The sequence below is a fragment of the Mirounga leonina genome, unplaced genomic scaffold (genome assembly GCF_011800145.1).
Source record: "Mirounga leonina isolate KUSES-001 unplaced genomic scaffold, KU_Mleo_1.0 Mir_165, whole genome shotgun sequence".
Classification (NCBI taxonomy): domain Eukaryota; kingdom Metazoa; phylum Chordata; class Mammalia; order Carnivora; family Phocidae; genus Mirounga; species Mirounga leonina.
The window spans coordinates 40,709,457-40,781,545 of NW_023270415.1; the positions used below are offsets into that span (position 1 = coordinate 40,709,457).

General features: G+C 42.7%; 1 long non-coding RNA gene across 1 annotated transcript; it reads right to left on the minus strand.

The window, feature by feature from the left end:
* Positions 1-5,688: 5,688 nt before the first annotated feature.
* Positions 5,689-55,018, minus strand: LOC118015016. The gene is made up of 3 exons (XR_004680498.1): positions 53,852-55,018; positions 17,280-17,331; positions 5,689-6,980 (listed from the first exon to the last, which is right to left on the minus strand). It is a non-coding gene; the product is annotated as an uncharacterized LOC118015016 (long non-coding RNA).
* Positions 55,019-72,089: the final 17,071 nt, after the last annotated feature.

Here is a 72,089-nt window from a genome sequence, read left to right on the forward strand (position 1 = left end):
TTTTTAAAATGAGAAAAACAACAGCACTTCCCTCAAGGAGTGATTGTGAGAATTAAATATAGGTCTGTATAAGTCAGGTGCTTGGTATAATGCTTAGTAAGTGCTTTAAACACACATTTGCTATTAACATATTTTTAATATCCATGTGAGAGATGACGATGGCCTAAACTATAGAAATAGATAGATTTTAAATATTTATTGTGTGGAAGGAGAGAAAGAGGGGAGAATCAAGAATGATTACTGTGTTTTGACTTTGAGCAAATAGCTAGGTGGAAATGGATAAGGAACACGGAGGGAGACAGCTCTCCCAGCCTCCGATGCAAGCCTAAACATTCCCCAGGGCTTGCTTTCAAAATGTTCTCCATGGTTGTTAAAGCTCTGAGAAGCTGACAAGTTTCTCAACTGCTCTAAGCTTTATTTCTTCATCTGTGAGGAGAAGATAACAATAAAGTGTAAATGTGTGTTTAATTAATGTGAATTTAACTCTATAATCTCAGCAAGAGGGAGAAAAAGAGTTAAGTGTGAGCATAAGAAAAAATAATTTACATTATGCAACCATAATTTATTAAACGATTCTACTCAACAAGCATAGCTCTAAAATGAATTTGATAAGGAAAAGCAGAATCTGCTATTGCCTCCGTTGACTATGTCCCCACACTTCACCTGCATTAAGTTTGCTTTTAAAAGTTAAATGCAGGGGCGCCTGGGTGGCTCAGTCGTTGGCCATCTGCCTTCGGCTCAGGTCATGGTCCCAGGGTCCTGGGATCGAGCCCCGCATCGGGCTCCCTGCTCTGCGGGAAGCCTGCTTCTCTCTCTCACTCCCCCTGCTTGTGTTCCCTCTCTCGCTGTGTCTCTCTCTGTCAAATGAATAAATAAGGGGCGCCGGGGTGGCTCAGTCGTGAAGTGTCTGCCTTCAGCTCAGGTCATGATCCCAAGGTCCTGGGATCAAGTCCCACATCAGGCTCCCTGCTCAGCAGGAAGCCTGCTTCCTCTCCCACTCCCCCTGCTTGTGTTCCCTCTCTCGCTGTGTCTCTCTCTGTCAAGTAAATAAGAATAAAATCTTTAAAGAAAAAAAAGAAAAAAAAAGAAAAAGAAAAAAGATAAATAAAAATAAATAAAATCTTTAAAAAAAATGAATAAATTAAAATCTTAAATAAATAAATAAATAAAGGTTAAATGCAGTTTGTTCCATATGATATGGCCCTAAATGAAATTCAGTACAACTTTTGGTGAGTTGATCAAAACATCATTAAAGCAAGTAATCATAAAAAATATATATATATACTTTAAACATTTGTTTTAGTTTAAAGCACATAATCACAAATTTAATATCGTATATTTTGCTATACAGCCAAGAGTTTAAACTATTTCTTTAACTCTTTATTTTTCTTAAGATGGGTCTACTGATTGGAGTTCCACATCATATTCCTAGAGTAAAATTTAATACTTTCCAGTTTATAGTAACAATACAACTTTGAAACTCAACACTACCAAGGTTGTAACATACAAAGAAATGTATAAGGTGGTGTCATAGCTCAGATGTATGTGAGTTTAAAAGACATTGTCCCTATTCAGTTGCAGTCTATGATCTGTGTCTTTGGGATGATGTCACACATTTCCTAGAGTATGTTTTGTGCCCAAACACCCTTCATGCTAGCTCTGGTCCTGGCTGGCAGAGCTGTTCCCTCAGTTCAAAGACTAGATTCTAGTAACTGGATTGATATCATGTTACCATATATTTCTCCTTCTAGTTTATCCTCTCTGGATTTTAATAACTTGAGCAACTAAACCTCCTTAAGTGCCTCCCAAAGAAAGCACATGATTAATATGACTTCATTTCAAATGCTCAAACTAAACGAAGGCTACATGGTGAAACCATGTACAGTAAGGATGAAATCCTCTCTGCGCATCGACTGCTCCTGCCCACCAGACCTCCATCCCAGCATTCCCACACATGCCCATCCCAGCTCCAGCACCATTCAGCCCAGTATTACAGGAAGATTGCTGTCTTGCTTCCAGATTCTCTAAAACAGCAAAATATAATCAAATATTCACATACAACTAATTATGATAGTTCTGCTTTGATATAGTCATGCATATTTTCTTCTAGGAACAAAATGTTATGTTGATCCTTTTTTATGTATGGTTCTTGAGGTGACATCATAGTTGATATTCCTAAGTAGTTGTATGTTTGGCATCATTAATAGTACAATTTTTTTTTTACTTAAGAAATGTGTTATTTGTGTGAATACTTTGGTTATGTTAGTTGCCAAAATGCACACACAAACATACACACATGCATTTATACACATATAAAGCAGGAAGAAATATAAAATATTCAGGCAACATCTGCATCCAGACCTAGAGACACTGAGTTACCATGTGTCATGGGCAAGGAGTTGTTCCCGTCATCAGGGCAACATCAACCCAAGGGAGGAAGTGAAAAGTTGTTTTTTTTTTAATTCTAAATCTGAAAATAAACAGAGTTGACATATTACATGTAGGAAGCAGTAAAAAGATATGCCCAAGCCCTCACCTTGAGATAAATGACCTCAGGTGTAAGAAAGAAGATACCAGTACATATATCCAAAGCAGGGGAGCTGGTCCCCACCCTATCTCCCCAGGCCCAACACCACCGCCTACTGCCACTCCAAAAGGGTTTGAATATATGAGGAGAGGACAGATGGAGGAATCCAACTAAGATTAAAAGATAGAAAAAATAAGCAATGGGAAATTTTTTACTCTTTTTCAGCTCTGGCCAAACTTGGGGCTGGAAGGGTACCAGAGTTTCTCCTGTAATGTTTAGGATATCGGGGGGGGGGGGGGGGAATGAGAGAGAGAGAGAGCTGCTAATACTTTTTCTAGGGAGAGTGGCAGTCTATGCAAACCTATCCAGCCCCAGTGAAACTCAAAGGAAACAAGAGTGTGGTAGCATATGCACACAGACTTGAGAAGTGGCCCACCACCATCATCAGCCAGAAACCAGGCATGGAGAAACGACAGGTATCTCATGGGCCCAAAGTGAAGACAAGCCAATGAGTGGTTCTAAGAGCCTGTCTGCGAAGGGACCCCTAGCGGGGGAAGGAAGAGGAGGCAAATGCAGCCACCCGGAGGGTGAAAAGGGGACAGTTGCTTCTCTGTGTGATTCCTCAAGGTGTTAGACATAGCAGGAGGATAGACGACAGGCACATCAACAGAGCAGAAAATGGATGTGACTTCTCTCTGCCTTCAACATCACAAGAGCAACTACCCCTCAACTCGGTGTAACTTAGAAGTTAGAGCAGAAGAGAAACAGGAAGAAACTTTGCATGGGGAAACCAGTCTTGATACAGTTGAATGCTGAACTAGACTATGTCCATTTTATAGATCTTGACCAAGAACCTAGTGCACCAGATAGCTTTAATCTGAAAAGAAAAAAAAAAATCTGAAGACTCAAAGGCAGAAATTAAAGTCAGTCAAGAAGAAGCTTGTGGGCAAAGATGTTAACTTAGAGCTTCCAGAGCTTCAGCTGTAAATAAAAATGATTAAATAAAACATTCATAGTAAAAATAAGTAAGTAAATAAATAAATAAAGTCAAGAAATAAAGCTACTCTTTGGAACAACAATGCTATGACCATACAGTTAATATCAATTACATGTATCACACACGACAGGATAACAGTAGTTTCCTAGACAGACAAGTTTTGACCTGACTACTCTGGAGGTGAGTGAATGAGATGTAAGCATGATGTTCAAAAGGACCATCTGACAGAGAATATAGGCACTATCTAATGATGGAGTTTGGTTTGCCAAGAAGACCCCGAAGGTATGAGACGGAGCCAGGTAATTCAAGGGTTGAGGGGTCGGTCTGTTAAAAAGCAAGCCCTCCTTATGCCATAGCAACTTAAAAGTGCGACGATTAAAAGTTAATTTTTTTTATTCTAAATCTGAGAACAAGTGGTTGATTCATGGCTGTAAGACACCTTCCTCTCAGCTGAATCCTGGTCCCTCCAAAAGATCTACCTGAATTGTTAGCAAAAGTCCCACTTGAGAGAATTACAGTGATCTAATCTGGCTGCAGCCAAAGGAGGCGACTTTGCTTCCAGATCCACTGGAGCCAACCAGGATTTCTTTCGTTCTATATTTTGAAAATGATAACATGTATATTAACCATATTTAAACTATTCTTTTCAAAGCTAACAACAACAAAAAAGCTGTAATCTTCCCCCTCCCCCCATTTCCAGCTCCTCATGAGAAAGGGAGAGAAAGAAACCAAAATCAAAGACGATTTTGTTAAAATCTGTGAAACTCCAGCTTCGGCTAGTTGTTTTTACTGCCAAAAATCAAATAACTGTCCCCTCCCACCTCTTTACCTCCTCCTGTTCTGGCTTCTGTCCATTGGAAAGCATCCGGGATTCACACTTCAGCACTAACAGGGTGCGGAGGGAAAGGGGGAAGAATGCTGCCTGGCTGGAGTCAGAACCAAAACATTCATAAGTGCGGGCATGATCTGCAAGCCAAAGTGCTACTTCTCAGGAATGGCTCCTAAGGGTGGTGCGGAAACAGCAAACAATAAAGCAGCAGATACGAGCCAGGCAGCAGGTGGGACAGGTGCGGAGAGATGGGCACCCAATGTCAAGGTAAAATCGGTCACTCGGATATTCTTTAAAGAAAGCTAACACACTGCCTGGAAAGGCCCGTGCAGCTCTCCAAGTGAGAAATACTCCTGGATTGTTATTATTTATCTGGAGCCCCAGGTGCATACTGAGCTCTGTAATAGGTACCATGTGCCAAAACAAAGAGCAGAGCCCTTGCCCTGAAGAGTCTGCCGTCTAAAGGCACATTTGGGTACAGTTAGACTCCATGAATCGGCAAAGCAGAAAATAAACATAGCGCAGACAGACACTGAGGAATAGATCTTTGCTGAATGTGTCAGAGCTTTCGGAAACAGGAGGGCTTTTAAGAGAGTTGTGGTTTTCATTGCATGTTGTATTGGATTTAAAAAAGAAGGGGAAAAAAAGAAGAAGAATCTGCTGTTAGTAAGGATTCAAAAAGATCTTGACAGGCCAGAGCAAGAGGCTAAATATAAAAAGATGACTTTAATAAGATCTACAATGTAATGATCTACATTGAGGTACAAAATAAAAGGAACCTTCAGGAGCCTACTGCAAGTTCATGCTGCGTACACCGTGTTGTGGCTGAACTCCCCAAACAGTAAGTTGATCTCAGGGTGAATCGATAAAAGGACTCTCTCTAGCTCCAGAATCAGAAAGGTGATGGTTTGGCTCAGGGCAGCCTCTGAGCAGGGCTGACTCAGACTTTACATCCCAGAGCAGGTGACTGAGACTCTGTGTGACACGGTGCTTAGGAGACCAGGCTCTGAACTCACATTAACAGATGAGAGATCAGCTCTCTACCTGACACTAATTTAGGCAAGTTCATTTGCTTCTCCATAACAGTTTCCTCATCTGTTAAAAAAGAAAACGGAGGGGCGCCTGGGTGGTTCAGTCGTTAAGTGTCTGCCTTCGGCTGGCTCAGGTCATGATCCCAGGGTCCTGGGATCGAGCCGCATTGGGCTCCTTGCTCAGCGGGAAGCCTGCTTCTCCCTCTCCCACTCCCCCTGCCTGTGTTCCCTCTCTCGCTGTGTCTCTCTCTGTCAAATAAATAAATAAAATCTTAAAAAAAAAAGGGGGAAGGGAGCGAGGGAAGGAAAGAAACAACAGAAAAGAAAAAATGCTAAGAACACCTCATTTTATGAGAAAATCTTTATAGTCTCAGCAACAGTCTGGCAGAGTGACCTATTATTTCAGCGGCGCCTGCAACACCCACCGCAGCCTCTCCTTCCCCTCCACTGAAGGCCCACTTGTTTAACTGTGTCTCCCAGACCTGTTCCTGAGCTGTGGTTCTAATAACCCACGTCCCTCGCCTGATGCAGTAAAGGCATGACACTCCATGCAATACCCCCTCCCCCAGTCTTCTTCTTAAATTTTAGCTGGGTAAAAATTCTCCCATATTTCCATTTCTGCAGGGTGAAAAATAACAGAAGCAGGACTTAGGTTTCACAATTTACATCACTGATTCCCTGTGCTATCACGGTTCATGATTAATTAGCTTCCTACAGTTTCAAACCCATTTCTTTCTCTGTGACTTTGAGACAGTGGAGGTGGGTACACTGCAGTGTAAGTGGGAAATTTCTGATGTGGGAAGCCTTGTGTCCCACCACTCTGGCCTTTGCCTGGGATGTACGTCTTGCCTTGTTCTCACAAGAGCCTCTTTTCTTCCTTCTGGGACCTGAACCACCGCCGTTTATTGGCAGGATCTCCTGGAAGTTGCCCTATCCCTCTCCTCCCTCCACCTAGTAACATATTTTCCTCCTCTGTTGGGATCCCTCTTGCCCTACTGTCTGCCAGGCCAGGGGCCTGTGATGTATGCTCTCCCATAGGCATGGTGCTTCCCTGCAAACAGCCTCCAGTGGGGCCATTCCTGCCAGGACTCCAGGCCAGCCCTGATCTGCCATCAGTAGTCTACTCCACCAAATCCCAAATTGCCCAACCTCATCCAATCAATGTCCCAAAGCCCCCACCTCCCTCCCCCTGGACACTTGTCTGACTGAAGGAGGGAAAGTGCCTGGCAAAACATCATCCCACTCTCCTCTCAAACCTTTAGTCACACCATTACCTCCGACACCTGCCCATTTACTGCCAATGGCTAGCACAATGAGGGGAATACCGTACCAATAGAAGTTTCAACTCCAATTGCTCATGGCGCCACGTGTTGATTCCAATGTTATTGAGAGTCATTCGTGTTGGCGGGAGTGCCTATAATAACATTCTCTGATTGGTATTTGTTATTTTTCCTGGTGATTGTGCTGTTCCAGCCTGCTCAGAGTCCTAGCATCACTACGGAGTCACGCATTTCACATGCCATCTTTCTCCTTTCTCATTATTGGGTGACTTTTCACTTGGCCTTTTCTGCAGATCAGCCCCTCAGAATATGCCATCTGGAAAAATGAAGAGCGAAAACACAGCTTTAAATTAAAGAGAGAAAAAAGTAAAGGGAGAGAAAGAGACTCTTCATCACCCTGAATTAGACCCAATTTTCCCACTCTGTCACCACCCTCACAGGAGCTGGCACGGTCTTCAGAAGCTGTCCCCATTTCTTCTAACTATGGCAGAGAGGGGGGCAGAGAGAGAGAGAGAAAGAGAGAGAGAGTCATCCAGTGCATTAGATAGATTTGGCTAGATTGATGTCATTGCTCATTAAGAAAACAGGCAATCTGCTTCTCGTTCTCATTGGAGAAAATAAATCTGCACAGAGCCCAGCCAAATAATGTGTAGCAAATGATCAATGTTATCTGAGGGAGAAGATGATTGATCCTTTATTTCTTACACCCTCTCATGCATAATGCATAAAATTCAGGATGTCCTCAGCTTGCCTCAGGACCTAGCAGTGATGTACCGCATTACCATGCAGAACACTCGTTCTGAATTTCTACTGACAGTCTCCATATCCCTGAGCAAGTGGGAGCCAGGAATGCTTCAGAATTCAAGAGTCCCTGATAGTGGCATGATGGATTTTTGAATCCCTTCCAGGCTTTATTACAAACACATGCATGACTCAGGGAAAGTCTCAAAGAATCTCAGGTCTCAATGGCCTCTAATACAAAACAGAATTGGTAATGCTGGCTTCTTTCAGAATATCAAAGATTAGAAAAATAGAAATTTTCTAAAGAACCAAAAATGAGGTAGATGGCTGAAGAGGAAAACTGTTTCTTTTTCATTAGAATGGTTAGGTTTCGGAGATAAAGGTAATCAGTGGTGATTTGGGAGAGAGCTGGCTTCTCAGATGTTGTATCTTAGGTTGAGGCTTATTTTGTTGCTCCTTCTCCATACACATGAAATGATGACAGTGATGATGAGGATGACAATAATGGCAGCTAACATGTTTAAACACTTATTTGCAAGGCTTTGAATTACGCATGGTCCATGTGTTATCTCATATAATGTAAATTTAGGCTTGGAGAACTTAATTAACTTGCCCAAAGGCCACAGCTAATAACCAATGAATTCCAGAGCCAATTCCACTGATCCACACATAAAATGCTACTATGGTGGGGGTTGGGGTCAAAACAGAGGAATCAGAGTATCAAAGGGTAACTGACAAGCTTTAAAAACTAGGCTGGTGAGAGACTTTGTAAAGCAGTAAGAATTGAAAAGAACGGAGGAGTTTTAGCCCTTACTATGAACTAGTCATCATACTTGATTCTTTACATAAATTTCAATATCAACAATGATTAAAATAACCCATTGGGGAGGCAACATCAAGCCCGTGCTGGCTATGAAACGATTGTTTCTCCATCTGGCACCAGCCTTCTCTGCTCCACTCTGCTCCGTGGGGCTGGGTGGGCCTGGGACTCTGCAGACCACAGACAGAGCCTGCTGCTCCCTGTTAGGCTCTGTCACTAGGGGGCGTCAGAGAGACCGCAAGCCGGCCGGAGGAAGGATTCGCGCCTTCCTGCTTTATTCCCTGTTCTTGTCTGCTTCACCCCAGCAACACCACCTCCCAGCTCTGGCCGCAGCAGCTCATTCCCGCTCACAGTAGCAGTTTTCACTCCAGTAGCAACAGTGAGGAAAGTGTACAGGTTTTCTAAAACTCGTAGAAGCAGCTCTTCAGTGACACCAGCCCAGCCAGCACACCCTCCTCAGAGATCTGCGTCCTGGCCCTGTGAGGTCTTTCCTCCAATCTTCTAAGTTTTAATAATTCCATCTTCTTTCTCTTGTTTCCCTAGCTGAAGGATGGTAGCTTCTTCCTGTATCACCACCGCCATGATACCTAGGTGTTCGTTTTTAACCTTTTCATTTCTCTAACACTTGGTTAACAATTCTTACTATTAAATTCTCTGTTAACATAATTCGTATGGTTCAGCCTCCTGACTGGAACCCAAATGATACAATCCTCAAGTTGTTTGCTTGCATGTAAGTTGCTTGCATGCACTACTGGGTGATTAGAGTAGTTGCAGTGGAAGCCAAACCAGGTTTGTCTGGTTCTCCAATACCCCATGATGACTCCCCACAAGGCGATGGTATCTACTTTGCCTAGGTTGAATAAAAGGACACACATGGAAAACATACCACATCATGCAAGTTAAAGCCTAATAAATACCTGGCTATTATGTAAAATGATAAGATTGCATGCATTAAAATTTTTATCAATATTTTTATTAATAATGATGACTATCCAGTACATTCCATTGCACTGAAATGCCTTGTTTAATGGGTTAGCTTGCTTCTGTGTTTGATAAAATGAGTCCCTCTTGGTGTCCAAAAAAATATCATGCAACTCTCTACTTCGTATGACCAGTGATCACACCAGGATTGATTTTAGCTCTGCTAAGAAACTTTAGGTAGAAAACAAGAAACAAGTCATAACTCCAGGATGGGAGAAGATATTTGCAAATGACATATCAGATAAAGGGCTAGTACCCAAAATCTATAAAGAACTCATCAAACTCAACACCCAAAGAACAAAGAATCCAATCAAGAAATGGGCAGAAGACATAAACAGACATTTCTCCAAAGAAGACATCCAAATGGCCAACAGACACATGAAAAAATGCTCAATATCGCTCGGCATCAGGGAAATCCAAATCAAAACCTCAATGAGATACCACCTCACACCAGTCAGAATGGCTAAAATTAACAAGTCAGGAAACGACAGATGTTGGCGGGGATGCGGAGAAAGGGGAACCCTCCTACACTGTTGGTGGGAATGCAAGCTCGTGCAGCCACTCTGGAATGCAAGGTTCCTCAAAAAGTTGAAAATAGAGCTACCCTATGATCCAGCAATTGCACTACTGGGTATTTACCCCAAAGATACAAAAGTAGGGATTCGAAGGGGTACGTGCACCCGATGTTTATAGCAGCAATGTCCACAATAGCCAACTGTGGAAAGAGCCAAGATGTCCATCAACAGATGAATGGATAAAGAAGATGTGGTATATATATACAATGGAATATTATGCAGCCATCAAAAGGAATGAGATCTTGCCATTTGCAACGACGTGGATGGAACTGGAGGGTATTATGTTGAGTGAAATAAGTCAAACAGAGAAAGACATGTATCATATGACCTCACTGATATGAGGAATTCTTAATCGCAGGAAACAAACTGAGGGTTGCTGGAGTGGGGGGTGGGGTGGGAGGGATGGGGTGACTGGGTGATAGACACTGGGGAGGGTATGTGCTCTGGTAAGCGCTGTGAATTGTGCAAGACTGTTGAATCTCAGATCTGTACCTCTGAAACAAATAATGCAATATATGTTAAGAAAAAAAAGAAGAAGAAGGTAGCGGGAGGGGAAGAATGAAGCGGGGGAAATCAGAGGGGTAGACGAACCATGAGAGACGATGGACTCTGAAAAACAAACTGAGGGTTCTAGAGGGGAGGGGGGTGGGAGGATGGGTTAGCCTGGTGGTGGGTATTGAGGAGGGCACGTTCTGCATGGAGCACTGGGTGTTATGCACGAACAATGAATCATGGAACACTTCATCTAAAACTAATGATGTAATGTATGGGGATTAACATAAGAATAAAAAAAAAATCTTAAAAAAAAAAAAACAAGTCATAACTCAAACCATCATCATTCTCATAATAAAAGAATCTCCAAAACTTCAAAAAGATCATGTCAGATTTGCCACTTGTCAGTATCTAGCAGGACTCTATGATTCAATGGCAGGTACCCCAGAGACCAAGAGACAGTAGGATCAAAGGGAGTACTATGTATGCCAAAATGGACAGATAGCTCAGACCCACTATACCAACAGGGTGATTACTGCAGCTACATATACACTGTGAGACTTGAGATGGTTGATGAATCCAAAGATGAAGAAAATTGGGAGCTCGGATTCTATACTAATCAGACGCCAAGAAGTCAGAAACTACTCCAGGAAGGGAACATTAAGTACTCACCAGAAATTCCAGGATATGATGTGGAATAAGGTCAGCTAAGTTTTGTTTTTGTTTTTGTTTTTTTTTAAGATTTTATTCATTTATTTGACAGAGAGAGACACAGCGACAGAGGGAACACAAGCAGGGGGAGTGGGGGAGGGAGAAGCAGGCTTCCCGCGGAGCAGGGAGCCCTATGTGGGGCTCGATCCCAGGACCCTGTGATCATGACCTTAGCCGAAGGCAGACGCTTAACGACTGAGCCACCCAGGCGCCCCGGTCAGCTAAGTTTATTTGGGGAAATGGGTCTAGAAATATTTATAAGTCTTCTATTAAATTAACCCAGCTCCACAGCATACATACTGAAGTGAAAGCAGAAGTTCTTATGGCACTTGAGATATAAATACACACACACATTTTATATATAATGGAAGGGACTATCTTTTCTTATTGTATTCATGCAAAGGCCATATTGCAGTGAGCCCATCTAAAACACATGACAAACACACTCACATTTCTAGGAAATCCTAACAGAGTCCAAGGGACAAAATGAATAATTTGACCAACCTGGTGGCCAGAACTACAGTGAAAGGTAGAGTGGTGCACTCCCTATAAAGAAAAATTGTCACCTTCCTCCAATGTAATGCTTCATTCTAAACAAGTGCCCTTGGCAGCACCTCCCACAACATCATACATCCAGGGAATACCTAATAAATACTAGTTGCCTCTGATAACGCAGACAGAACACAAAGGCATTATAATGAATAGTGAGTGATAAAAATATATATAGGTAATGACTCAGTAGTGGTTGTGTCTTTCAACAGCAGTTTGGAACAATAAAGCCCACTGTTATATTATAGATAGATAACATTAGATGTGAAAACTGCTAACTCCCTTGTCTGGTGTCACCCAAGGAAAATGGAACTAAGATGAAAGCAGAAGCTTCCTTTTAGTAGCATGAAAGAAGTCGCCGCTCATTTGGGGGCCATAATCAAGAATCTACACCCTCTGAATTTGAAGGCAAGGTCAGGAAACAAGCACCCATTGAAACAGAAGGTGGGAAAAGTCAGCGTACAAGGGTTAGCATATTCAGTGGTCCTAAGAGTTGGGGTGTAAATGTGTTGTTGCACGGACTTAGGAATCTGCCAAGCCCACCATTCTAAAGGCTAGAATGTAGGGAACGAAGGTTATAACTTAATCAACTGTATTTGATAACAAGTACAAAGGAGAGCTATAGCAACAGAAGAGAGGTGTGTGTGTAATCAAGGAAAATAGGCAAAGAATGTGAATTTGTCTGTATTTATCCAGTAGTGAACAGGAGATAGACATCGCATTAAAAAGTAACTATTCCTGTTCTAGAAGAGTTACTCTATATGGGGGTGCAGAAATAATTTATCCAGCTTTGAGAGGCTGGCATAAGGAATAGCTGCTGGGTAAAGGAACAGAAAAGAGTATAACAAGTTAATATAAGTCACATTAAGTCATTTTAGTGTCATACGTGGTATCAAAGGCAGGCCTTCCAAACAGTGGAAATCCACATTCATAAACAATTTAAGAGACTCAGACTCCATGAGCAAGAAGGCACCAGATAAGCTGCCACTGCATCTGGGCACCTGCAATAGGCACCACCCCTCTGATTTGGGAAACTTGAACATCATAATGATTGGTAGACAAAAAAATGAGGAGAGGGATTGTACCATGTTTATAAAAGCAGCCAGCAGAATGCAGATCTCCATGGTTTCTGGACAGGGCACATGATCTGAGAGCATTAGACATGTGCGTCTTCTCAGATCAGATAACCTGAAACCATGTATTTGCTGGGTGTGACTCCAGATCTGAACTGACTCTAGATCAACTGGACCACAAAGCTGAGAACAATTCCTGGACATTGATGACCAAATCAAGTCACTGCCACCCTGAAATATGTCTTGAGCTGCAGCTGCCCTACACACATCTCTGTTCCCGCCACAGCAGCCCTGAGTCTGCCACCTAACAGAGGGGAGGTTTGGAATGTGCGTGTTCACCTTACGGTGTGTCATCAAGTTATCTCCCTTTTCATGTTTATCCTTAATCTTTCCAGTCAAGTCATGAGCAAAACCATGAGAAGGACCATGTCCTAAATGTCTATTATGGGGTGCCTGGGTGGCTCAGTCGTTAAGTGTCTGCCTTCGGCTCAGGTCATGATCTCAGGGTCCTGGGATCCAGCTCCACATTGTGCTCCCTGCTCCATGGGAAGCCAGCTTCTCCCTCACCCACTCCCCCTGCTTGTGTTCCCTCTTTCACTGTCTCTCTCTCTCTCTCTCTCTCTCTCTGTCAAATAAATAAAATCTTTTAAAAATAAAAATAAATAAAAAATTAAAAAATTAATGTCTATTATGAACTAAGTTATTGGTGAACATACTATATTCCAAGCTCCGCACAGAGAGCTTTACACAGATTACTTCACTTGTCACAACAACTCTGTGAGGTATATTTTCTTCATTCAACACAGGAAGAAATCAACGCATGAAAGAGGTGGGCAATTTGCCTGTGATTACACATGCAGTAAGTAACAGGGTTGGACTCAAGTCCAGGCATACATTCATAACTGCTATGGGAAGATGGTGGTGTGCAATGGCTAAGTAGACAAAAGGATATGCCCTCCAGTTGTCCACTACATTATGTCAGAGTTTTTGAAAGGGTATGACACTGGCATAAGAGTAGATGGAGTAATAGAAGAGTAAATTCAGAAACAGACCCAGTATGTATCAGAATTTATAATCTGATAAAGAAAGCATCTCAAAACAATAATGAAATGATGGAAAATTCAATATGTGATGATGGAGAATGTAGTTAACCATTTAAGGAGAAAGGGTTAAGTTCCTAACCAGTGCTGTATACTGGAATGTAAGAAACATTCCATATAGACTAAAGATTCAAATAAGAACAAATAAATCATAAAAGTACTAGAAGAAAATATCAGTGAAATTTACATAATCTTGGGCTGGGAATTACAGCAAAGATAGAAATCATAAAGGGAAGAGATGAACAGATTTTATTACATACCATTTTTAAAGTTTCTCTTTGACCCAAAAAACCATTAACAAGGTTTTTAGAAAGTCAGTTGACAAACTGGGGACTTATGGGAAAGAATTCATGACAAAATAATTAATATGCTTAATACATAATGAACTTAAAAATCAATAAGGAAAATATAAACAGCCAAATAGGATAAAAAATGAACAAAAGTTATGAAAAGGCAGATGGTAAAACATAGAATACAAGTGGTTACAAGCATATAAAAAATGCTCTATCTTATTAGTTAGAAAATAAATGCAAATCAGGACAACAAACTGATAATATTTTTAATTTAACAGATTAATATAGATTTTTTTAAACACAAAACCTAATGTTGGCAAGTGTTTGAGAAAACACAGGAATTCTCATACACTATTGGCAGGAACATAAATTGGTTTAACATCTTTAGGTGACAGTTTGGCTGTAGCTATCAATTTCTTTTTTCCAGAAATTCTATTTTCTAACATAATTTGTCAAATGTGTAAAAAAAAAATTGCAAAAGTATTTATCATAGAGTTTGTTATAATTGCAGAATGGTGGGAAAAAACTAAATGTCCATCTATAAGGAATCAGCTTAATAACTAAAGATAAATCTATACAATTGATTACAATGTGGCTATTAAAAATTATAACCCGAGGCTTAATGTACTGACATGAAACAATGACCATGATATTATCAAGTGAAAGTAGCAGATTATTAAACAATATGAATGTGATGACTCATGTGATTATTATTTTAAAAAATCAAAATGTATGTGGGGGGGTGGTGTACACACGCGTAAGAAACAGGACAGGAAAGCCTACACCAAGATGTTAACAATAATTACCACTGGTTACTGGGGTTACGATTCAAAGATATTTTATTTCTCTTTTATTTTTTTCAATTCTTTCTTTTTTTGGTAAAAAAATTTTTATATTGTATTTAAAAGATAGACAAAAGGTGACAATACTTTAAAAAATGAAACTTATCTTCTACAATTCTTTTTGTTAGAGCCCTTATCACACTCATATGTGATCCATTGGCTCACCAAAGCGCGAGGAGTGTTTAATCACTAGAAGGGTCAAGCCCTGCACTTGGATGGCTGGGGAACCTGTGTCAACTGAACAAGAGTAGAATCAGACCTCTATGGATCAGTTGATTGTTAGCAGAAGTTCTGGGATGCTGTCCTGAGAGATCACTTGAGTGAACTCCCTCTTGTTCTCTGCTCATGAAATCTCTGTAATGAGTAAGGCATTTGACTCATCCTCTCATACTTTCCATTTGTTTCCGAGGTGTTGATTGGCAGGTGGATTAGCACTGAGAATTGAATTGTTCAAGAAAAGTCAAATACTGAACTCTTAGGACAATTCTTATGCCACAAGTGTCTTAAATTTGGAAGACAAAGGAAAAGTTAAACCATTTCGTGACCCTCATATCTGTCACCCGCCACCCTCCCTGTGTCCCCTTACACACATCAAGATACATCCACAGACATCATTATTCTCGCCTCTCGGAGGACTCAGCCAGAAAAGCTGGAGCTGTCAAAGAGAATCCTCTTTGGGGTGTAACATGTGTCCCTACTTGAGCAATTACAGCCTTGTGTTCATCCAGGCTGGACAGGCTGACCTGTCTCTTAAGTTCTTCATTAAACAACATCTGTACCTCACCCTCTTATTGTGGTGAGGTAAGAAGGAGATTCTCACACAGCCTGATAACAGCTGTTTTATCATTCCTTCTACAATCTTTGAGAACGCCAAGGAAAAACTCCCAACTGTGAAGCAAGGATGATTGGAAACACCCTGAACACCAGATTAAAAGCAAGAAAATTGCACCAAACCTCAGAGAGATTTTTTTTTTTCTATGCTTCACACGGAGGCCCCCCACCATCACTGACTTCTGGATTAAACTGTTAAAGTTTAATGAATTATTACCATGTTTCTGTGGAAAACTATAATCTAGGACTTTGTTTTTAACTAAAAGCTCCATGTATCAGCTGGCAATTTTCCACCAATGCTGATTTTTAAAAAAGAGTATGTTTCTCACATAGAAACACCCTCCCCCCACCCTAATCATTGCATTCTCCGGGCATATTTCACTCCGATTCCAGACAAGTAATATTACAATTCATCCTCATCTCAGCAATTGTTACATCAAAAAGAAAAGACAGAGGTGTAGCTAAATGAGTTGCACGGAGAAAGCCAGGTGGATAATAAGAGACAGCTTTCATTTGCACATTTATATAGCTCAGGAATCTACTACAGGGGTATAAGAAACAAAATCTGAAAAATTATTTACCCATATTTTTTCATTTGTTAGAAAACTTCCATTAAAAACAGGTAAGGCATAGATAAGGTGACTCTCACAGAAGCCTAGATGGTGAATTATTCATTCTAGCAGGGCCATTCCAGGTCACAAGACAGGAGACTTCTTATAATCTTAGACATAATAGAGATCGAAGATGACAGAGCTCTGTTAAATCAACTCATACTGCATTCAATTCTTCAGAACGCAGCACTGATAAGACATTGGTAGACCCGGGAGAGAAACATCTGAGACGAATTGTCAGGTATCAGAGAAAAGCAGGTCAGAATGTGGGCCTGTTTTTTAAAGCGATTTCTCCAGAAGACCAGACAAAAGGAAAATATTGTGGAAGAGTCCTTCACTTCCCCTGATCCCATGCCACCAGCATTAAAATGACTGTAATAATAGACCAGTCAGCATATTTTTTAAGGTGAAGGAGAATGAAAAAAATCAAGTCCATGACTGGTTTTTCAGAACATTTTAAATGATCATAAAAATATTATATATGCCTAGAGGCAATTTTTTAAAATACAGAAAAGCAAAATAAAGAAATGATCTCTCCTCTTACCATTCAGAAAGAAAAACAATCATTAAGACTTGGTAAAAATGTTGTCGGTCTATTTTATGTGGAAGATGCGTATTAGACAGTAATGCTAATCTAAAGCATATATATTTTTCCCCAAAATTGGATATATATATATTTCTTCTCAAAACTGGATTTATATTATAAACAGGGTTTGTAACCTGCTTTTTTTTAACTCAACATTCTTAAGTATTTTAATTACAATGTCACAGTGTTTTAAATTTATCATCACTATCAATAATGGTTTCAGGCACCAATATGCATATTACATAAAGGTTTAAAAAATAAATAAATAAAACCTTGATATAGGATCAAGCAATTTCCCAACACATGACATGTATACCCAATCCTATTTTTGCAATATCCACTGGGGGATCATTAATCCTCTGGAAAAAGAAGACAAGTTACATAATCTCTGTAAATTTCAGTTTCCTTACCTGCAAAATGCCATCACATTGTTGCAGGCTGCGTTTCCCACATAACTCAGTCCTGGAATTAGTTACATAAGCAAAAATATCCGTTAAAAGGGGGAGTCCTAAAGTGATACAAACATACCTTACATATTTTACAGTAACTTAAAATATACAAATGAAAATTCATCAAGCTTATGAAATAGTGCGAAGCCTTTTTTTTCTTGCATAAACCACACCCATAATGTATCTATAATTTCCAGTTGTACTTTCTTTAACAAGAAACAGAACACGCAGACACTTGTAAAACAGTCTAAGGGCAAAATCCTTCTAGATTTTCCTCCACACTAAATTGAACTGCAACTTGTTTAGTGAGTTCCTTAAGACTTTCGAAACATGCAACTTAAGTTTTCATAAAAACAGTATCTTTCTTTCCCACCTATATATGACCACTTTACATAATATTTAATCAATTTACATAATTTCAACAACAAACACATCTGGAAAACGGGCTTGGGAACAAGCTCCATTGATCCTTCTGAGCACATCCCTCCACTGGAAACAGCTGAAGGACTCAGTGCACTGAACGAATAATCCACTGGCTTCGAGCATCCAGTGTGTTGTGAAGACCAGTCGACATGTGGTAGAGGGAATATTGGAAACACAGTGCAAGAGTAAGTAGAAAGGACTTAATTGTCTATAAGACACAGGATTAACAGAGCAGACACGGACAATCAGTAGATGAAGTGTCGACAATGTAAATAAATAAGAACAGTATGGTAAATGCAGTCAAAATCCCTGAGAGCAAGAGTTGTTGCTGATTCCTCTTAGAGATAATGGGCACTGAAAAGACTGCAGAGGAATAGAAGTTAGAGGAGTCCTAGGACCAGGGTTGTAAATGATAAGGAATGTCCTCAAAGAAACATTGCTGAAGGTTTCGTGCAAAGTGCCTATGAGGTAACAGAAGAAAGAATGAGAAAAGAAAAGTTTCCTTACATGACAATTTGGAGCAAATAATTGGGTCACCGACCATATGTGGGTCATGTCAAGTTGGTTCAGCCTTCTTAGGATCACGGTTCCCTTTGATAACCTGTGATAAAGCTACAGACCTCAAAATAGTTTTGTAGTGCTTAATAAAACTACAAGCACTTATCACGTGACCCAGCAATTGCACTGTTGGGCACTTTTCCCAAAGAAATAAAGACTTGGGGGTGCCTGGGCGGCTCAGTCAGTTAAGCGTCTGCCTTCGGCTCAGGTCATGATCTCAGGGTCCTGGGATCGAGCCCCGCATCGGGCTCCCTGCTCAGCGGGGAGTCTGTTTCTCCCTCTGCCTCTGCCCCCCGCTCTCTCTCTCACTCACTCTCTCTAATAAATAAATAAAATCTTTTTAAAAATGAAGACTTTTCCACACAAAAACCGGTACACTAGTGTCCATAGCAGTTTTATTCACAACAGCCAAAAACCATGAACAACTTAAATGGTTTTCAGTGCGCACATGGAGAAACCAGCTGTGGCACCCACCTCCTGTACCACATATTGCTTAGCAATAAATGGAAGTGAACCACAGATAAACTCAACAACTTGGGTAAATCTCCAGGGACTTATGCGGAGTGGAAAAAAAAAAAAAAAAAAGCAAATTTCAAAAGACTCCAAATTGTATGACTCCCTTTATATAACATTCTTGAAATAACAAAATTATGGAGCTAAACAACAGATAAGTGGTTGCCAGGGATTAGGGATAGCAGACAGAGAGGTGGATGCGGCTATCAAAGGAGTAGCAGGAGAGGTCCTTGTGATTGCAGACAGTTCCGCACCTTGATTGTAGTCGTGGTTACATGCATAGTACATAAGACAACTGCATAGAACCACACACACAGGGACAGGTAAAACTGGAAAAATGTTAATAAATTCTGTAGACCTCAACATCAGCTTCCCGGTTTGGTACTGTACTATAGTTATGCGATATATTACCAGTGGTCCTGAAACACCGGACCTCTCTATACATGTTCTTCAACTTCATGTGAATTTGTAATTATATCAAAATAAAGGTTTTCAAAAAGGCTGGTCTATATGTACTTGTATGGAAATATAACTTTGTATTATTAAAGTCAGTCGTCAAATAGAACCATGGTATGATCCTCTTATGAGATTAAGAGATTGAAGATGTAAAGAGAGAAAAGTGAAGAAAAAACAAATTCTAACTTATTATTTGATATGCTTCTGTGCTGGCTGAATTTTTTTACTTGATATTCTATACAGTTTGAATTTTTCACAGTATGAACATATTACTTTATCATTTAAAAGGCAAAGCAGAATAATATAAATTATTCTTTTAAATCTATGGACCTCGGGCGCCTGGGTGGCTCAGTTGGTTAAGCAACTGCCTTCGGCTCAGGTCATGATCCTGGAGTCCCGGGATCGAGTCCCGCGTCGGGCTCCCTGCTCGGCAGGGAGTCTGCTTCTCCCTCTGACCCTCCTCCCTCTCATGTTCTCTGTCTCTCATTCTCTCTCTCTCAAATAAAAAATAAAAAAAAAAAATCTATGGACCTCTTCCCCCAAAAAATTCATATACAATTATGTACACAATTTTAGCAATCTCCTAGACCCTGAAGTCCATCCATGGATCTCCTAAAGGGTATGTGTGCCCCTGACTAAGCACCCCTGCTTTAAAAAAATTGACACCTTCAGACGTGGAGAGAAGTAGGATCAAGGGACCTATTAAATATATTCTGTAATCACCCTGGGCTCCATTTGCTATGATACCCAGCCACCCTCAAGTGGGTAATAAAGATTCATTTCTTTGTTTCTTTGGAAGTGACTACATGTGGAACTCTGTATTGCAACTTTAGGAACCACACCAAGGGTGATCATAACAAACATGAAGGAATAAATTAACATACAAATAACTTATTACTAAGAGTACTTAGAACAACATGAGGAAATAGAATGGTTCTTTGAGCATTTGTTTACCAGCCATATTCCAGGCAATATGCTAGACACTGGAAATAAGGCAGTGAGAAAAACAGGCTATTTTTCCACCTAGAAACTACCGGGTGCCTAGAGGCATGGGAATGTTCTTGGCCTGCTTAATGCAAGACATCCCATCTTGTTGAAAATCTTCAATATATAAACAACATGTATAGGAGCGCCTGGGTGGCTCAGATGGTTAAGCGCCTGCCTTCAGCTCAGGTCATGATCCCAGGGTCCTGGGATCGAGCCCCACATCAGGTTCCTGGCTCAGCGAGGAGCCTGCTTCTCCCTCTCCCTCTGCCTCTCCCCCTGCTCATGCTCTCTCTCTCTCTATCTCTGTGTCTCAAATGAATAAATAAAATCTTTAAAAAAAAATATGTATAATTGATACACAAGGATTATGGAACCAGAGTGGAAATGTTTTATATCAGCCCCTAAAAGAAATATAACACATAAATATATAAAGAAATATCTGATAGATAGATAGATAGATAGATAGATAGATAGATAGATAGATATCCACTATCAAATAGCTTTGCTCATCCAGAACCCTTTCAGACAACCACTGGTTTAATTTTTGACTCAAACATGGTAGAAAAGGCTAAATGATTCAATAAACTAGACAAATAATCTCTTGTTAAAAAAAAAAAAAAGGAAAGCTTGGTAGAGAACTGCAACAGTACATTAACAGGAATAGGACTAGCAGGAACACACATGAAATGTTAAAAATTTTGAAGTTGAGAAGCAGCATGGTATAGAATACATGTGGCTAATAACACAGCCTGCAGCCACACCACCTGGGTTGGAATCCCCAATCTGTCACTTACCAGCTCTATGACCAAGAGAGTTACTCCCTCTCTGTGCCTCAGCTTCTTCATCTGTAGAATGGACACATGAAAGAGCTGAAGGCTGAATGAATTCGAGTTTGAAAAATGTATTTGTCAAATAAACTTTGTAACAAACATTTATTGGACTGAAACCAAATGCTATGGGTATTCTGAGGAAAATATTCCTGGGAAAGGAGCACCAGGTGGTGCTACAGAGAGACGCTCTTCCCGACAGAATCCAGGCAAGGACAAGGCAGGAAAGTGAGAGCAGGTTTGGAAAAAGCAGTCCAGGAGAAGTACGATAAGACAGAGACTGGGGGCACCAGTCTGGCTCAGTCGGCGGAGCATGTGACTCTTGATCCCGGGGTCATGAGTTCGAGCCCCACTTTGGGTGTAGAGATGACTTAAAAATAAAATCTTTTTTAAAAAGAAGAAGAAGACAGATTGGCCTAAAGGGGCAGATCAGAGGCTCAGCAAAAAGAGACCTTGCCTGCCAACAAAGATTTGGGTTTTGCTTGATAAGTAATGCTAAACCCCTGAAGGATTTTAAACAAAGAAGAAACCTGATCAGTGCTATGCTTTAGGAAAATCAACTTGTCCCGTGGTTGATGAGTAGATGGGAAAACCAGGTACAAAACCATTGTATTATAAATGGTTGTACACCAGGAGAAGTGTAAGCGAGGCCAAAGCAGAATGATGACAGTGAAGATGAGTAAGAAACAGAACGGATAATAGCTGAGTAAAGAGACAGAGAGATTGGAAAAATGGCTGGGCCAGCAAAAGAAATCAAAAACTATGAAAATAGAACTGAGAAATTACTATGTGCCAGACATGCTAGCAATTTCACGTAAGTTTTCATAAGTAATATGCCAAACGACCAAATGAAAGTAGCCTTTTCTTTACCCATAAGAAACTGAGGCTCAGAAAAGTTATTTGCCTAGAATCATGAGGCCAGTGAGAAGCAGAATCAAGATCTGAACCCAAAGCTTCCGGATCCCAGACCAGATTCCATGCTCTCTCCAGGAATCCATGCTAGTGCTGGGGTTGGGTGGGGGGGGATTCCAACTCTGTTTTTGGACACACTCTTGGACCTCTAGATGAATTTTTCAACGGCCAGCTAGAAAGGCAGAGGAAGTCTGGGGGGTGGGGAGACAGGAGGGTTGGAGAATGGAATTCAGAAGCTTCACGGAGGTTCTGTAAGGATTAGTGAAGTTGCTGAAGTGAATAATCAATAACAGATCATTTATAATTATTAACTTGCATGTTCGTGTGCTGGGATGTAATCATGTTTGTCTGAAGAGCCAACACAGCAGTTTTAAAGGGATCCGCAAACAGAAGAAAGCTGCTGTTCTCTTCAGTAAGCAATATTTTAGTGGCAAAACACCCTGTGAATGGTTTGTGAGTACAAAGCAGCAAGCATGTGAATAGCTTTTTACAATGTCACGTTCTCTCCTTCCACTTGGGAAGGAAGCACAATGCTACCATAAGCAGATACTAACAGCACAGATGCTGGCGCTGATGTGAGCATAAAACGCTGTCCCGCACCAAAAAAAAAAAAAAAAAAAAAATCCCAAAGTACCATGCCTGCATAAATCTTATATTTTTATGAATCACTGCCATTATGGCAACTGCACACTGAAAATTTGTGTCTTAGGATGTGAATGGATCTTTCTTGATAGTTTAGCTTATCTCAGAGTCCTCATAATTTATACTTGTCCATGTATCATCTCCAAACAGGGCTTTGCTTCCTAGGTTGCTGAGTGGCAGCCTGCCCCCCCGCATGGCTGAAGTTTGAAAATAGAGTTTAATTGTAATCCAGAAGAGTGAAATCTTTCTGATGCCTCTGTTGCCATGTTGTAAACACCCGACCACAGATTCAACATTAATTTTTCCATTTCTTAACAACAGTAGTTTTCCAGAGCCAACAAATATATTCTACCATACAATTTTATGCTTTGTAAAAGGTGACCTATACTTTCTTTTCAAATGCAGTTTCTTTAATGAAAATATTGTAATGTCAGTCCATGCAAAGCAAATGCATATTAATATGCGTTTACATCTGTCTCATATTAATATTCATGCCTGAATCCACATCCCTACACAAAGCCAATTTTCTGACCATCTGTGTGATGGCTGGTGGATGCAATGAATAAATTTTATTTGTGAGGGGAGTGATAAATCATGTATCTTCAGTTTTTCACCCACAATCTTTCCTCTTAGGTGCAAAAATGTTTTCATCGTGGTTTGGAATATTTAAGTCAATGAAACGGATTAACCCCTTAATATTCCTACAGTTACTGACAATTTTATAAAGGCCATGAAAATGCAATCTCAACACCTCTAACCAAAAATAAGAAGGGACTATGGATTTACTCGTTTGGATTTGACTTCTCTGGTTCCTATATGAGTTCCAGTGTTTTATAATAATTTTCTATGTTGTTTAAAATGCACTGTAGCCATTTTTGAAAAGTGTCACAGACGAAGGAAAGTCCTTTGAAATAAGAGTATATTCTTGAAAGAGTCCTTACAACCATCAGGTATCTTACAAGTCATATGAAGCGTAACCATACATGATGGAAAGATTTCAAACAGAGAAAGTTTATCAGTATTTAGATAATGATCTCGGTACTTTCCATTTTACCCAAGCGAAATACCAAGATTTTAGCAGTAACAACTTGTTTGTAAATTCGGTGATCTTTTGGGGAATATTGCATCCAAATCTTAGAAACAATTACCTTTCAGGATCTGAGACATATGCAATTAATTAACCTGGCAAACATAGTCCAAAAGAAAGGATTCAATTGAAAAACAATCATATCATGGTAGAGAGAGCCTGAAAAATATTGCACACTGAAAAAAGAAGTATGATCTGGTGGACTGGATAATGAAAACTGTGTCAGTGGCTTAAGATGGTTTTCTTGCCTCTTCCTGGAATGCTTTCTATGAATTCTAGATGATTGGGCTACTAGATTGAATCCAAACCGAAAGTTTCCATTCAATTTAGTTTACCTTCTCTGAGTTAGACAGGCTTTCCTAAGGTCCCTAAGAATGTCACAAATAGCACAAACCATAACTTCCAGGTCAAAGCAGAAATAAATTGGAACTTAGTGTTCTCACTTACAGGCTGCCAAAAGTTTCTACAGCTGGAGCAACACTGAACAGAGTGACAAGGTGAAACAGGAACCCTCAAAGCTATCAATCTACTGTACATACAGCCCCAGTTAGCACATGGATATTCAAACCACAAATGGAGCCAGTTCAGAGAAATTTTGTCCCAAATAAGCAAGTTACTGACTGAGCACCTGCTCCCTGTAAGGCATTGTGCTAAGAAGGAGCCTAAGACGCCAGGCTGCCCATAGAAAGCTTACCCGCTAGCTGGTAATGGAGACAGATTCTCCCACAAGAAGATTCTCAACCACTGAGTTGACGTGTGATAAATATGAACTGGGTATGGGCACCTGGGTGGCTCAGTCGTTAAGTGTCTGCCTTCAGCTCGGGTCATGGTCCCAGGGTCCTCGGATCGAGTCCCGCACTGGGCTCCCTGCTCACAGGAAGCCTGCTTCTCCCTCTCCCTCCCCCTGCTCGTGCTCTCTCTCTCACTCATTCTCTCTCTCAAATAAAAAAAAAATCTTAAAAAAATATATGAACCAAGTATGGCAAAAGGAATTTTTAAAACAGTGAGATTTCCACAAGCCCAGGAAATAAAAGAACCTCACCAAGAGGAATTTAAAATCAGTCTCAAAGGCTGTAAGATTCAGATGGTCAGAGAAAAGGCGAAGTCATAGCAGATGGGAGAAGCTTCACAAAGGCCCACAGCAGGAAGTATTTTGTTGTAAGGAAGCAGGAGTAATGGGTGAAACTGTGAGGAGCCTGCACTGGTTACCACTTGAGAATTAATGTTCAAAACTATGGGAGTGAAGGCAAATGGTTTTGAGTGGTACACATATAGGCATCAAATAACACTGAATTAGAAAGTCAGGAAAATAATCTCCTACTAACTCTGTTAATTCTCCTAATTGCCTCAAGAAGACAATCTTGGTGGGGCACCTGGGTGGCTCAGTTGGTTAAGCGCCTGCCTGCCTTTGGCTCAGGTCATGGTCCTGGAGTCCCTGGATCGAGTCCCGCATCGGGCTCCCTGCTCAGCGGGGAGTCTGCTTCTCCCTCTAACCCTCCTCCCTCTCCTGCTCTCTCTCTCATTCTCTCTCTCAAATAAATAAATAAAATCTTTAAAAAAAAAAAAAAAAGAAGAAGACAATCTCGGTTTGGTGCCTATATATCTTTCACACCACTCCAGTATTTGCTAAATCTCTCGTTTTCACAAAGAGAGCCAGCCTCAGGCCCAAAGTCTACAGACTGGAATTTAACAACATTGTTTGCTTTCACGATGTTGGTTTTCAGTGTTACTTTATTTGATACCAAGTAGGATTTTACTGGTCTTCCATTTGCAATGGTAATATAACATTTCCTTGGGCGCCTGGGTGGCTCAGTCTTTAAGCTTCTGCCTTCGGCTCGGGTCATGGCCCCAGGGTCCTGAGATTGAGCCCCGCATCGGGCTCCCTGCTGGGCGGGAAGCCTGCTTCTCCCTCTCCCACTCCCCCTGCTTGTGTTCCCTCTCTTGCTGTGTCTCTGTCAAATAAATAAAATCTTTAAAAAATAATAATAATATATATGTATGTAACATTTCCTTTTAGGGAAAATTTATTTAAGATTTCTTAAATTAGTTGCTTTTTAAAGATAAAAAGTAGAATTAGTGAATGTGATGAACAAATGATGGAAGTTTGGAGAGGACTAATATGGCATAATAACTGGCAAGATGGAAAGATGATTTGGACTCAGGCTGGAAATGCCTCAATATAGAAGCTCATTGGATCCAATTACGGCCTTTGATTTCAGTTCCACTTGGTAATTCTCAGTATCTCTGCTTCCCTTATATACAGGCGTTGCTGAGGTCATGTTTGTAAAATTTCTTTTGGGCCTAGAATTTTTCAAAAACAAATCTAAACGTTTTCATATAAATGAGAAAGGAACATTATCTAAATGAGAGATGGAGAAAAACATAATAGGTCACCAAGCCCCACCCCTCACTGATTTAACATAAGAGATAAAAACATAAAATACTTCATCAGCCGCAAAAGGATACTGCTTTCATTAGATCGCTCAGGATTTCACACCATATACTTAAGTATGATTTAGCATAATATTGATACTTGTTTATATTTGCCACCTACCTATTTCACAGTGATGTTATAAGGATTACTGATAGAATATTTCTTAAGCCTTTTTGGCTCTTAAAAGAAAATATGCACTATAAAATCAAGGTAATAGTAATAATAGTCATCATCATAATAGCAATAACTGCTCATGCATTTTCAAACGTGGGCTCTGTGTTGATGGAAAGGGAAATTAGGCTGTAAGCTAAAAATGCATGCCTATCAGCTGGTTGGAACACAAAGACTTAGGATGCGATAATAGTGATGCTAACTACAATTTATCAAGGTCTGGAGTAGGGTGTGAGATTCCACATTTTAGCCACCCTGCGTTGCTGATGCTGCTGGTCTGAGGCCACACTCTGAGTAGCAAGGCCTTAAACCACACCACTCTTTCAGGGTCAGATCTGAAGTCTATGCCATTGACTGTCAGCGGATTTAAGGAAGCACGTCTAAACACATCTTAGCAAATCTGTCACCCATGCTGAGGTGGCCCCCATGTTTGACCCATTTTGTGCCTGGTAGTCTGTCTCCATTGTCCAGTTCACCACCTACATGAAAACTCTGTCTCTCACTGTCTTCCTCTCATTCCCAAGTCAGACATGAACTCTTTAAGAGCAGAAAAATGATCACAAGGTTTGAACAAAGATTTATGTTCAAAAATGTTGATTTCAGAACTCTTTGGAACATCAGAAAGTAGGAAAATCCTGTTTTATATAATATATTTGATAATGTGGGAGATGTTCATGATATGGCATCAAGTTAAAAAGCAGGATACAAAACTATGTGCAGTATCGTTTAAATTTAAATATAGGTAGAGAGAAATATAGAAAGTAGCATGTGTAATTAATAAATTATCATCTTGTCTTTTTTTTCTGTTGAGTAATCATTAGCAAGAGGATAGAAATGTGATCTCCCCCTCTCCTCTCACGGAAGAATAGCAAGGTCTGTGAGATTGGACACTTGTTTGCTCCAAAAAGGAGTTAACATCCATGGTATTCCAGTCGCATAGCAAGAGTGAGCAAGGTGGACCTTTGTGGAAGGGGATGACTAAAGGATGTTAGAGACTGAGGGGGAGAGAGGTTTTTTAAGACTGGGATGGGAGGAGTCAAGCCCTGGGTTTCTGCTCCCTGGCTTTCTTCAATGTGCCCTACAGGAGGGCATGGGTCCTGGAGATCTGGGGTCTCAACAGTCCCTTGTGAGCCCTGACACTCAGGAGCCTCCACCACTGAATGGTCTATGAGGGCTGAGACCACAATGGACTGAAGACCAGAAGCCCTTCCAAATTTCCCAGACTGTACAAGCCCTTGGGGTCTGTTACAACCTCAAGGTAGTCGTTAACTAGCCCAAGACCAGGTAAATTAGGGACTAAGTCTTTTTTTAATGGGATGAGAAAAAATAAATTTTAATGTGATTTTTTTCTTGCATTAAAATATAGGAAAGTACATATTGACATATACATGTACATGTACCTATGCATATAAGTGAAACACTGGAAGGAAATACTCCGAAATGTTAATGGTAGTTAACATTTGGTTGGTTTATGGAAGATTTTTTTTTTCTTCTTTACACATTTCCATATTTTTCAAAAATTCTGAAAAACACCTAAGTTGTTTTTAGAATTAGGAAAATAAAATATTAAAAACAAAGGTCATTTTTTAAAATCATGGCACATATTTTATTCACCTTTTTTATATGCAGCACATAACACAGTTCTGGTATACACAGCAGGCACTCAAATAAATGATAACTAAATTAAATAAAATAAACAAAGCACATGCCATAATGGTAAGTTAATACAATCACCCTGGTGTACAAGAAACAGTCCATGCACTTATGAAAGAAAGTAAGTTATTCTGAGATAGCTATTCTGAAAGTATCATTTTATATAAGACTATCAAAAAATTATCATGAGAGAAGGATCATATAAGCATTAAACAAAGGCAATCTGGGCTCAGGGACAGTGTCCTTGATTTGGAGACAGAGGCTTTTTTTAGGTCCCCATGTTACCCACAAAGTATTTCCCTTTGGTAAATCTCTGACCTTTCCAAGTTCCAATACCTCATCTGTAAATACAAGTTCTACCAACTTGAACATGGCATTAAGATCAAATGAAAGGTAGAATGTGAAAGCAATTTTGAAACTATGATGTACTATACCAGACATAATTTTTATTATTAGAATATGTATTTGACAGAATGAAAAAGAAAGACTAAGAATACAGCTAATTCTTTTAAACCATTTATCAAGTAAAAAAACAAAAATAAAACTAGACATCTGTATCATGCTCCTGCCTCTGTCCAGTCAGTGATCTAAGTCATTCTTTTTTTTTTTTTTAAAGATTTTTATTTATTTATTTGACAGAGAGAGACAGCGAGAGAGGGAACACAAGCAGGGGGAGTGGGAGAGGGAGAAGCAGGCTTCCTGCCGAGCAGGGAGCCCAATGCAGGGCTCGATCCCAGGACCCTGGGATCATGACCTGAGCCGAAGGCAGACGCTTAACCGACTGAGCCACCCAGGCGCCCCTGATCTAAGTCATTCTTAACAGAATCACAAACTAATGTGACAAAAACAAAGTTAGACAGAGGAAATGAATGTTGGTTAGTGACTTCCTGTACTTTACCATGGGGTTCACTCACATATTCATTCTTTCAACAATATTTATTGTATCAAACACTTTCCTAGGGGCTGGAAATTCAAAAGTGAGCCAGGTAAGTGTCTCTGCCTTAGTGCAACTTTCATGCTAGTGGGCAAGAGATCACCAATCAACAAGTAAACAGATAAAGAATCCAAGATTGGGATAAGTGCTATGAAGTAAATAAGCAGGATTGTGGTCACCAGCTTCCAAGATGGCCCCCACTGATCCCTCCTCTTGATATTGACACATTGTGTAGTCCCCTCTCGCATTTGACAGAGTTGGTCTGACTGACCAATGGAACACAAAAGAAGTAATCATATGTCACTTTCAAGATTGGGGTATAATAGACAGTGTGGCTTCTGTTTGGTCACCTTCCCATGCTCTCACCGGGGGGAGAAGCCAACTGCCATATATTGAGGACACTCAGAAAGCCTACAGCAAGTCCCATGTAGCAAAGAGCCAGCAAGGAACTGAGGGCTGCCAAAAATAGTGTGAATAGTCTTAGAAGTGGGTCTTCCAGCCCTTCAGATGACTGCAGCCCCAGTCAACAAGTTGACTGCCACTTCATGAAAGATCCTGAGCCAGACTGTCACAGAACCTGACTGGATCGCCCAACAGAGGAACCAAGGGGCACCCGGAGATCTTGGAGGATAGGAGGTTTATTCAATGCTGGCGGGCTCAGAAGAGAGTGGTCTCCAAAGGTCTGAGCCCCGAGCACAAACAAAGGGGACAATTTATACACTTCTACTTCCGCATACTTGGCACTTTTGATGTGTGCGCGAAGCAGGGCAGGGAAAAGAACCCGGATTGGTGCGCATGGGAAGCAGAACAGGGAGAAGAACCTGGAAGAGCCCCGGGGCAAGGACTGGGACTCTCTCGCTGGCTCGGTCAGCCATCTTAAGACACAGATTTTCCCCATTATTCCCCCACTTTGATGCCCCTTTAAACACCTGTTTAGAGGGCATCATTTTCATCTTCTATGGGGCCATAGTGAGTAAGGAGTAACTGGAGTCTGATTTTAGCAATTTGAGTAGTGATAAACCTAGTAAGGACATTAAGAATATAAGGACCCAATGCCACTATGAGGAGAAGCAATAGGAGGGGGCCAACGAGGGGGGCGAACCAAGGGAACCATTGTGAGAGGGTATTCCACCAAGTTGTCCGCTGGAGTGTTTTCCACCAACGATGCACTCGTTCCTGTAATTGGGTCAGAGTTTCTTGGACCACCCCCAACTCATTAGCATAGAAACAACATTCCTCCTGTAAGAAGAGGCAGAGCCCCCCTGCGCAGTTGTAAGTCAAGCCCACGCCTGTTTTGGAGGACCACTGAGGCCAGTGAATTAAGTTGGCGCTGCAGGGCCAGGGCCAACTGAGTGAGGGTGGAAAAGTCCATCATGAGTTGCTGAGTTAACCCCTGGTACTGAACCTGAGACATCTTGACGCCAGTGGTGCCGAGGGCAACACCTGATGCAGCCAGCAGGCTCACAATAAGAGGGATGGCCGTGGGGGAGCGTCAAGGACGGATAGGAGGTCTCCATATGAGTGGGACATTGCTCCCAGGGAGGACTGAAAGATCGGGTAAGAAACTGAAAAGCGTGCATGATTGATTGTGTGGGGTGATGCAGATGTATACACCTTGATCACAAGCCAGAAAAGTGATGTTAGGCGCACAGACCCAACTGTGGCCCATGATGGGAGAGGAAGAATTGCCATACAGCAGTACTGGAGCCAGAAAAAGATAATCTGAGGTTCCCGGTGTTGAGATGGGAGGTGACACAGTAGATTGGTTGAGGATGACACCTAGGTATAGGACGGGACCGGGCTTTATACAGATCCAGCAGTCAGACGCTAGGGGTGGATTTGAGTGGTTAAGCGCTTGGTGGGAGGCGTTAACCATACCTAACAATTGTGCTATAGATGCTTGCAGTGTGTGGATAGGGGACCCAGGGATGCGCCAGGGTGAGTTATTTTCTGTCTGACTCTGGGGGTTGACTGTAAGGCTTGAAGTAAACATGGACTTAATCATAAATTTGGCCATGGAGTCAGTTCCCATAGAGTGATACTGGCCCAACAGGAGAATGATTCCTGTAGCCCATGATGTGGCATTGGGTTCTAAGACTGAGAGGGTGAGCAGTATACAGTGATTGTTAGAGCAAGAGGATGGGGTAGCGTTGTGTGACAGGGAAATCCGATGTCACTGCACTGTTTGAGGTGCCACCACCTGGTGGACCATCGCTCCATTCCCCGCCAAGTCGCCACCCATGACTCACATCCCCAGGCTTGCGAGCAGAACTGAGGGCAGGTGTTTGGCTGTTGAGGCGTAGGGCCCCCACAGATGTAGATATCTACCAGCCAGTAACCTGAGTGAGGGCCATGGCAGGAACACCATCTATGAGGTTCCCAGGAGATATCAAGAAGCTGGCATCCATCAGAATGGAGGTTAACCTTTGGTGTGTGCCTATCCCAGGTGGAAGAAGTCAGTGGGGGCACGGTGCAGGATTGAGGGGGACAAGCTGGAAAGTCCATTTACCAGTAATGGTGATATGACAGTTTGCCCCCCTTGCCGGGCCGGGCAAGCTAGAGGCAGTGCGGAGGAACAGCATACCAAGCAGCAGAAGACCAGGACTGACTGGGGCCAGGAAAACCATGGTGAAATGTGCTTAGGAGTAGACAGCAAAAGGCCAGTAAAAGTGAGGTCTATGACATTAGTTAGAGGGAGCCATCGTGGCTGACCTGACAGCAAATGAAACCTGTGGACAAGTAAGTGCAGTAATACACCCTAGGGACACCCAATAAGCAATGACAATAGTAAGCCTCTGGGGGAAAGTCCAGTCAGGAGAGGTAACAGTGTAGAGTCTGACTCCCAAGATGAGGGAAACCACGCCGATGAGAGCCAGGGACCAAGGTGAGCAGGTGTCCATCGGTCGGTGGGGTCTCGTCGAAGGTGAAGCTGGAGCGGGTTCGTGAAGTCTAGCTGGACTCTCCACTGGCACGGCTCCTCGTCCCAATGATGAGCTTTCTTCACTATGGAGTGGTGGACCCACGGGGTCCTTGAGACCTTGAGGGCAGTAGGGGGGTTAGAACAACAGTGTGGGGCCCTGTTACTGCGGTTTGAGGGGGTCTTTCTTCCAATCTTTGACCCAAACTGAGTCCCCTGTCTGGAAGGAGTGAGTGTTCCTGAGGCCCTAAGGAGATTGGGGCCCTCTCAATGGTGTACTTTTGTAATTTATGTAGGGTGGCCCCCAGGGCCTGAAGCTGCTCCTTTATCCCTTTATCTCCAACTTGATACAAGTTTCCCGGAAGGCTTCCCAAGCACGAGGGAAGCCGTCTATATATTAATTCTAATGGGGAGAAACTTGGATGTCCCGGGCATGCACCGAGCACGCAGGAGAGCTGGGGTAGCAGATCCGGCCATGGCAGGTTAGTCTCCTGACAAAACTTTGCTAAGGTTCCCTTGAGGGTGCGATTCATTCACTCTACTTTCCCTGAACTTTGGGGCCGGTAAGCGGTGTGGAGTCTCCAAGTGACGTTGAGAGATTTGGTCACGACCTGTACAATGTCTGCCACAAATGCGGGTCCATTGTCACTATGGATTGTTAATGGCAGGCCAAACTGGGGCACAATCTTCCACAAGAAGCCTTTAGCTACTTCCCAGCTTTGCTCCGTCCTGGTCGGGAAGGCTTCGACCCACCCAGAGTATGTGCATACTATCACTAGGAGATATCTGAACCCCCTGCTCGGCTGCACATCTGTGAAGTCTACCTCTAGATCTTCGAAGGGGGTTGCTCCAATCCTCGGGACACCTGGCGGGGATCCTGGTGCAGACCGAGCATTATTTTTAGCACATGTTATGCATTGTTCACTCGTTGCTCGGCACAGTGCTGGCAGCTGACTGATGTAGTGCTTCTTGAGAAGGGCTTCTAATGCAGTTTTTCCCACATGAGTGAGTTGGTGGTGTTCCTTGACTAGATGCCCTCCAGTTGCTGTTGGAATAAAGATGCACCTGTCTGGCATCATCCACCATCCCTTTTCAGTCAGGGTGGCCCCCTCAGCCATGGCCCATTCCTTTTCCTTTTCAATGTAACTAGGTGGAGAGAGTTCTTCTGGGGGTGTTAGGGCCATGGTAAGGGAAGGGGCTCTGTCCATGTCCTCACTGGCTGCGGTCTTCGCTGCCTCAACTGCCAACGATTTCCCCATGCTATGGGGTCGTCTCCTTTCTGGTGTCCCTTACAGTGCAGGATCGCTACTTCCTTTGGAAGCCAGACGACTTCAAGGAGTCTCAGTATCTCCTCCTTGTTCTTGATAGCTTTTCCTGCGGCGGTTAGGAGGCCCCTTTCCTTGTAGATGGCTCCGTGTATATGTACAGTAGCGAAGGCATACCAAGAGTCAGTATAGATGTTGACTCGCTTGCCTTCCCCGAGGGTGAGGACTCAGACTAAAGCATATAACTCAGCCCATTGTGCTGACCATCCAGCTGGTAATGCTTTAGCTTCTAGGACTTCAGTGGTTGTGGTTACTGCATAACCCGCTCTTTGGGCACCCTCTTGTAGGTTAGTAACTGCTGCCATCACTGAACAGTGTGAGCTCTGGATTCTTTAGGGCTTGATCCCGCAGGTCTGGACGGCTCACGTAGACTTCATCAGTCACGTTGGAGCAGTCATGGTCTGGTTCCCCCTCTTCCATGGGGAGAAAGGTTACTGGATTTAATGTCCTTACTGTTTTGAGGGTGACCCATGGGTTTTCGCAGAGGAGCCCTTGGTATTGTGCTCACCGAGAGTTGGGAAGAAAGTGGTGTCCCTGTGCGTTCATGAGGGACACAACTGCATGAGGGACCCTGATGTTAAGTCCTTGCCCCAGGGTAAGTTTGTCCGCCTCCTTGATGAGTAAGACCGTGGCTGCCAGCGCCCTGAGGCACGGTGGCCATCCCGCTGCCACAGGGTCCAGCTTCTTTGACAGGTAAGCAACTGGACGTTGCCAGGGTCCAACAGTCTGGGTGAGTACCCCGAGCACTATTTTTTCCTTTTCATGCACAAAGAGATTGAAGGGTTTCTCTACAACTGGTAGGCCCAGGGCTGGAAGCCTGCCCCAGGGCGGTCTTTATCTCTGTGAAAGCGGCTTCTGCTTCCTCAGTCCAGGCAGAGGGTTCTCAATCTGGTCCCCCTAAGAGATTATAAAGGGGTCTTGCTATTGCCGAGAACCCAGGGATCCAGATGCAGCAGAATCCTGCAGCCTCCAGGAATTCTCATAGGCCCCTTTTTGTCTGGGGCTGTGGCAGGGAGATGATGACCCTTTTCCTCTCCAGCCCTAGTTCTCTTTTCCCTTGGGTGAGGAGGAAACCAAGGTATGGGGCAAAGGCATTAATCTTCTGCTTTCGCTGGACAATGGAACAGTACCCCTTGGAGACAAGTCTGAATGTTACTTGTGTGCCCACTAGTATTAAAACATGTTTCTAGACATTGTGTCCTTGGATTTAAAAATTATTACTCAAGAAAGTCTTTTCCTCTGAAATTCTCAGCGTTGTGACTTACGATCGGAAACTATTCTGATGCCACCATAGACTGTATGCCGTTCACCATGAAACTGCAGACAGGCCCACTGAGACTCTGTAGGCTTCTGGGGACCTTAAGGGTGCCTGCCCGTGGAGTCACAGAATCAGTCCGCTTGAGCAAGCCAAGTCGGACTGCACATTCACTCACACATTCACACTCCAGAAGTTATTACATTACCTCCCTGGGAATCCCTACCTGTGAGACCTCTAAGAGGTCTCTGAGAGGTGATCAGACTCCCCTTCCACCCCAATGCGGGTGGGCCTGTCTGGGTCCTGAGTCCCAGGACTTACTGGTATCTGATGTCGGGACCAGGTCCTCACCTGCCAAGTGTCCTCGAGTTCAGCGGGAACAGCGGAGCAGGGCCAGCCCAAGGCGACCGGGATGGGAGACTGCCGAAAATTAGGCAGGGAGCGCCTTCTCCGTTAGGATCCCTCGTTCTGTCACCGCCCCACCATTGCCCCTAGACCGGTGGCAACAATGGGCCAGCGAGGTTGGGTTTCCCGGTCAGGGAACCAAATGTTACGGAACCTGGACTGGATCACCTGATGGAAGAACCAAGTGGCACTCAGAGATCTTGGAGGCTAGGAGGTTTATTTAATGCCGATGGGCTCAGAGGAGAGTGGTCTCCAAAGGTCTGAATCCCGAGCACAAACAAAGGGGGCAATTTATACACTTACACTTGCGCATACTTGGCACTTTTGGGTGCATGTGTGAGGCGGGACAGAGAAAAGAACCCGGATTGGTGCTTGAGGGAAGCAGAGCAGGGAGAACAACACAGAAGAGCCCCAGGGCAAGGACTGGGACTGTCTCGCTGGCTCGGTCGGCCATCTTAGGACACGGATTTTTTCCATCAAGACCACCAGCTCCCAGATTCTTGACACACAGACAATGTAAGACAAATAGGCTTATTGTTTTAAGCTGTTGAATATGGGGGTAATTTGTTACACAGCAATAAATGACAATACAAGGATGCTGAAATAAACTAAGCAGCAGTTTGCAAAGACCAACTTGAAAAGATTATATTTGCTCTGAGACCTAAAGAACAAGAATGAGCTCTGCAAAAACAAACAAGCAAGCAAACCAGCTAAGTTAAAGGACCAGCCAGCAGAAATGGGAAGGGGCTTGGAACATTTCAGAAGCAAACAAACTTTTCTCCCGGGTCTGAGTCTGTACACGGATTAGATAAGTCTCCATTCAGCCCCTCTATGTCCCCTATTGCTGGCAATTCCCATTTCCCATTGCCTTACCTACTGCATTTATGCTTTTTAGCGTTTCTTAGTAGAACTATCAGCATTTGGGGCAATTCTCCACAGTGTAGGACTACTCACAGATTGCAAAATGTTTTGCAACGCAGGCCCTTCCACTAAATTCTCACAGAATCTCCATTGATAACCTCATGTGACAACCCTAAATTTCCCCCTTCCTCACTTTTCAAAATAGCCTCCAGAAGGGGGTATTGTCCCCAGTTTAAAATTATACAGTCTAACCTAAAGAAATACAGAATGTAGTGACTAAGAATCCTGGGCACTAAAGGTTCTTAGATATGAAACTGAGCTCCATCACTTATCAGAAAACATCTCTCTCCACCTCATTGTTCATGTGTTAAATAAGCTGTCCCGCCGGCGGCGGCGGCGGCGGCACCAGCTTGTGGGAACACGGCCAAGATTAAGGCTTGAGACCTTCGCGGTAAGAAGGACGAGCTGCTTAAACAGCTGGAGGACCTGAAGGAGGACCTGTCCCAGCGCGCGGCTTCCAAGTTCTCCGAGATCCCAGCTGTTCGCAAACCCGTGGCCCCTGGTCTCACCATCATCAACCAGACACGAGAAATTCTGCAAGGGTTAAGCGGCACAAGCCCCTGGATCCGCGGCCCCAGAAGCCCCGTGCCAGGCGCCGCCGGCTGAACAAGCACGCAGAGCACCGGCAGACCAAGCAGCGGGCAGAGCGGTCGGAGCCCGAGCACTGGCGTCAATACAACGCAGACAAGCCGGCCAAAAAGAAAGAAAAGAGGGCGCCTGGGTGGCTCAGTTGGTTAGGCGACTGCCTTCGGCTCAGGTCATGATCCTGGAGTCCCGGGATCGAGTCCTGCATTGGGCTCCCTGCTCAGCAGGGGGTCTCTAACCCTCTTCCCTCTCGTGCTCTCTCATTCTCTCTCTCTCAAATAAATAAATAAAATCTTTAAAAAAAGAAAAAAGAAAAAAGAAAACTGTCCAAAGATGAAATGAAGTGACGTATGTAAAATAGCACGGGCCTGACACATGGGCGCTAGTATTAAATTATTTCTCGTCTTTGTCCAGCCAAAGCCCTCTCACTCTTTCCAATCAAACTGAAGCCTGATCTCTTCCAGGAAGCTCTGGGGGCTCCACTCACCCTCTTCTTTGAATTTATAATGATGTGTTACCCTTCTTTGGGAGTAGATGGCACATGACGGTGATTGCTCTCTGTGGAAACTGCACAGGTAGCCAGGACAATTTCTTTTTTTTTTTTTTAAAGATTTTATTTATTTTTTGACAGAGAGAGACACAGCGAGAGAGGGAACACAAGCAGGGGGAGGGGGAGAGGGAGAAGCAGGCTTCCTGCAGGGCAGGGAGCCCGATGCGGGCTCGAACCCGGGACCCTGGGATCACAACCCAAGCCGAAGGCAGACGCTTAACGACTGAGCCACCCAGGTGCCCCACCAGGACAATTTCTTAAGCTGCATGGTACTCTGCCTTTTCCTCTCCACTGCAGACCATGGTGATGGGAGGTCGGCTTACCTTTCTGCCCTTCTAGATCATCCTTTTGAGGTTTTTTCCCAAAAAACGTTTGTTGTAGATTTGGACAGTCTCTACAGTACCCACCCCTTCCTTGTTGCCACAAAATAGAACACGGGGGCCTTTACAAGCCAAATGTCAGCTACCTAGATATCCCCATAAAACCTTCTGGCACTGAAGAGGCAAAGATGGTGAAACAGGCTTAGCATCAATTTAAAAAAAATGCTCAAGCATGAATTAACATCACCGCAGGATCTCAGGCTCTCAAAAGAACTGTTTCCTGAGTCTCCCTTTGCTTGGACTGCCTGCTTTCAGTGAGGTCTCTCGACCTCTATTGTCTGGCCTCTTTCAGTCACACTCTGCTCTCCAGCCCATATCCATACCCATGTGAGATGCGGCTCCCTCATCCTCTTCCCTCACCCCCAAGTGAGGGGTAAGGCAGAGTTCTGAGGGTGACAGGGAAATTCCGGTACAACCAGCACAGCAAACAGCTGAATGCTTACTCTTACAGTTCCTGTTACTAACAGTCCACCAGCCCCAATCTCCTGAAATTTGTTTTCCTCACCCAAACATACTCATAATTACCATGGAGGGGGATAAAATTAAAAAAAAAAAAAACAGAAAGTTTATAGGGTAAGAAATGTTCTAAATTTCTTAGCACAACTACTGGGTATTACCCCAAAGATACAAATGTAGGGATCCGAAGGGGTACGTGCACCCCAATGTTTATAGCAGCAATGTCCACAATAGCCAAACTGTGGAAAGAGCCAAGATGTCCATCAACAGATGAATGGATAAAGAAGATGTGGTATATATATACAATGGAATATTATGCAGCCATCAAAAGGAATGAGATCTTGCCATTTGCAACGATGTGGATGGAACTGGAGAGTGTTATGCTGAGCAAAATAAGTCAATCAGAGAAAGACATGTATCACATGACCTCACTGATATGAGGAATTCTTTTTTTTTTTTTAAGATTTTATTTATTTATTTGACAGAGAGAGACACAGCGAGAGAGGGAACACAAGCAGGGGGAGTGGAAGAGGGAGAAGTAGGCTTCCCGCTGAGCAGGGAGCCCGATGCGGGGCTCGATCCCAGGACCCTGGGATCATGACCTGAGCTGAAGGCAGACGCTTAACAACTGAGCCACCCAGGCGCCCCTATATGAGGAATTCTTAATCGCAGGAAACAAACTGAGGGTTGCTGGAGTGGGGGGAGGGGTGGGAGGGATGGGGTGGCTGGGCGATAGACATTGGGGAAGGTATGTGCTATGGTGAGCGCTGTGAATTGTGCAAGACTGTTGAATCACAGATCTGTACCTCTGAAACAAATAATACATTATATGTTAAAAAAAAAAAAAAAGATAGCAGGAGGGGAAGGATGGAGGGGGGAAATTGGAGGGGGAGATGAACCATGCGAGATGATGGACTCTGAAAAACAAACTGAGAGTTCTAGAGGAGAGGGGGGTGGGAGGATGGATTAGCCTAGTGATGGGTATTAAAGAGGGCACGTTCTGCATGCAGCACTGGGTGTTATACGCAAATAATGAATCATGGAACACTACATCAAAAACTAATGATGTAACATAACATAATAACAAAAAAAAAAAGAGTAAAAAAAAAAAATTTCTTAGCACCGACCTTAGTCCTATCATTCAGACTCTCTCAAAAAGCATCAAAGCTGTGAATCAAAGATTTGCCTTCTTTTTCTTGCTGCTGTTGTTTCTCTACAGGATTGCCTCTTTCCACAACCACCTTCCTTACATTGGAGTGAACCCTTAATTTTTTTAAAGAGCCCTCCCCGCCTTAAAGAGAAGATACAAATCAGAGATGTGAACTATTGTCTTTGTGCATGCCTACCTTCCTCCAGCATGTGGTTGACATTCCCAAGCACCTCCAAGCGTTCCCAAATTCTCAGCCACTCTGACTCCTACAGCATAGCCTTCCTTTCCCTGCCGGTTTGGAAATCCTTTGGGGGATATGCTCATAGATTCTACTTCTTTGTCCCTAGGCCCCCAGTACCTAGTTCCAATCACACCAGAAGGCCTTAATGTCTTCATTGACGGACTGATTCTTGACACCACACCCACTTATCAATCAGTTTTTGCTTTCTTCATAATTGACCTCATCCACATGTACTCATGCAAAGGCACCATATGTTAGTTCTTATGTTGGACCAAATGAAGAAAAGAAATTTGGAAAGAGCTTCACACATCATCTGGGTAATTATCCTGTATTTGCAATAGAGCAGCTTAATGTCCCTGCATTAATAAAGAACTCAAATGCTGCTACAAGGGCTGAGCGTGATTATCTGAGCTTCTTACTTAACCCACTCAGTTAAAAAGAAAAAAATCTTGTGATCTGATGGGGCAGAATAGAACCTAGGTGTCCTTTAGCTCCAGCAAAGAACAAAGCTATTTACGGGGGCGGGACGCGGTCAGCTGGTGGATTCCAGACTCCACAGCCGCAAGAGCCCTACGAAGAGGGTGGTTTTGTGGTCCGCTTGGCTCCCTGCCCGGCTTCCTTGCTAACATTCAAACCTAAATCCACGTAAGCCTTTACTTTAAAACCTGGCGCTACTCCAGCCTTGGGCACCAAACTTGTCCATGTGCCCTAAATTGAGGATGGACAAGAAGCCTGGAGCTACTAGTCTGGGCAGCTGACAGGACTTTATTCTGGTTCCAGGTTCACTCTGGCATTGGCACCCTAGTTCCCAGGTAAGGAGGTTTCTGCTTTGTAAGTGGCAGTATCTTGCCCTACAAATAAGTCCCAGGCCCCAAGCCCCAAGCCCACTGGCAGAAGTAGAATTTCCACTTCCAAACTCCAAGGTTCTTGGGACCTGACAGCTGGCTCCTCCTATAGGATCCAGGGCATTACACAACTCTCCTGCGCTGGCAACTCCACATGAGTGACTCCACAGCAAATCATTGGCCTTCGTGGACTCCTGGGATTCACTTATCCTCTCCCTGCTTGGGTTTGATAAATCTTAAATTCAGTTTGAGCTTTTTAAGGATACTTTTCCCATCACCTTCTACCTCTGCAATCTTCCCCAACGTGGACCCGAAGTTCTCAATCCTTAAATCAGTGCTTCCCAACCATTTACACATCGTGGCACACATAAAACATAAGATTTGCTCCCTTTTTTTGAGATGCAATTGACAGAAAACATTAAATTAGTTTCAGGTGTACAACATAATGATTCAATATTTATATATATTGTGAAATGATCACCACAATAAGTCTAATTACCATCCATCACTACATAGAGTTACAATTTTTTTCTTGTGATGAGAAATTTTAAGATCTACTCTCTTAGCAACATTCAAATATACAATACAGTATTATTAGCTATAGTCACCATGCTGTACATACAAGATTTGTTCTTGTATTGTACAGATGTTCCCAGTCAAAGACGACTGGACCAGAGAAGGGCCTCCGGTCACCTCAGACCTTCTTTAGCTACCTTCTAGCTGAGGGCACCACTATTTAGTCACACTGGTGGTAACCCATTCATGGCCTGCTTGCATGGCCTCTAGCCTGGGTTCACTGTTTTAAGAGTTTGTTTTGGGGTCAGCCTGGATTTTTCAGGTCTTCCTGTCGTTAGCCCTGATTTTCTCTGCAAAGCAATAACGTTTCCATATTTTACACCAACTCAAAGATGTGAGGGACGCAAGTACAGGAAACTCGAATCTTCTTCAAAGGCAAGTTGCCCAGTCAGAAGGCCTTCCAATTCAAAAGAATGAGAACCTCAGAACTAAGACAAAAGACTTGAAAAACAGTCCTTCTCTCTTTTCCGACCTTCGACTACCCCATTTGCCACACACATTTAGTGTTATGCATTATATGCCTTAAATCATAGCTCCCAAACATTTGGCATTTATTTTATGCCAGGCGATGTGTTAAGCTCTTTCCAGGCATCATTGCATCGATTTCTCACACCACCTTCAAGGCAGAAATTGTTATTCCTGGTTCAAAGGTGAGCCTGAGGGTTAAGTGACCTCCTCAGGAGGGGATGACTAGAGTTTGAACTCAGATCTGTCTGACTCCAAAAGCCATGCTCGTGAGATAAATCACATAATGCCCTGGCACGGTAGTTGGTAGGTAATAGCACAGTAGGTATAAAATGTATTCCACGGACTATTTTTAAGAAATGTCATGTTCTTTATTTTCTTTTAACCAAATTAAATCTGGCTTCAAGTCCCTATTATAAAGCAGAAATTTAATCTCAGTCATTACGGAATGTCCTCTTTGTTGGGAGACAATTCTCCATGTGTCTTTGATGTTTCTGCACATCTGGTGAGCAGTGGTACTGACTGCCCTTTGTTCCAGATCATCTTCTCAAAGACATTTTCTGTAGCAAACAACGTTGGAATATAGAGATACCGTCTGCAGAGCAAAGGGCACACACGCTTCCTGCCCATTACGAAGATTAGCATTCCTAAACTCAAGGTTCCTCTTCCCATAATGCAAGCAAGTGCACGGGCAGTTATCATCTGGCTCCCATCCCAGCACCCTCTGAGCACCGCGGCTCAGAGAGGCAATACGAAAATAATGGGGCTCTGGCTGCTATGACTTCTGTGAATGTTGCTGCTCCGTCTCTGACCCAGAAGTATATTTCTGCCAGCATCCATGAAACAGTAAGAAGTTATCACCTTGCAAGTGGGTTACACTCTCTGACCTTTCACCATTCTGGACATCCTCCCCTCTCTAGAATCTCATGGAAACCTGAGGGGCACCCATGTGCCCAGAACACAAAGTCAGACCTCCAATCTCCCATCCATATGGGCACAGCTGCTGCTTTATGGCCCAGGCTCACTTTGTCAGATGGGGGCAGTGACTCCAAGAGTCCTGGGTGGAAACAGACACGGGATCCTTGGCTTGACTAGCAAACCCTGCGCCTAGGGTCCAGTCTTCCATGCTGCCATTCCCTTCGAGGCCCACTGTGAGAGAACAGAGTCCAAGTATCCACTACGCCAAGATCCTGCCCAGTTCTAGAGGATCTCTCCTCTCTCCTGCTCTTCCCTCTTACCTCTCTACTCTCTCTCTCTCTCCTGATCTCCAGGACACTTTAGTATAATCAGCTTAACAAGTTTAGGCTTTCACCAAAGACAAGAAGTGAAGTTCCCTCCCAGCCCAAACATCCCCTGAGTAAGTGATCCAAGGAGTGGTCACCTCCTCTTCAGGCACAGGAAAGTAGGACACGGGCCATATCTCAATAAACGATCCTGCCACAATAGCACCCGCTCAACATGGTAAAATTTGGCTCTGTTATCTTTCTCTACCAGTGGCATCTCTTTACTCCGTTTTTGTATCTTTGGCTTTAGGCACGGGTAGGAAATCTCTCTCTTGGTCTCCCTCCGTCAATTACATCAAACTAGTGAAAAGGAAACTATCTTAGCTTTCTTTCTTCTGGTCCATCAAATTAAGAACATTATGTGAAGTATCACCACACACACACACACACAAAAAGAAAACATAAAAGTAATCAAGATGACAACAATGATGACAACAAGAGCACCCTCTTTCTATCCCACCTATATTTCTTCTTCCTGTTTGGCTGGCCCCAACAAAGAGGTTTGGGGAAAATGAGCTGAAACAAAAAGCATATCCAATTCAGCTTTAAAAGGATTCTTGGCAGTCTCTGGGTTTTGCCTCATTTACAACCAATTAGGTCAATATTGATATCCTTTTAACCACTGATTTTACTGAAATATTTATGACATTAACATAACTGCACTGGCAAGACTTCCTACAGGTGCCAACTCTTCTGTTCTCCCAGTTTTAAATAAATCCTCAATTCTCTTAGTCCCCAGACAGCCCTGGGTATGTGGTAGCAATTGGTTTTAATGACACAGTCTACATCTACCTCTCTTGCAAGGCACGGACAATGCATACACCCTTGGGGTTATAAGCTTGTCTAGTTATGAAGAAATGTGGCCCTACTTATATTTTCAGAGATCCCACATAAATAATTCTTGCTGCAAAAGAAGCAGTTGAATCCTCCCTCTCATGTTTTATCCCCCCTTGCAATTTTAAGGTTGTAAACTCCCTCTTGCATGAGGACAGGGTCTTTGCCTGTCTTGTTCATGCTGTATCTCCTAAGCCTAGAATAGCGCTTTGCCTATAAAAAGTGTTTAATAAATATTTGTTGAAAAAAAAAAAGACCTAGAAGATTAAAATATCCTGAAATTCATATCCAAAAGTTAAAATGATGCTGTTTATAGGCTTCTGTGGAATCAGCCCTTAAATAAAATTGTTCCCCGTAAGTCTGGCACTTCAAGAGCGTCAAGAGAAAATATCTCCTCTCCTTACCAATAAAATAAAATTATTCACCACCTGAAACCCTGTAAATATTGGGGCCGGGGGCTTCCTTTTGAGCTTTTAGTTAGTGTTACTATGCAGTGTTTCTTAACCGGTGTGCTACTGGCATTCTGTATGGGATTGTTCCATGTATTGCAGGAAACTTCCATCATTTCTGTCTCCCACTAAGCGTCAGAGGAAAGGATGGTGCAGGATGAGTAGGTACCAGCTGGGCAAGGAAAGATGGGAAGAGTGCCCCAGGTAGAGGCAGTATGCGGAGGGGTCAAGAGTGACCGACTCTATTCATTCTCTTTTACAGCTTTGTTAAAGTCAAGTTTCAGATTCAGAGTCGAGTTCAAAGTCCAACTGCCTATGTCAGAACGCAGGGGCCACCATTTCCAATCCGCATGACTTTGGGCAAGTCACAAATCTGCCTCAGTCCTCACTTCTGTAAAATGGGGATAAGGATTTTATTCTGTGATAGATGTGCTATTAGGATGAACTAGGATAATCTATTTAAAGTGCCCAGCACAAAGTCTGGCACATAGGAAGTGCCCCATAAATATTATTTCTTATCAGTTGTTATTATTATCATCATTATTATTATTCAACAAACATTTGCGGGCCTGCCCACTATGTGCTAGGCACCACACCAATCACAGGATACCAAGAGAAGCAAGATGCAGTGCTGGCATTGGGAAGGCAGGAGACAGATGAGAGCAAGTGAGGGCAATGCACACAAAGGAAACACTCAATAAAAGATGGTCTGGGTTGCTGTCGTCGTTGTTAGAAGTAAAACAGTAGTAATAAACAAGTGCAATCGAGTGTCCCTGGTGCTATGATGGCATCATTCACTGTCTGCCTTCCCTCTTGCTTCCATCCTCCACCCATGACACCTTCCTTCTCCTCTAAGCCACTTCCAGTGCTGTCAGCATCAAAGGGCCTAACTGCAGCCCTACTTCCTCCGTAAAACTCTCTCCTGTGCCAGACCTCATTTTCCTCCCTCTCTCTGCTCTGATCTAGTACTTAATGAGAGTGTCTTGTCTTATTCACTGCTTTTCCACAACTGGGACTAGAAAAATAGATAGGCATTTAAGTGGTGTGTTCTACAGTCTTAAAATAAGGAAAATAACGGGTCCGTGAGCCCATTCCAAGTAATCAAAGAAGTATGTTTGTCATGAAAAACTCGTATGTCAAAATTGACCAACATATCATACGGCATCTTGGAGTCATTTTATCATAGTTCACTGTCCATGCTACTTGTTAAAAACAGATTTCTCCACCCCTACGCCCAGCCAGACCTAGTGAGTCAGAATGCCCATGAGTGAAACATGGGAATCTGTTTTTAACTTGCTCCCCAAGTGGCCATTCTTAAAGGTCAGTTTGGGAAATACTGGCTAGCCCCAGTGACTGCTGTTGTAAACCAAACATCCCCCAAACTAAGTTGTGTACGGTAACTTGACCCTTCCCATGGATTCCCTGGATCAGAGGCTGGGAGAAGGAAAAGGGAGCATGGCTTGTCTCTGCTCCTCTGTGCTTGCAAAGACCTCAAGGTGCAGCCACCTGCAGGCTCACCTGCCTGTCGCCCCGGGCACCTGGAAGTGGCCTCTCCAGCCTGGAAGTCTCAGGGTGGTGGAATTTCTTTACAGTGGGGCTGGCTTCTCACCGCGTGAGCATTCCAAAGGGGACTGGGTGGACACCACATGGCCTCTCCTGACCAAGCTTCAGAATCACGCCGCATTACTTCTGCTGCATTCCATGGGTCCAAGCCATCAGAGACCAACCTAAATTCAGAGCGGACCGACAGAACCCTGCCTCTCAGTGGGAGGACTATCAAAGACTCAAAGAATTTTAAACTGCCCCATGTCTTGTGTCAGTCTTCAATGTGCACCCACAAACTTTCCTTTTCTCTAGACGTTCTTCACATTGGTAAGGTTTTGACCAATACCAGAGCAAGGCTATGGGTTACTGGTTCCTTGGAACTCATCAATAGTCCCAGATGATGCTCAAATCTGCTTATGAGAATATTCTGCTTTGTAAAGTTGGTCCTTAATACCTTCGATTTGGAAGCAACCCTTGTTAATCCTGTCTTTAAATTCATTGCCACTAATCCATACTCTCTTTGGACCTCTTCAGAGAGGTTTAGAAACATTAACAATGTTTTAACTCATCCTTTTGGTTCATATAAAACTAAGGATTAAAATCCTTGTAGTACACAGGTTATAAATTATGCCCTCCCCCCCCCGATATTTCCTATATTCAGTCTTATATAAAATATTATGATCCAAAGTCTAGAAGAGATTAAAGGATGAATTTTCATCCTAATTTATCATGCACACAGACAATTCTTTTGGCTGCTGTCTGTGTTTATACATTTGACCATGTTTTATTCAGTATGTAACTGTCCACGCTTATGTCACACAATCCATTCAAAAGCCTAAACATTACAAATACACATATAATTTTATACTACTTGGGATTCCATAGAAATTAGATGTGTCGGGTTTTTGTGTATTTTAATATGACACTAAAATAGTTGAGTCCATAAGTTCAAAATTTAAAGCATATTAATCACTTTGTTACAGTAAAATGCACAGATGCGGAAGAATAGCAGCCTGTGTATTGCTCTCGCAAGTTCTATGAGAAACGTGTGTATTTTTCCCCCGAAGCCATCTTCAATTTCTTCCTTCCGTGTAAAACTGGTTTTGAGGAAACAAAAAATAAAAGACTCAAATCCACATTGGCATTTTTAAGGACTCACACTATCTACTCTATGATATTTTATCACGTAAGTAATCCTATTCAGAGACAAGGGTTTTTTGGACATGTGAAATTTTCAGTTCATCTCAACGGCTGTGGAACTATACCAGTGTAGTGTGGCTAATATAACCACACAGGCCCAATCACACAGTAATAAGCCTTCCCTATAACTCCTACAATTTGATAGTGCTGCCTGTTCCAAATTACCATGGAGTTTTAAAGAATACTGTCTATTTGTTTTTGAACACACAGTGTATTTTCTTCTAATTACATTCTGATCACATTTCACAGAGAAAAATACATCTGGCCTATCGATGGCATAAAATGGGTATTTCCTCAGGGGTGTGTAAAGTCTATATAAATCTCAGCTCCTGCCTGAGATTTGCAGAGATGCTAATACACAGGTCACTTGTGCGCTGATTTTTCTTTGTGACTGGGGAGCAATGCTTGCAAGCTCTCTGTGGTGTAATGAGATCATGGGCAGTTTGGCTTACATGCATAAAGATTTAACTCTTTTGCAAGGAGTCCCTCTGCCCCAGTACATTAGGTTCCTACATTGCTTTAATGTACCAGTCTCCCATCTACATTTATTTGGGAAAAAAATAAAAGCAGTATTTCCTTTAGTTTACTCAGCCTGAGAAAAAATTCACATATATGCATACAGTTGTGTGCTGCATAGATGGTATTAAATAAATACCTTATAGTGGCTTTCATTTTTAATGGCTCGATTTTTTTCCTTTGATCGCCTCCACCAATAAAAGCGTAGTCTGTAGAAAAGCACCCTTCTGGACAATCCATTGTCTCATTTTAACTCATTTTTATCAAGGAATTCCCCCTGCAGCAATCTCCACTGCCAGCTATTAGCTGTGCACATCTGCCCACAGTAATGACCACTCCTGTGTACATACACACCTGACTGCCATCTGATTTAGACCTCACCCACAGGACACTAATGCCAGGTCTCCAGGGCCAGCAAAATTCTAGACTACTGATGCATTACAGTTATCACTTCATTTGGTCTTTGGTAGTGAATTAAGAGGGCCTGAAGTTGAAAATAGGCCAAATGCTTATGCTAGGGGCCCTCATCTTACCTGTGTCCAGTCTCATGTATGCTCTGACAGAATGCGTGTCACATCACAATCCTCCAAACTTTATCGGAGTTGTGGCCAAAATAAAAGATGTTTCAATCCAGTCCCTTCTCTTTGATCTCTGATCGTTGTGAACATGTCCCACTTTAAAGGGATCATAAAATGCATCCACGTTCTTGTCTCCAAACCCTGAACATTTGGTCTTTTCTACTACGTTGTAAGGGACTAGAGGGCAGTAACTGTAGAGGACACCGTATCCTATACTAAGGTGGATGGGCCGTTCGAAGACGTTAGTAAGGACAGTCCTAAGATGAGACTTCAAGGATCTACTAAATGCATGCATTCTGGCGATACAGAGAATCGTCAGGAGACTACTACAATGATCCAGACAAGAAATCATGATGTCTTGACTAAAGCTGAGACTATTTCAATAGATATTTTGGAAATAGAAGTAACAGGACTAGGATGTAAACAATGAGACTTGCAGTGAGGCACTTCAATCTCAGCTCTGATATGTAAAGGTCATTGTTCCCATCCTTACAAGGAGAAAAAAATGGACAAACTGAAAATCAATTAGTGGGGCAAATTGCCTCCCTGAAATCTGGAGAGATAGGTACATCCCAAGAAATATAATAACTGAGATCTGTTTACCTGGAACAGAAGTTGCAGGAGCCATAAACTGGTAGGAACTGGTAATTTTGACAAATTGCTGGAGGCTCAGTGTAGACTAGGGTAAGAGTGAGAAATTCCTGCGGTCCACCGTCTTGAGACAAGGGGACTTTCCTGAGCTTTACCTCCAGGAACACCACCAGGTTGACAGTAAGGATCTGAGAAAGATCCCCTCCTGGCCAAGTGATCATTGTGAAACCCATCCAGAGCCATGACCATAACAAAGACCTATTCTCTAGGGAAAATGACTTTACCTGTGCACAATTTTGAAACCTTATCTTACCTGGGGGAAAGGAATTCCTCCCCACTCCAGCACTTTATAGCCTTCCTGTAGGGAAGTTGGGGGGGGGGGGGCATGGGTAGGAATCCCATAGACATCAAGGAGCTGGACTTCAAGGAAATAAATTGGGAAAACTGTAGCTCCAGTATGAAGTAAAAGGCAAGGAAGAAAGAGCTATACCACTGGAAGAGGGACAGAATCCCTTGTGAAGGTTACAGTTCAACACATAGGCTCTCTGTAAGCCTAGGACTGATACTTAATCAGAAGATCATAGAACATTTACACACACACACACACACACACATCCCATCACCCCACCAACAGACTCCAGTGTAATAACAGTGAATTATGGCTAAAGAAAGTGTAAGATGCAGACCCTCTCCAAGAAGTAGTACACAGGGAAGCCTCAAAGCCAAGAGAGAAAACAAAAACAAAGGAAAAGCTAAAGCCTCTGGCACCTATAACTAAAATAAACATTAAACACAGCCCACCTCCTAGTCAGATTAACATAAACCCTCCCACTAAAGACCTAGTTCCTTTAGTTCTTATTATGCAATACAACATGCCCAGCTTTCAACAAAAAACTGCAAGGTCTGACAAAAAGCAAGAAAAAACACAGTATGAGGAGAAAAAAAAACCATCATCAGAACCAGACTCAGATATGACACAAAAGTTGGAATTATCATACAGGGAGTTGAAAATAACTATGATTAATATATAAAGGATTCTAATGGGGAAAGTAGGTGGATAGGCAAAATCAGTTCAAGGCCAGAACACGTGGGTAATGTAAGAAAAGAGACAGAAACTCTAAGAAAGAGTTGAAAGGAAATGCTAGAAATCATAAATGCAATAATAAAAATGAAGAGTGCCTCCTTCCAATGTCTCCTTCCTGGGTGTCATGCCTGAAGGCAATCCCCACTGTGTCTGTCTTGGACTTGCAGACAAACCCAACAATTTCAGGCTAGTCTACGGCAGTCCTGCATTGCTGGTTAAGTTTTGCTGTCACCTCCCCTGCTGTCAGCTGTCATTTCTCACTTCCATTAGGATGACTTTAACTTGAAACCTCCTCTGCCCTCGTCCAATTTGCTGCTTCTCAACTGGGCTGGGGGAGAAAGACAACTGAAAATATTGAGACTAGAGCACTAAAGAGACACCAAGAATAGAAAGTACTCAGGGCCTGGCTTTCATGCAGGGACATGAGTCTTCTGCTTCATATCTTCATAGTCCTTTTCCATTTACTTTTTCAGATCAAAGTTGTATTCCAGACTGACCTCTACATACAAGTGATATGCCACCATATATATCTTTAGTTTTCTTCTTGTTAAGATTTTATCTATTTATTTGAGAGAGAGAGCATGCACGCACATGAGCAGGGGAAGGGGCAGAGGGAGAGGGAGAAGCAGACTCCCCAAGGAACAGGGAGCCTGACCCCAGGACCTCAGGATCATGACCCAAGCCAAAGGCAGACACCTGAGCCACTCAAGCATCCCTATCTTTAGTTTCTTAAAGCAAAATAAATATCAGCCTTCCATAAGGCACTAGCATCATAAGCAATCTATAGAAAAATAAAGATCCCATTGTCCCCCAAGAATAGCATAGAGGGAAACTGACTAAATATAATGTATTTTTCATCCTGTCTAAGCAAAGTGTATTCCTAAAATTAGTATAAATTGTCACAACTTATATACTTATGTTCTCCTTTAAGCTTTTATGTTGGGGCTGCTCCTAATTCTTTCATCTCTTTTCACACTGTACAATATGAACCATCTACAGAATTGATGACCACCTTCCAGGCAACCCTGACTTGGTGAAACCCAGAGAAGAGTTAAGGAAGCAAATGCCCATTCAGCTGATTCCCCAGGAGTGCCCCAGCTACAAGACAGAGAGAAGCGTCTGGTAACTGTTCCATCCGTACCGGCTATCCTCATTTCCATTATAAGCTACAAATGACAAAATCAATGGGTAGAGATGAAACTGGAATATAAAGAGGCCTAATACTGCTACAAATTGCAGCTCTATCTGGGAGGCCTGTGCAGAAACTCCTTGGAGAGCTTCCCTGAGAACAGCTCTGCTGTTCAGCCAAAGTAGTGAGCTTCTCCTTAAGGACCCTGACTCCCAAGTGGACAAATAGGCTCTTGGTACCTGCCGAACTATCCGGGGAGGGAATAACAGGCCCACAGGCTTCTGCAGGCCCACTCCCAGAGAGACCCCAAACACAGAAGAAGAAAGGAAAGCACAGCTGCTCTGCTTGGTAATGGCCAAGCAGGTGCTCTTCCCTAAGCCTCCAACCAGCAGGCTGGGGGGCCCCCACAGAGGCAACAGGTGTATAAAACACAGTGGTGGGGAGGACTGCCTCAGCCCCGGCTCACTTTATTCCCTGAGTACTTAAATTCTCTTTTGCCGTCAAGGGGAGGGAATCACCCCTAGGTAGATTGCCTTCTACCTCCCTTGCTGCTCTCAGAAGAAATCCTTTTGAAATATCCAATTTTTTCTTCTACTATATTCATTTTTAATTCTTCAATAATTCACTCATCCACTTATTCCAAATATTTAATAAACTCATGATATATGCCAATTATTATTCCAGGTGTTGAGTCCCTATACATCCTAGACAGAGAACAGGAAAGCAAATAAACATGTAGTTTAAAAAAAAAAAAAAGTATATGAAGGAAAATAAATGGGGTTAGGGGAGAGCGAGCAATGAACACTGAAAAGGCCTCTCTGAGGAGATAAAGTTTGAGCAGAGATGTGAAGACTAAGAAGCAGAAGCCAAGGGAATTCTGGGGAAAGAGTCTTCCAGAAGGGAACAGCGAGTGAACAGGGAGTGCCCAAGGTGGGAGGCCACTTGCAGTGCTCTGGGAGCAGAAGGAAGGAGGCCAGTGGCCAGAGAGCCGCAAGCAGGGGAAAGAGATGATGGAAATGAAGACAAAGCGACAGCTGGGGCAGGACCATGAGGGATCTCACAGGCCACGGTCAGACACTGGGTTGTGTTCTCAACGTGACAGAAGGTCACTGGAGGTGAGCACAGAGGAGTGACGTGATCACTCTGGCTGCCTATGGAGAGTATACTGGAAGGGCAAGAAAGAAAGCAAGACTAAAGGAGATTCTTGCAGTGATCCAGGCAAGAGGTGATAGAGGCCAGGATTCATCTGGTAGAGAAGAGAAGTGGTTAGACTGAGGACAGGTTGTGAAGGTAATACTAACAGGATCCACGGAGGGATGGGATGTGGGATATGGGAATAAGAGAGAAGTCAAGGAAAATCCAGGGTGATAAGCCTGAACACATGGATATATGGAGGTCCTCCCAACAGAAATGGGGGAGACAGAATGCATGGATGAACAGTGATCCTCCCAAAACAAGTGAGGAAAAGAGAATGCAAGGGTAAACAGTGGTCCCCCCAACAGAGGTGGGGAAGACTCAAGGAAGCACAGATGTGAGGGAAGTGAATAAAAATCACGCAGGCCTTTTGATTAAGCTTCATCAATCCCCAAGGGCATTGTGGCTATAGAATTCTGAAGGAATACTTTCAAGTACATCCATAATATAATGCATTCCTAATATACTATTACTACCACTGGGAACTAACAACTGAGTGAAGAACAGAGAAGCATGTGTTCTAGCCTCGGTGTACTTGTACAAAGACACAACGAAGACCACAAAGATGCTGTGTAGGAAGAGCCATGCTGCATATCTGCTCTCCTGTGTTTTAACATCACTGGGCTCCCGAGCCACTCAGAATGGGGATGCAGTGCAGTTCAACAAAGATTTATTAAGCACCTGTTACATTCTGTGCCTGAAACATTACGCTTTATCCCCATTATTTCACTTAATCCTAGCAAGAGCCTTATCCAGGAGGTACTGTCAGTTCCATGTTGATAATATGAGAAAACCAGGACTCAGAAAGTTCAATTTTCCCAAGGCCAGAAGGCTCCTTGTGCCAAGATCCCCCCTCTAGTCCTCTCTGTGGCAACCCTGAACACCCCACTGTGGGCTTTCCTATTCTGGTCCCATACTCAGAGTCCTTGAGGAGGGGAGGTGGTCCTGATTATTCCTGGTGAGTCAGAGATCTGAGAAATGCTTATGCTCGAAGGAATCAGAAGAGTCCTCCTAAGCCTGCTTCCCCACCTCTTATCATGGAGAGACAACAGAGCAAAGTGCTGAGAGGCAAAGACCTTGAAGCCAGCCTGCTGGGTTTGGATCCCTGCCCAGATAATTATTAGCTATGCGACCTGGGGGAGGTTATTTAACCTCTCTGTGCTTTGCTTTACCTACTTGTAATAAGGGAGTAATATTAGCACCAAACCAATATGGTTATTGTGAGCATTAAATGAGCTAATATACAGAAAGTACTTAGAACGACATCTGGAGCATAAAAGGTACAGTATACATGCAGCTAGATTAATCTGAGAGTTCTTTTGAATACCCCTAGAAACAATCAATTGTACTGCCAGTCCCCTTGAGATCCTGTGGTCTAATGAAAGTAGTCACTTCTCCGGAAGAGTTATTTATCTCTTAAATAAGAGATATCACTGTAATTTATGTTGTTAATGCTTCTTTTTAACCTTAACACTTCTTTTTAACCTTAATGCTTTCATTCTACCATTTTAAGTCTACCCATTCATTCCGCAAGATCTTATTATTAAGCTGGTGCAAAGTACCAGATTAGAGGTTTGGAAGACTTTTAAAAATGAATCAGAAAAATACCTGCTCAGAAGTAGCTCACTATATTAAATCAGTTCAGTCAATCATCATGATCCATTAGTCCAAACAACCAGCCATCTCTGTAAAACCTGGTTTTTTGTTTGTTTGTTTTTTGGAGGTTTGGGGTTTTTTTTTTGTTCTGGGTTTTTTGGGGGGGTAGTTTGTTTCTCTCTTCTTCTCTCAATCAGAACAAAGACATGGTTCAAGAGATGAGAGTTCAGAGATGATTTGGGTGTCAAGGCAGCATCTCCATATTCTCAAAGAAAGCTCAAGGAGCATCCAGGATGTCTAACTCAGATTCCATGAGGAAATGTAAGCCAGAGGTTAAGTGGTTTAGCCAAAGTCACTGGGCTAATTACCTTCATAGATGAAAATAAAATTGATGGTTCCAACTCCAAACACACTAGTGAGCTTTCCACTAGAGCAGACGGACTCCACCTTCTGCTGTCCACTAGGTCACTGTTCCACATGACAGGCAACCTATCATGCAATCTTTTTGATCATGCAACCCCGTCAGTAAAAAATAACTGGGCAGGCAACACACTATATGCGAACGATAACTATTCTGCCATACTAATACACTAATTATATTATAAAACCTTTGCAAAACTAGAAGATTAAAAGCTGAGTTTTCTTTCTTCACTTGAATGGATCCTCTTGTGCACGCCTGGGGCTGACGGACCTCCCACCCCTAGAGACCACAGTGCTGAGTGCTGTCCTGGGCAACCAGTGGGGACAGTATGGAACTGGGAATCACCTGAATCACCGCTAAACAACTTTTGTGACTGAGTTTGTATTCTATTGCCACTGCCACAGATTACCCCAGATTCAGCAGCTGAAAACAACCAATGTATTACCTCATGATTTCCATGAGCCGGGAGTCCAGGCACAGCAGGGCTCAGCAGGTTCTTTGCGAAGTGTTGCACGTGGCAGGATGAAGGTGTTGGCAGGGCTGCATTCCTCTCTGGAGGCGCAAGGGGAGAACACATTTCCAGGCTCATTCCGGTTGTTGGCAGAGCTCAGGTCCCTGTTTCCTTGCCTCAGCGTCTCAAGGCTGCCCATATTCCCTGGCCGTGACCTCCCTCGTCTCCAAAGCCAGTGATGCTGGGTCAAGTCTTGCCCACACTTCGAATCTCTCCGACTTCCCTTCTCCTCATCTCTGGTCAAATCACTTGTCTCGTGCTCAACTTCTTCAACAGCAAAATGGGAAGAATAACGTCTACCTCAGATGACTGGCTTGAAGGGTAAGTGGAGTAATAGATACGAAATTGCTTTGAATATTGTAAAGCAATAGAGGTGGGGAGAGGTGAGGGATGGGGGAAGTTAAGAGGGGACAGGAAGTACACAGAAGATTTTCTTCACATTTAAAATGATCCGTGTGTCTATGACACTAGGAAAATAGGGGGAGTGTCTACAGAGCACTAAAATTAAAGGAGAAATTATTTGTAAAAGCATTTCGTAAATGCTACAATGCTATATAAATGTTGGGAATTTTCGTAAAATATCATATACCAAATGAAACACAAATTAACCTTAAAGCTTATTGAGATATAGTCTATATTCTCCAAATGATCATAATTTAAAATATTTATAAGGAAAAAATGAACATAAGCCAGTACAATATCACAGAGCCTGTAGATATGCAAATACCATTTGTGGTAACAAGTATGTCCTGGGCTCTACAGATACTGTCATGGGGCCAGTTACTTAACTTTATTCCTCATCTGTAAAATGGGAGTAGTAAGAATAATAATAGCATCTACCTCAGATGTATGGTGCTGGGTTGCTATAGGAATTAAAGAATGCATGTAGAATACTCAGCATGATGCCAGGCTATAAATTTTAGCTACCATTTTATCATTGTTTTCAAAAGAATGAGACTATAAACAATGGGTCATAAAACCAAAAATACGGAACCAATAATCTATTGCTTATTCACAGTCCTTACTGAGACAACAAAAAGAAGACTCACATATCCCTCAAAAAAATACACAAAAGAATAAAAATATCTTTCAGGTTCCAGTATTTAATAGATATTTTACCCATTATATACACTCACCTGATTTTTTTTTTCTTTTCCTTGTTTATATCTTGCAGGACTTGGAGCAATAATTTGGTTAAAAGCAAAGGGTTATGTGAATTTGCAATTTCAGCAACTAACAGTTCTGGAAGATGCTTCCAGCAGATGCACCTACAGCCGCAGAAGATTTAGTCAGGGCATGGTTGCCGACATTGTTGACACCTGGTGTTTTTTATAAGCACATGCTTGACTAAGAATAATGGCAGAAGAGAGGACCGAGTTGAGGCAGATGCATTACACTCTGGGCATGGGGAATCCCTGCATTATCCAGCTGCACTTCACGCATTCAAGTATTATACACACCGCGACAACTGTACCACATTACTGGCAGGATTTCAAGACACTCTGAACTTGTATTCCCCCCCGAGAGACCTGTTGAGGAACCAAAGAAAGTAAAAAGAGAGATTTAAAATATCAAATGCCTTACTACCTGATGTGTTACTGTTTAAGGGATGTAATTTAAAATGAAAATCAAAGGACTTTTCCCTTCAAAGTGACAAGCTCTAGGGAAACTCTTAAAATAGAAAACATAAAGCAAATCCAAATAGAGGTTCTATAAGGAAAAAAATAAAGAAAACACATAAGAGAAAGTCAATGAAAGAAAGAAAACTATAAAAGAACAAGATTTTAGAATGGCTGTAAATTAGGAGAAGACCATTTGAAAAACGTTTTATCTTCATACAGCATTAATAAAGCACCTCCTATGTGTGAAACACTATGCTAGGAACCCTCAAAGAGCCAAGTAGAGACAGACAGTAAGCAGGACATTAGAAAACAGAGAGAAAAGTCTCATGGCGGGGTAGGTAAAAACAGGATACATCACAAAGAGTAGAGGGGCACCTCGCTCTATGGTCAGGGAAGCAGGAAGATTAACCCAAGAAGATAAATGATGGAGAACAGAAAAGAGGGATAGAGCCGTGCCCCCCAGATGGAGGGCCACCACTTGCTTGTTGCTGGGACCTGGACAAGTCACTCCTCTTTGTACCTCAGTTCTCTCATCTACAAAAGAAAGTTCTTGCACTGTGTGATTGGCCCAGGAATCCTATAAATACTATAGGGGGGGGTCGTCCCTAACTCCTCTCATTCTTCACAGGCCACTTTCAATCTATCACAAATGCCTATTGATGCTACCTTCAAAATATGTATTCAGGATCTGACCTCCTCTCACTTCCTCAATCCATCACTATTACTGTGGCCTGAGTCAACATCACCTCTTGTCTGGATCAAGGCAACGACCTCTGCTTCTATCTCCCCTCCCCAAGAGCCGACGGGAGCGAGCCTGTCCTTTTGGAGCAATGCATGCCTCTGTTCAGAATGCTGCATGGCTGTCCATCGCACACAAGCACCCCCAGCCATCCCCACCTTGTCTCCTGTTACCCGCCCCCCATACACTCCTCTCCAGCCACAGTGGCCGACTTGCCATCCTTTCAACACTTTTGACAGATGGCCCCCCATCTCTGCTCCAGCAGTTCCCTCTGCCCAAAAGGCTACTGCTCTGGTTTCCCTGGGCCAACGTTCTCGTCCCCTTCAAGGCTTTGCTCAAATTTGCCCTTCTTGGTGAGGCCTGCTCTGACCACCCTACGGAACCCCCGCGACCTGTTCCTATACCTTCAACCCTCCTGCTCATCTGATAATTCATTTATTTTGTGTGTTGTTTCCTCTCTCCTCCCCTCTAGAAGGTAAGCTCCAAGAGAGCAGGGATCTTTGTCTGCTTTGCTAACCAGCAGCCACTGTGTCTTACAACAGTGCCTAGTACGTAGTAGGCACCTGATAAATATTTGTTGAATGAGCGAATATACCATTCTGAAGACAGATACAAAAGCAAACAAATCACGGGATCTACTGGTGAGACTCTCAGTCACCCCACTGTTACCCAACTCACTGTGCAGTTGATAAAAGACAGGAAGGGAAAAGAATGGGTCCTCACAAAGCCAGTATGCCAGAGAGCACGGTGAAAAGAAAAAAGTATTGCATAGGATGTCTGAAACAATGTTCTGGTTTTGATTTTGCCACTATTATGTGACCTGGCCCTCAACTGTCTAGTTTATAAAAGGAGAGATTAGGTTAGAACAGGGGGAAGCAAACCTCTGCCCTCACGCCAAATACAGCCCACTTCCTGTTTTTGTAAATAAAGTTTTATTAGAACACAACCATGCCCATTCATTTACGTATTATCTACATCTGTATCTTTTTTTTTTAAAGATTTTATTTATTTGTGAGAGAGAGAGAGACAGAGAGCACAAGCAGGGATAGCGGCAGGCAGAGGGAGAAGCAGGCTCTCCGCTGAGCAAGGAGCCCCATGTGGGACTCGATCCCAGGATCCTGGGATCATGACCGAGCTGAAGGCAGACGCTTAACCGACTGAGCCACCCAGGAACCCCTATCTATATCTATATCTATTTGGTGCTACAATGGCAAGGTTAAGCAGTGATGACAGAGACAGGATGGGCTGCAGAGCCCAAAACACTGACTGACTGGCCTCTTACAGAAAACGTTTGCCAACCCATGGGCTAGAACAACAGAATCTAAGAGCCAGAAAAGCAGACTTTGTTTTTTTCACCACCATCTCCCCAGCTCTTAGACCTGTGCCTGGCACATAGTAGGTATACAGTAAACATCTGAATAACTCAGAGGCGTTCAAGCTGCTTCACTGAGCTGTTGGGTAGGTTCAATAATACGAGCAGCAGCTGATAGGAGGTATCACATGCAAGTACAGTAGTGAGCACTTAACTCATAGCAACTCCCTTCTTTAATCCTCACAACAACTCCATGAGACAGCTTTTATTCGTATCATCCCCATTTTATAGGTGGAGAAACTGAGGTACAAGGAGGCTAGGTAACTTGCCCATCTCAGTTAGTGGGAAAACTTGGGACCTGAGCCCAAGCAGTCTATCACCACAGTTCATACTTTAACCACTGGGCCACACCACTTCTCAACTACCCAGAGGGACTAGGGCACCTACTCTTGTACCTGTTTCATCTGCCAGATTCTACACAGCTCCTTCTTTAAAAAAGAGATCTACGGATTTTTAAAAGTTTGAAAACCGCTGATGATGTCAATCCAATTAAGTCACTTTAACACTCTAAAATCTAGTTTTAGCAAGAGCTACTCTAAAGAAAAAAGTTAATAAAATTGCAACCTGCATTCCTGACTTTCCCTCTGCTCTTCACATGTGGAACCCCAAAAGACATGCTTGCACGGGTCCACTGCAGGACTCCCTCCCAACTCCAGGAAATGGAGAAGACTCACTGCTTCTCAAAGAAAGAATAACCCCAAAATATCAATTGTAACTTTTATGTCCTTCGCACTCTCCAAAACATATAGGAAAGAAATTGATTCAGAGGGACTCAGAATCTAATTTAACTTTTAATTGCTTCACTTACTGCAAAAGCTTAGAGGATGAGCTGGAAAGGTGCATAATACATGCAGAATTCCAAAGACTGAATCTGCAAGCGGCATGAAATTTCACTCCAAACTCTTGGCCCTGAACTGCTCTTATTTTTCAGCGTGGAAGCACACATTTTCCAACACACAGACATCAATAAGTCAGGCCAAGGATAATCTCTAGGTCATTAATTAAATCCTATGTACAGGCATGCACACGATATCATCATACATAGCATACGGAGCCATAAACACTATGTGGAACCAGCAACTATAAATTACGAGTATATAATTCCCTTGAGCTTCATAAACCATAAAAATGAAGCTCAAGTGGTTTGTGTAGTCATTTGAATCCCAGAAGGAAATACAGCATTGCGATTCTAAAGTTGCTTATTGTTTATTTTTATATAATGGATGGATCCTACTTCTCAACTCATGCGTGCCCTCCTCCCACCGGGGCCATCCATCCTCACACTGACTCTCCCTGTCAGCCAGCACCCCACCCCAGCCTGGCTCCCCTGAAGCTCTCCCCTCTTCCAGAAAAGGCCCCTCTATGGCAGGAGCAGAAAGAGCAGTCTGATGGGAGTTTGGGGCTGCTTCTCATCTCATTAGCAAATTTTAATAATTCACGAGAGTAGTGTAACTCTTGTGAATAATCAATGGGGTTTTTTTTCCCCCATGGGATGCAGCATATGTAACAGTGCATTCCATGTATTATGACATACTTCTAGATTACAGAAATACAGAAGAAAAACAATGGTTACTGAGCACTAATTTCTTTGTGAAAGTATTGTTTTAAATGATTTCTTCCCATTCCCTTGTCCTCAAATTCCTCAAGCCTCTACGCAAAACTATTGTGTCCTTTCCTTGAATCCTATACATTTATCTGTTTATTAACCTAACGATGAGAAATCAACTATGTAGTGATCACTGACTATGTACTGGGAAAAGAATCAGAAGGATGTTTTTGCCTCTCAAGAATGTGCAATCTGATTAAAAATAAAATGATAGGATAGGATATTATAGGATAGAATAGAAAAGAAAAATAAAATAACACTGCAGTGGAAAGAACCTGGGAATTGGAGTCAAGTAAACAAGGCATTTGAACTCTGTGGCTTCGTAACTGTATGCAATTAAGAATGCCAATTAATTGCTCAGAACAATACTTTTCTCTTCTGAATAAATGAAGATGAGACAATCTGCTGGTCTGAGTTGCTGTGAGAGTTCATAATATATACCTCCTATCTGCTATCTGCCCTTCTATATACATAGATGCTCAGTGCCTCCATTTCCTCACCTGCAAAACTGGGATAGTAAGTGTTCTTCTCATGAGGTTATTCTGACAATGAAATGTGTGACTGCATGTAAAGCAGGCAGAGGGTTGCTTAGTACAAGGTAAGCACCCAGGAAATGTCAAGGGCCGAGGATGCTGCTACACATGAAGCACCTACTCCATACCCTTAGGAGGTGTTCCAAAGTATGATAAAACAGTATCGCCGATCAAGGAGACAATAAATGATTTCATACCAAATTGTGTAACACAGACTAAAATAACCTTTTAAAAGTAGAGGAACACCGGGGCGCCTGGGTGGCTCAGTCGGTTAGGCATCCGACTTTTGATTTCAGCTCAGGTCATGATCTCAGGGTTGGGAGACTGAGCCCCACGTCGGCCTCCGCACTGGGCATGGAGCCTGCTTGAGATTCTCTCTCCCTCTCCCTCTGCCCCTCCCTCCTCCCTCTCTAAAACAAACAAACAAACAAATAAATAAATAAATAAATAATCAAAGTAAAGGAACACCCCCAAAGAAGTGAACTCAGGGACTCAAGCTGATGTTGGTACACCCATGTTCACAGCAGTCTTATTCACAACAGCCAAGAGGCAGAAACAACCCAAGTGTCCATCTAGGAATGAATGGATAAATGAAGGGTGGTTTATACATACAATAGGATATTATTTAGCCTTAGAAAGGAAGGAAATTCTGATACATATTACATCATGAATGAAACTTGAAGGTATTATGCTAAGTGAAAGATTCCAGTTCCTAAAGTAATCAGTCACAGACAGAAGACAGAATGGTGGTTGTCAGGGCTGGAGGAAATGGGAAAGGGGGGGCGGGGCTGGTATTTAAGGGCACGGAGTTTCAGTTTGGGAAGATGAAAACGTTTTGGAGGTGGATGGTGGTGACGGTGCCCAATAACGTCAAGGTACTTAATGCCCCAGAACTGTACACTTAGAAATGGTAAAATGGTCAATTTCATATTATGTAAATTCTACCACTAAAAAGAAGTTTAGAAACAGAAGGCATTGCACAGAAGGCCCAAGAAGTCAAGAAGTCTCTTTAGAGCACGTGGCATGAGAACTGTGCCTTAAGAGACAGGAAGATCTGGGGAAATGGCACACTCCGAGTGAGGGGAAAATGTGAGTTAGGGCTCCCCGCCGCTGGGAAAAGGAACAAGAGGGCACAAGGCAGGTGCACTCAGTGCTGAGGCTCTCTGCTGGGGAGGGTGAGATCCACAGTGAGGGGGCCTGGCTCCAGCCACTGCCTCTTCCCCACCTGTCAAGCCTCCCTGCAGCCACTCTTACCAACACCCATCCTCAAGTCACCCTGAGCTAACTTCTGAATTGAGGCCACCTCTCAAGTTGGTGCCCCTTCATCCCTCTTCACACAGTTCCTTCTCCTTGGAAATCCCTTTTGTCTGATGAAGTCCACTCCCTCAAGATGGGCTTCACCTCCTTTGCAAAGCCTTCCCGGACTCCAGAACTTCCTCCTACACCATCCATCCCTCTCCTGCACAAGAATCCATGCTCATCAAAGGTGGGGTTTATATCTTTTTCTTATATCCAGGCCCTATCACCATGCTTGATGCATTGTTGGTGCTCAGTAACTACATGCAAAGAGGAATCATGGAGAAGCTCAAAAGAGCAGAGTTGAGACTTGCACCAATACTGGTTCAGATGGGGAAGATGGTGATATGAATAGGGTTGAGGAAAGATAAGTCCAAAAACAAGAACTCAGAACAGAGTGGCGGGCTAAGAGACTGAGTTCAGGAAGCAAGCTGAACAAACTCACTCACATCATTTTTCCTAGGCTGCTGCCTTTTCAGGGTATCACGGGCCCCTTTCCTTTGCTTTCCCATCTTTAAGGAGCCCTCTCTTCACCAAAAGAAAAAAACATAAACAGTAAATTCAATCACATACAACATTCAGTTGGAGTTGAGGACAACAAAATTTCCACTTAATGAACTTAACATCCCTCATAGAGGGAAAGAGTAACCCGGTATAGACATCAGAGAGATGTCCTTTAAGGTCCTTGTGTGACTTTAAACAAGGGAAGGCACAGCCCTCCCTCACCCTCTTCCCACTGTGGTGTGCCTCTGGGCCAAGACTAACTTTGGCCCCTTGCCTGCCAAATGGACGGAGCAGAAAAAGGCCAAAGCTTAGAGGACACGCATGTACTAACAAAAATAATCCAAGGTGCTTTCTAGTTTCTTCTCAAGGGATGTTGATTATTAGGCCACTATACATACTACAACTTTACAACAAGAAATCATGGCTTCCGGTAGTAGGAAGCTCACATTCTAGATGGACATTGGTCGTTCACGATTAGAGAATCAAGACAGGGCAGAAAGAAGGATGCGCTTATTTCTGCCTCCAAGGAGATGACTCTCTGGTTGTGATCATCCCCCCAAACACAAAGGGGAGACTGAGTCCCCTGAAAGCAGGCTCTCCCACTCAAGTGTAGACTGATTCACACAGACAATACTACTACAATGCTAGGGATCGCCCTCAGAAACCGGAAGGTTACAATGTGGCCAAAAGCCTATGGAAAAATAAGCAGGATTGTTTAACAATTAAATCAGTGCTATGTCAATGCTGGACTTCCTTGGGGAAAAATTATTTCTCAGACACTCTACAAATAATCTTAGATGGGTGGGCTACCCACCGACTGATAATGAAGATTTTCACAAAACTCAAGTCATAAAACTCCAGGAAACGAAATAAAAAAAGCAAGGTAAATCACCATCAGTTTATTTATGATATTCATACCCTTCTAATTGTAAAACTGGATCTAAAGATGATAATCCCAGCAGGGTTGCAAAGGTTCCATCTCAGTGCTCCCCACTGTTTGCAAAGGCACATGCGCTCATGCACGCATTCCCTCCATACACACAGAGCAGCTCGGCTGGTGTCCCAAGAAGGCAACAAGCAAGGAGCTCTTCCTCCCCTCCAGTCCCTGAATTACTAGCACCACTGCACATTAGACTCTCGGGATTTTAAATCAGCCTAGGAGAGCACTCACATGATAGTTCTTTCTCAGAAACTACACTCACTGGTTTCTAAATGCCAGCCGCAGGGCCTGTGACCATGCAAGATACCTTTTTTATCAAGCCAAGAAAAAATCGGAAAAATAAGGACAATGGGATGAGTCTCCCAAAAGATGTATTTGTTGAATTTAAGGAACTGTCTCCTTTTTGGGTAATATATGCTCCCTGTATTTTATATATTTGAATGTCATTTTGTTTATAAAAAGAAGGTAATGCATCACGCTAAATTTTTAACATCCTTACTAAATATGATTTATCAATTCCCAACATTGTTTTTTCAATATTGCTAGCTGATGTGAGTACACAGATTAGGAACTGCTCACTTGGTCCAAATCTCTCTTCTTTTGCTTTAATTTTTTGGACCACAGATGCAGAGAGTTGTGCTAGTAACACTCCTCGGCTCCTGGCACACCACCGTCTGCATCCACACAACGCTCCCTCTCCTGCACTACCTGTCCCCTCACCCCCTCTCCACATTCCTATTCCACTCCTCCACGTAAGTATCCCCTTCATAACGGTGAGTGGAAAAGATAAGCAATGGTCTAGACACATTAACAGCATATTCACATACAAGCAGCATCACTTATTTTATAAATATCCATACAAATCCAAGAACCTGTATCAGTTCTCTCATTTTATGACTGAAGTAACTGAGGACGGGAGAAGTGAAGTGACTTGCCCACGGTCACAAGATCTGAGTCAGAGCTGAACTAAAACCCAAGCCATCTGTACTCTCTGTTTTTCAGTAAGTTCTTTGGCCATTTCCATAAATGAAAACACACACACAGTAAAAAAAAGAAAAAAAAAAACAAACTGTGAAAGGTGTGCCTGGGTGGCTTAGTCCGGTAAGCGTCTGACTCTTGATCTCAGCTGGGGTCTTGATCTCGGGGTCATGAGTTCAAGCCCTGCATTGGGCTCCACGTGAGCATGGAACCTACTTTAAAAAAAAACTGTGAAAGAAATGAAATTAATCACACACATTCATAAAAATATTAATTAAATCTCAAAACAAAAATTCTCTATGAATCCAACTATTTCTATAAGGCTATAGTGATCACTTAAAAGGTTTTGTGGACTTGATCCACCTATGATATTATGAGTTGGAAGATAATTTATTAGGCATATTTCCTGAGACATAACTGACATTAACACTGTCTTAATTTTAGGTGTACAACATAATGATTTCATATATGTATACACAGCACAAAATCATTACCACAATAAATTTAATTATCCATCACTACACAGTTACATTTTTTTTCTTATGATGAGAACTTTTAAGGGCGCCTGGGTGGCTCAGTTGGTTAAGCAACTGCCTTAGGCTCAGGTCATGATCCTGGAGTCCCTGGATCGAGTCCCGCATCGGGCTCCCTGCTCGGCAGGGAGTCTGCTTCTCCCTCTGACCCTCCCAACCCTCCCCCCTCTCATGTGCTCTCTCTCTCAGTCTCTCTCTCTCAAATAAATAAATAAAATCTTAAAATATATATATATATATATATATAAAAAATTAAAAAAAAAAAAAAGAGAACTTTTAAGATCTACCCTTCAGCAACTTTCAAATATTCAATAGAGTATTGCTAACTATATATAGTCACCATGCTGTATATTAGGCATATTTCTTAAAAACCCCATGTGATCCACATAAATTCCCTTGGGGATCTTCAGAAATGTTTTTGAAAAGGAGTTGGGAAGCATATTAATCACAACAATCTAGACACTTGTCTAGGATGCCTCTGAGCTCACGCCATTCCTTCCAAGCCTCAGGTCCTATCCTTCCTGGCATCTCCTTTCCAAATCCCAAAGAGAAAGCGATTTCCTCAAGTCCTGCCACCCCCTGCAGCCTACTGCTGCCTTCAAGGGTGCCATTAGACAACGTCCCCTTCAGACATCGCAGTGTCTGTCAGACCTCCCACATGGACATGTCCTGGGGAAGCCACAGGCTGCGGCATGGCACAAAGCTTTTTTTTTTCACACTCATACTAAAATCCATGAAGTGACTAATTCTAATATATGCCCCCAAAATACTGTGTTACTTCTGAGTATAAACCATAGGCTAATCTCCTCTAACTGTTTAAGAAAATACTGTAAGGTAGCATCCTATGGCCACCTGCCCTTCACCCACAAGAAACGATGCCTTCAATGAGGGGCTCCCTGCCCCATAGGTTCTGACTAGGAGATGGCTTCCCTGAGGACCTGTTTATTTATAAGGAACAGCCAAATAAAGGTCCCACTCCTGGCTTGGAGAGTCCAAATTTAAACTGAAGTCCCTCCAAAAAACAATTAAATCTATTCCCTAACAAAACCCACCAATGTATCACTGTAAGTCTATAAAGCCAAGGGTTTTAACCTTGCCGTTCACACTCTCTCAAGAGCTTTAGTACTCCTTGGTTCAGAAGTGTCGCAAGAATGAGGTTCTGTGATCACCAAGCTGAGACTGACACTGTACAGTTTATTCCAACAGAGGCGATGATATTTACACAGCAAGAATGGCTTTCCCTGCTCCATGAAATAAGACCTCCTTGCTTTAAGCATCCAACGCTAATCACAGCCATCCCACTTCTCTCTACTAACCACTCTCTGATCTCAGTGGAACAGTGCATCCATTAAAATGCTTACTCGTTAGGATTCCTTCTTCTCTGGCCTTTCTTAGACCTCACTCTATTAGTCTGTGTTAGTCTCTCACATAATGCTTCCACTGTATTTGTAGAAGATAAATTTTCAGGTACACTACTCTGTTTTAAAAGACAAAACAATGTTAAAGTGAACGTTTTTCACAAATCTATCATAGAATTTGATTAGTTTACTATAGTCACATAATCACTAATCTGGTCTTTAGACTAATTAGAAAAGACTGTCTTTGGGTCTGCCTACCTTGACTAATGTATTGGAAGGAAAGAGGGAAAGAAGGAAGAAACGAGGGTGCCTGGTGGCTCAGTCAGTTAAGCATCTGCCTTTGGCTCAGGTTATGATCTAGGAGTCCCAGGATCCAGTCCCGCTTCGCATTGGGCTCCCTGCTCAGTGGGGAGTCTGTCTCTCCCTCTGCCCCTCACCCTGCTCATGCTCTCTCACTCTCTCTGTCTCTCTCTCAAATAAATAAATAAATAAAATCTTAAAAAAAAAAAAAAAACAGACGTATCTGGATTTTGGGGAAAAAAAAGAAGGAGGGAAGGTAGGATGGAAGGAGGGAGGGAGGGAGAAACTTGCTTGAATAAAGCTATTTCCCAAGATGAAAATGCATCACAAAAGAGAGAAATTATACTTAAATAACAGAAAAAAATTAACTCTATTCCTTGACAGAACCAAGGTTAACTTTGAAGGAGGCAGGAAAAGGTGCTGGCAGGAGCTTCACAATTATTATCTCATTTAATCCTCACAGCAACACTGAGAGGATGATCTGATTATCCACATTTTACACATGAAGGCACCGAAGAGCAGAGATGTAAAGGAACCTGCCTACAGAGACACTGGTGTTGTGATTCAGGGCTAGGGTTTCCACCCCAGCCTACAACCAGGTAGTCCACGCCTCTAACAAATTACACTAGTGCTTAATTATGAAAATTATGGTTTCTTTTTTTTTTTAGATTTTATTTATTTATTTATTTATTTGAGAGAGAGAGCAAGAGCAGGAGCAGAGGGAGAGGGAGAAGCAGGCTTGCCGCGGAGCAGAGAGCCCAATGCGGGACTCGATCCCAGGACCCTGGGATCATGACCTGAGCCGAAGGCAGATGCTTAACCATCTGAGCCACCCAGGCGCCCCTGAAAATTATGGTTTCTACAAGAGCTCTATTTCCTTCCTCAAACTTGTTTTTGTCTTTTGAAAAGTTAAAGGAGCACTGACAGTAGTGACTAAAAGTTTCAAAAGAATAAATAAACTAAATGCTATAAAAGACCATAGAGAAAGACTGATTTCCTTATCCAGAAAATAGTAGACAATTAGGGAACGGTGAGTTATGAATGATGCCCCCCGAGGTACTCTCCCTAGAGAGGAGAGGAGAGGTGCCTCTACCTGTGGGGGCACCTGAGGTGACTGGAATCTACCATTTGAGCAGCCTGCCACCCTTTCCAATCTTTTTGTCCTCCCCCCACACTCAATTTAACATCAGTAAACTTGCCAGTGAAGGAAACCAGAGGTCCAATGACCACCTGGCCTTGAAGGCAGGATGTGTGTCCCGACCTGTGCGCCTTGCCTTACATTTCCCCTCTGGGGAGGAGCCCAGCGTTGTGCACACAAGTGGCTGATCTTTCTTCGGATCCGACTTCTCACCATTCCGAACAACCTTAAACTAGGATGCTCATGGAACGACAAGCAGAGGCACCTGGCAGTCCCGAGAAGTCCACAGGGTCATGACTCTGACTTGACCTCCCCATCCACAGTTCTTCCAATATTCACTAACCATGTGGGTCCAAAGCGACATTACCAACCACCAGCAAAGCTGCAATGGTCACAGCAGCTGTCTCCCTCTTCCAGGCCGTTGGCAAGCTTAAGAATCCGTGAGTGGAAGGAAGAAATGGAATAAAATGGAATGGAATGGAATGGAATGGAATGGAATGGAATGGAATGGAATGGAATGGAATGGAATAGAATAGAATAGAATAGATGAAATAGAACAGAAACTCTTCATACTTCCATGGGATATAAGCTTCTTTCACTAAGTAGGAATAAAATCTATTAAAACAGTGCCTCATAATCTTACCACATAGTCTCATTCTTTTTCCTGTCATCACATGAAAAACAGCATATGGATACACCTTTAGCCTAAAATGGCAGGTGACTTGAGAGTAGGTAAACTGTCTCACAATTCTAAGAAAAGATAAATGATTGGGCGCCTGGGTGGCTCAGTTGGTTGAGCGACTGCCTTCGGCTCAGGTCATGATCCTGGAGTCCCGGGATCGAGTCCCTGGATCGAGTCCCGCATCGGGCTCCCTGCTGGGCAGGGAGTCTGCTTCTCCCTCTCCCGCTCCCCCTCTTGCGCTCTCTCTCTCTCTCAAATAAATAAATAAAATCTTTTTTTTTATTTTTAAAGATTTTATTTATTTATTTGAGAGAGAGAGAGCATGAGAGGGGGGAGGGTCAGAGGGAGAAGCAGACTCCCCGCCGAGCAGGGAGCCCGATGCGGGACTCGATCCCGGGACTCCGGGATCATGACCTGAGCCGAAGGCAGTCGCTTAACCGACTGAGCCACCCAGGTGCCCAATAAATAAAATCTTTAAAAAGAAAAAAGAAAAGATAAATGATTGTGAAAATAGATAGGCTTGGATATGGAGGAAATGTAATTTTCATCCTTTTTAAAGAGAGAGAGAGAGACAGAGAGAAACAAAGAAACATCGCCGAGTCCTCAGTGACCCACACATACCAAACTATACAGGACGGGGTAATCTGATTGCCCATTCTCCAATCAGCCAGCAGATGTGCTGCTGCATTCTGCATGAGCAGCAAGTGACAGAAAAGCCCTGCTGGAAGTCCTACTAAAAGAGAATTACAATAATCAAGCCTGCGCTCCATCAGGACATGTGTTACTGCAGCAAAATTAAATACAGAAGCACAACCTGCCTAAAGCCTGAAAAGCAAAACACCATGGTCTTCCTCTCCCAAATGCCGCTCATTGAGAGAGGGGTCGATAGTTTTTCAAAATTGGGATCAAGCCCGGCATCCTGACTTAGTTTGATTGATTGTGTGTGTGTGTATGTGTGTGTGTGTGCACGCCATTCAATCACTGATTCAATTTCTCTTTGCTCTTTCTCCTGATGGACTTTTCCTTTGCTCAGGTTGTCCCCTTGATCTTGACTTCCAATCACGAGATTTCAATCAAAAGACTGAAATTCAAGGATTTGGGAAGTATTTCCTCCGAAGAATACTTTAAATAAAATATGTGTGGTCTGCAGTTTTTGTGTACCTCAATAAATATACTCCCACCATCGAAAAGTGTCTTGTCACCTTTGAATATGACAAACTAGGATCTTGGCTTCAGAAGAACCCTAGACCCCACCACTAGGTCATCGGATCAGTCGAGTCAAATGATGGTTACGTGTCTGAAAACGTCAGTCAACCTCGTTTTTACACGTATGATATACGGATTTGTGATTTTCAAACTGTGTTCCCCACGCTGCAGGGCTCCACAGAGCTGGGCATCATGGGAAGCAGAAAACAGCCCCCGAGTCGGGCACGCAGGCACTCGCTGCAGTCTGCCCCAGCCTGGCGTGTTCACCTCCGCCTCCGCCTCCGCCACCACCGGACACTGGTGGGTGTCCGGCACAGCCCTTTCACCCAGCCCGGTTCAGGAGCCTCCTGATGGCTCTCCTCCTTCTTCTCCTGCCCACCTCCATCTGTTCTTCACACAGCAGGCCCAGCATTCTTTTTAAAACCTAAACTAGTTCAAATTTCACCCGTAAGTAAGCCCTTTTAAATGACTTCGCATTTCATTTCAAAGAAAATCCAAGCTCCTTACCTGTCCTTAAAAGACCCTACATAAGCTGGCTGGCGTGCATCTCCCCATCCTCCTGGTTCATGCCATTCTCTCCCTTACTCACAGCTCCAGCTGTGGAAGAAAAAAGTCATCTCTCTGTGCCTTGAAAATACCACGCTCCTTCACACCTCAAGGAGGACAAACGTCCAGGCCTTTGCACATGCTATTATTCCCTCTGCTTGGAATGTTCTCTCCCCTTCTTTGCAGAGCTGACTCCTCTTTACTCTCAGTGTGAGCCTCCATGTCCCCTCCCTCAAAAAGGCTGTCAAGCATTGTTTTCTATCATTATGGTCCTGTTCGTTTCTTTCACGGCAGTCATCCCGATGAGCAACAATTTATTTGTTCAACTTACGACTTTACTGAGTATATCCCCAACTAGACCGAATGCCAAGAGCAGTGCCCCCCAAGGCAGGGACCCATTCAGAGGTTCCTTGCAGGCTGGGTCCCTGCCTTGTCTCACCATCAGCTCCTCGCAAAATGATAATGCAATTAATGTTTAATACCTAAACAAAGGAAGGAAGAAATGAAGAAATAAATGAAAAAATTGGCCCATATATAACAGGAGAATATAATAAGTGGTAGGCCTAACCATTGTGGTCATATCATTATGGCCTGAAATTTAAATTGAAGTGAATGCTGTACATGCCCTTTCGTCCCACATCCAAGGGGAAGAGGAGAAGGAAAGAGATTAGGAGTATGTTTGGGATCTGGTTCTCCTCACTCCACCTGGCCTTGCCTCCTGTTTGATGGGGGTAAACTAAGGCAAGCACTGGATACTCCTGAGCCTCCTCTTAGAGCATCTTGATTTATGCAGCAATCTTTTCTTATTGGTCCACAGTCCGCCTCGTGTGTGGCTCAGGCAGCATTTTCCACACTTTCTCCCCAATTCTGTGAGGTCTCCTGGAGCCCATATAACATCTGGCAGCATCCTGAAATCACACGTCTGGATGCTGCAAAGGTATCTCCATATATTACCTTCCTGCTCTATAGGGAGAAACGTTATTTTTGGTTGAAATCACTTTTTCATTTACCCCAGGTCAAAGGAAGTTCATTCTCCCCATTGTTCAATTTTGCTCTAAGTCAAATTTTTAAATTTTGTCTCATTTTAAAATAAACTACTTCCAAATGTACTATTTTACACAGATATGTAGCTAAAAGCAAAGGCATGTGATTGAGTCTAATTTACAAGAATGAATATATATATATGAAAATTAAGCCTTATTTTAAATTGTAACTCACCATGCAATGTCTGTCAATGGTTTCTATACAACCATTTATCACACAATTTATCAATACACTTACCCTTTTTTTAATGTCAAAAAGATTGTGAATTCAAATCTGCCTTTATACTGGGAAAAAGCTCACCTACAAGAAAGTTTTAACTCAGTACCAAAAAGATAGAAGAAATTGATTTATTGTAAAAATTCTAGAAGCAAGTGATATAACAACTTTCACAAATGATGTTCATTTTAAAACTGAACATCCATACCCAGTTAATAAACAAAATGAAATAACACTCTATCACCTCTACATGCTAACAAAATTATAAAGCAATGCTCACACCATCTGGGAGAAATCCATATGTTTCCATTTGTTTTAATAATATGGTCAAATCTTGAGAAAATAAAACCTCAAAAAATCATAAAGTGTAAATAAGAAAAATGATTGCCAGTCTTTAAATACTAAGGTTAAATCCAGCCAAATGGATTTTCTTGAAAAATAATTTGTGGCATATATAATTTTGGCTTCCAAAATATTTTGGAAAGGAATTAATTTCTCCAAAGATCTGATGTTTGCATATAAAACTGCCTGGTGACCCATCCCAGCTCTGTTATAATTATTTCTCAACCTTTTCTCTGTATTTCTTTACTAATCTATATATACTCTTTTTTTTTCCTTTTACTTTAATTTCTCCCTTTGTTGTCTTTCTCATTACTTTCTAAGGGAAAAAAAAAAAACTTAGGGGCAGAGGAAGGATTCCTCCATTCGTAGTTTTTCCTCATTCATGTGATGAGCAACAAGCACCAAAATGTTTCCCATCAGAGCCAATCACTTGAAAAATTGGGGTTTGGGTACACTGTGTCTTTGGCAGGCCACTGTCTTTTTTTACACATGTAAGAGGCCTGCCTTTCTCCCACCAGGGACACCCACTCTGCTACCCTAATCTTGGTCATGACCTATTACTTCCATACTTACCCCTCCAAGTAGTCTGACTGTTGCCTGCTCTCTACCTCATTATCACAGCATACCTACTTTGTGGGGCTCATTCTTACAGAAATATCCTTTCGTGGAGGCACTGAGACTAAGTGGAAAGAACATGGGCTTTGGAGCTCAACACCTCAGAGTTTAAATCCTAGCTATGAAATCCATAGCTGTGTAACTTTTGGCAAGTTACTTAACCTCTCTGAGATGCAGTCTCCCTGGATTAAATAGGAACAATAATTTCTTCCGCCTTTGTTGATAGGAGGTTTAAATATAATAAATGCAAAGGGGTTTTTACAGAGGCTGATATATAGTAAGTACTTAATAAATAAAGAAATGGTAGCTATAATAATTAATATGTTAATCTAACTTTCAGTCTGGAAAATGTCTGATCGACAAATAAATGTAAACATATAAAGAGTTGATATAAGCTTGACACTAAAGCTATCAAAGAGCATTTTTGGCCTAGGGTTATTATAGTTCAAGAAATATCACACAGACCTTTACCTCTCTTTTTGCATCCTAAGATCAGACTTGATCTTAGGTTCCAAGTTCTAAAAACACTGGTTATAAATTAGAATGAGATGAACACGCATTCAGAAAGAAGGCACAAAAAAGGCAAAAGCAATCCATGAATC